The sequence below is a fragment of the Moschus berezovskii genome, chromosome 11, assembly GCF_049115385.1.
Source record: "Moschus berezovskii isolate FMDL1 chromosome 11, NW_MosBer_1.0, whole genome shotgun sequence".
NCBI lineage: Eukaryota > Metazoa > Chordata > Mammalia > Artiodactyla > Moschidae > Moschus > Moschus berezovskii.
Window position 1 is genome coordinate 56,317,978 of NC_142470.1, and position 72,089 is coordinate 56,390,066.

At 40.0% G+C, this 72,089-nt stretch overlaps 1 pseudogene; it reads right to left on the reverse strand.

Annotated features, from left to right (window-relative positions):
- Positions 1 to 11,203: 11,203 nt before the first annotated feature.
- On the reverse strand, positions 11,204 to 34,021 carry LOC129540032 (tRNA (guanine(37)-N(1))-methyltransferase pseudogene; annotated as a pseudogene).
- Positions 34,022 to 72,089: the final 38,068 nt, after the last annotated feature.

The window sequence follows — 72,089 nt, forward strand, 5'->3', positions numbered from 1 at the left end:
TAGTGTTGGAGAAGATTCTTGAGAGTGACTTGGGCAGCAAGGAGATCAAACCAGTCACTCCTAAAGGAAACAAACTCTGAATATTCATTGGCAGGACTGATGCCCAAGTAAAGCTCCAATACTTTAGCTACCTAATATCAGAAAGAGAAGAGGACAATACCACCCTTATTGCAGAAAATGAGGAGGAACTAAAAAGTCTTTTGATGAAAGTGAAAGGACAGTGAAAAAGTTGGCTTAAAACTCAACATTCAGAAAACTAAGATCATGGTATCTTGTCCCACCACTTCACGGCAAATAGATGGGGAAACAATGGAAACAATGACAGACTTCATTTGGTGGAGGAGGGGGGCTTCAAATATCACTGCAGATAGTGACTGCAGCCATGAAATTAAAAGACACTTGCTCCTTGGAAGAAAAGTTATGACCAATCTAGACAGCATATTAAAAAGCAGAGACATTACTTTGCCAACAAAGGTCTGTCTAGTCAAAGCTACTGTGGTTTTTCGAGTAATCATGTACGGATGATGAGATTTGCACAATAAAGAAACTGAGTGCTATAGAATTGATCCTTTTGAACTGTGGTGTTGGAAAAGAGTCTTGAGAGTCCCTTGGACTGCGAGGAGATAAAACCAGTCAATCCTAAAGGAAATCAGTCATGAATATTCATTGGAAGGACTGATGTTGAAGCTGAAACTCCAATACTTTGGCCACTTGATGCAAAGAACTGACTCATCTGAAAAGACCCTGATGCTAGGAAAGATGGAAAGCAGGAGAAGGGGATGACAGAGCATGAGATTGTTGGATGGTGTCACCGACTCAGTGGACACGAGTTTGAGCAAGCTCCAGGAGTTGGTAATGGACAGGGAAGCCTGGCGTGCTGCAGTCCATGGAATCACAAAGAGTGGGACACAACTGAGCAACTAAACTGAACTGAGCTGAACTGATGTCGAGAGCCACCGTTTTGGAAAAGATTCTGATTCTGGGAAAGACTGAAAGCAGGAGGAGAAGGGAATGATGGAGGATGAGATGATTGGATGGCATCACTGACTCAATGGACATGAGTTTGAGCAAACTCCAGGAAACAGTGAAGGACAGGGAAGCCTGCTGTGCTGCAATCTATGGTGTTGAAAAGAGTCAGACTTAGGCAACTTAGACAACTTAGTGACTGAACAACAGTAACTGTGCATATCTCAGGTAGTTATGCAAGTGAAATTACAAAATATATAAAACACTTCATATAATGTTCAACATACAGTAAAACCTTAATTAATATTGATATAAATGTTACTTCATGGAATCAACATTAAAAAGCATAGTTGAAACGTCCTCAGTAGTCAATAAAGTCTGAGAATTACCAATAAATTCATTGTTGCAGGACTTTTCAGAGCACTTAATACATACACATGAATTTTGAATCTCCAAGAGGACATATGCTCTGCAGTGTTGTCCGAAAGTTTTGACTAGAAAATCTAGATATTCAAAGAATAATTTTGTATCCTCTGTAGCATGCTTCAGGAAAATAATGGACTAAATTTTGAGGAAAGATATAAAAGACAAACATATTCTGTAAGGGACAATATATTGAGTTGTTATTTATTATTAATGTTCATATAGGAATATAAAAATTTAATAAATTATTAGCAGTAAAACTATATAAGTAATATTTATAATCTACATTGACAGAAGAGTTTTTCTGGAATTTCCTTTAAAGGACTGATAGTGGTGATTATTAAAACATTAATCATTAAACTAAGTGAAAAAAGTCTGCCTGGCAAGATATCATGAGTCAGGGGAGTCTAGAGATTACTGTGTGTTCAATTCAGAAATGAATATAGAAAGAAGATTTTATCTCCAAGATTATCTAAGACTCAAGGATTCAGACGATAGCCCACTATCCAAAATGTTCTCTCTCAAAGTACATTGATGATATAACGTAGGTTACGCAGGTTTGGAAGAAGCTAAAGAAAAGATTTTGGGTGTTCCATTGGCAAAAGTCTGTATTCTAGATCCACACACTAAACATTCTTTTCAATTTTCAGACTTTTTCTCTTCTTGTTTTTTATGTTTGTTTGTTTCCCAGTAAATACTTTAGATAATGGGCTATTATTAGCTTTGGGGATCATGTCAATGAAGATGGCCAACATTTTAACTAGCACTAAAATTCACAGGGTTCTTGTGATGATTCATTTTATGTGCAAACTTGACTGGGCTACAGGTGTATTCAGACATTTGGTCAAACATTATTCCAGCTGTGTTTTGAGGCGGGGGGCGGGTGTTTCTGAAACACATTAACATTTGAATGAGTAGACTGAGTTAAGCACATTATCCTCCCTAATGTGGGTGGGCCTCATTCAATCAACTGATCTAAAATGTGTATAGAACTATTGTGGATACAAGAACATCTTTTTAATCTTCTATATCTTACATGGGAAAGAATCTGTTGGCAGTGTGGGAGACCTGGGTTCAATCCCTAGGTTGGAAAGATCCCCTGAAGATACAAATACTATAGAACAAATTCTGAATTAAAAGGAATTCCTCCACCTCAATATTTGATCTGGGACATCAGTATTCTGTTGTTCTCAGACTCAAGGTGAAACGAGTTTTCTTGAGTCATAAGCCTGCCAGCCTTCAGATTCAGTTCAGTTCAGTTCAGTCACTCAGTCATGTCCGACTCTTTGTGACCCCATGAATCACAGCACGCCAGGCCTCCCTGTCCATCATCAACTCCCGGAGTTCACTGAAACTCATGTTCATGGAGTCAGTGATGCCATCCAGCCATCTCATTCTCTGTCATCCCCTTCTCCTCCTGCCCCCAACCTTTCCCAGCATCAGAGTCTTTTCCAGTGAGTCAACTCTTCGCATGAGGTGGCCAAAGTATTGGAGTTTCAGCTTTAGCATCAGTCCTTCCAATGAACACCCAGGATTGATCTCCTTTAGAATGGACTGGTTGGATCTCCTTGCAGTCCATGGGACTCTCAAGAGTCTCCTCCAGCACCACAGTTCAAAAGCATCAATTCTTCGGCAATCACCTTTCTTCACAGTCCAATTCTCACATCCATACATGACCACTGGAAAAACCATAGCCTTGACTAGACGGACCTTGGCTGGCATAGTAATGTCTCTGCTTTTCAATATGCTATCTAGGTTGGTCATAACTTTCCTTCCAAGGAGTAAGCGTCTTTTAATTTCATGGCTGCAATCAGAATCCATAGATGTGTATGCTGCTGCTGCTAAATCACTTCAGTCGTGTCCGACTCTGTGCGACCCCACAGACGGCAGCCCAGCTGGCTCCACCGTCCCTGGGATTCTCCAGGCAAGAACACTGGAGTGGGTTGCCATTTCCTTCTCCAATGTGTGAAAGTGAAAAGTGAAAGTGAAGTCGTTCAGTCATGTCTGACTCGTGGCGACCCCATGGACTGCAGGCTACCAGGCTCCTCCGTCCATGGGATTTTCTAGGCAAGAGTACTGGAGTGACTTGCCATTGCCTTCTCCGATAGATGTGTATACATGTATGCTAAGTAGTATCTGACTGTTTGGGACCCCATGGACTGTAGCGCACCAGGCTCCTCTGTCCATTGGATTCTCCAGGCAAGAATACTGTAGTGAGTAACCTTTCCCTTCTCCAGATGATGTTCCAGATCCAGGAATCAATTCCAGGTCTGCTGCAATGCAGGCAGATTCTTTATTGTCTGAGCCACCAGGTGGCGCTAGTAGTAGTGAACCCGCTTGCCAATACAGGAGGCAACAGATGCAGGTTAGAAGCCTCGGTGGGGAAGATCGCCTGGAGAAGGGAATGGCAACACTCTCCAGTATTCTTGCCTGGATAATCCCATTGACAGAGAAGCCTGGTGGGTTTGTAGTCCGTAGAATCGCAGAGAGTTGGACACGATTGAAGCAACTTAGCATAGTTAGATAAATAGACAGACAGATAGATAACTTCTGAAGAGATAATGTCTGTGAACTTTCCAGAATAGATGCATTGGCAGTGGGGATTAAATGAATGAAGTAAAGTTTATGGTGGTCCCTCAGCTGTTAAGTAGCAGTATTCTAAAGAGAATAACAGAAATGCATCAACTATGTAAATGGAATTGCTGAAGATGATTTAGAGATTCAGAGTCTGAGTCATTTGAAAAATGAGGACTGCAATAAATGAAACATTGAAATCAGGAGAGGAAACAGGGTTAAGCTCTGATTGATTTCTTTTTTAATTTTTCAGTGGGATACAAGGAGAGGAGGAGAGGAAAGGACAAACAACTCTTTAAACTTTGTCCTCAGTGAGTCTGAGTTACATCAAGCAGTTAACATTTGTCAATAATAACAGGGAGCTTGAGGAAAAAAAAAAAAAAATTTAGGCAAGGTAAAAAATGTATAAAAGTATTCTTGAGAGGTAATATATGTAATATTTACATATTTCTTTATGAAAGTGGAAGTGTTAGTCGCTCTGACTCTTTATGACCCCATGGACAGCAGCCCACCAGAATCCTCTGTCCATGGAATTCTCCAGGCAAGAATACTGGAGTGGGTTTCCATTCCCTTCTCTAGGGGATCTTCCCAACCCAGGGATCAAACCTGGGTCTCCTGCATTGCAGGCAGATTCTTTAAGGTCTGAGCCACCATGGAGGCCCATGTATTTTTATATGCACACATAAATACAGCCAAGGACAGACATTAGGGGTGATTTGTTGTTATCCTTTGGGTACTCCCACAGCCTGGAACACTGTGGTGGACATAGACTTCTCTCAGTAAGTGATGTTTTACTGATCTAAAATGTGCATGGAACTATTGTGGATACAAGGAGAATACATTCTATACTTGTCTCACATGGTAAAGAATCTGCCTGCAGTGTGGGAGACTGAGTTATACCCTTGGGTTGGGAAGAACCCCTGGAGAAGGGAATGGCAACCCACTCTAGTATCCTTGCCTGGAGAAATCCATGGACAGAGGAGCCTGGCAGGAGCCCTATAGTCCATAGGGTCGCAAAGAGTGGAACACACACAAACATACTTGTCTCAGAATCATTCCACTGAATTATTTTCTCTTTTCTTTTCTCTTATCTCTTTGTCAGACTGTATTTTAAAAAATATTATATTCTCAGATAAAGCCACTATTTAAGACACAAGATCTCATCTCATATTATTACATTAAAGTGCATCTCATAATTAGGTGCTAAGATGTGATTTAGTATCTCCATATGGACTTTTATTAAGAAAATTAAATTTAATGCTTGGACAATATGACTTTTAACTGGATTGAAAATTGGCTGCTAAATTTTCAGCAGAGGAATAAAAACCTGTATAAACGCTGTTACCACAGGTCTACTGGATCTCAGAAAAATGATATGGTACAAGCCACGATTACAGAGGCATCCAAATGCAACAGTTATCCAGAAAGGAAATAGACTATGATTTGGTACAAATTTAGCTGCAATATTAAAACATAGGCAAAAAAGCATTCAAACCAATGAAGATAAAAGTTAGCTAATGTTCAACTTACCCAAATAAGAAAACTATGAGCAAGCCTACAACATTTTAATTGATTCCTACATCCTTTTCGTTTTCCTAATTTTAGGAAAAGCACTTAATTAATCCTGATGCCATGTGATGTTCATTTTTGTGGACACCATTTATTAGGTTGAAGAAATATCTTTCTAGTCCTGGTGTGTTAAGTGTGCTTATCTTGATAATGTTGGATTCTTTTCAATTTTTTTTTTTTTGCTATACTTATTGAAATGATTATGTTTTTTCCTTTATTCTTATAATATATTGTATCACTTCCCTCTTGTTATTATAATAAATATTTACAAACATGGAATTGGCTTTGGAACTGGTTAATGGGAAAAGGCTAAAAGAATTTTGAGAAATATGATAGAAAAAAGCTACACTGACAATAGAAATACGGATGTGAAAGACTCTGCTCATGAGAGCTCAGAAAGAAGTAAAGGGCTCAACAGACATAATGTATATCATCTTATAGCAGGGGTTGCCAATTGGGCTACACAGGAGGAGGGAAATGGTGGGTGAGCGAGCAAAATTTCATCTGTATTTACAGCCACTCCCTATCGCTAACATAACCACCTGAGCTCCACCTCCTATGAGATCAGTGGTTGCATTAGGTTCTCATAGGAGCATGAACCCTACTATGCTTGAATCATCCTGAAACCATTACCCTCTCTGGTCTGAGAAAAAAACTGTCTTCCATGAAACCAGTCTCTTCTGTGAAAAGGTTGGGGACCACTGTCTTAAAGTATATTTAATGTGTCAGTCACTCAGTCATGCTGATTCTTTGTGAGGTCATGGACTGTAGCCCACTAGGCTCCTTTTTCTAGGGAATTATCCAGGCAAGAATCCTGGATCCATTTTCCAGGGGATCTTCCCAACCCAGGGATCAAACCCAGGTCCCCCACATTGCAGGCCGATTCTTTACCGTCTGCACCATCAGGGAATTGCAAGAGTATATTTAAATTATCATAAACTGTTGGTAAAAATATGGACAAGTTGCTGGTAAGGACTCAGAAAGAAATGAGGAACATATTATTGGAAACTAGAGGAAAGAAGATCTTTATTACATAGAGGAAGAAAATGTAGCTGAATTGTGTTGTATAACATAATAAATAAATTTAGATTATAGCTAAGGAAGTTCTCCAGCAAACTGGTGAAGGTGTGGCCTGGTTTCCTCTTGCTGCTGCTAAGTCACTTCAGTCATGTTCGACTCTGTTCGACCCCATAGATGGAAGCCCACCAGGCTCCCCCATCCCTGGGATTCTCCAGGCAAGAACACTGGAGTGGGTTGCCATTTCCTTCTCCAATGTGTGCAAGTGAAGTCGCTCAGTCGTGTCCAACCCTTAGCGACCCCACAGACTACAGCCAACCAGGCTCCTCCATCCATGGGATTTTCTAGGCAATAGTACTGGAGTGGCTTGCCATTGCCTTCTCCGTTCCTCTTGCATCTTAGAGTAAAATGTAACCAGTAAGAGGTAAATTGAGAGAATAACTGTTAAGTAAAAGGAACCAAGACTTTATGAACTGAGAAATTCTCAACCTATCTGGATAGCAAAAGACGCTACAATTAGGATGTGGAAATGTTTATCATCAAGAACACATGTTCTAGAGAAAACAAAGTGCCTGGACAACCTTTTCTTAATTCCTTAGAAGAACCAAAAGTTCAGACTATTCATCTCAACAGAGGCCAAGAATAGAGATAAGATGATTCAGGGGAGATTTGTGAAAGAGGCTTTGTTTTAACTGAGTGAATCCTTGTGGGATGCATGGAAGATCCACAGGTAGAACATTTGAGAATATTCTTCCAGCAGAAATACTGTGAGCTTCGAATAAAAGGGACAGAAGGAGGAAGAAATAAAAGAGGACTGTCAAACACCTCAAATTCTACAAGTATGAAACAGACTGATAAGACTACTCAGGGGCCAGCAGGCACTGTCCTTCCTGATAAAGAAGAATGACTCAGAGTATAGAACTTTGAGTCACAGATTGTTTCCATGCATTATAACCTAATGGAATTTAGTGTGTGTGTGTGTGTGTGTTCAGTTGTGTCCAACTCTTTGTGACCCCATGGACTGTACCCTGCCAGGCTCCTTTGTCCCTGGAATTTTCCAGGCTAGAATGCTAGAGCGGGCTGCTGTTTCCTATTCCAGTGGATCTTCCCTGCCCAGCCACCACATCTCTTCTGTCTTGTGCATTGGCTGCCTGCCTTTTTTTTTTTCCTCTCTCTTTTTACTACTGCACCACCTGGAAATTCAATGGAATTTACCATACTTGATTTCAAAATTGCTTTAGAATCGTTGACAAGTTTCTTACTTCTACTTTTAACCTTGGAATAGAAATGTCATAACTGTTATCCATGACTGTCCTACCGCTATATTCTGGCAGCAGACAACTTCTTTTCTTACTTAACAGGTTCACAGATAGAGATGAATCTTGCCCTGGACTGGATCATATAGAGACTGTAAACATTATCTGACTATTTAGATAGAAAGATTTTGGACTTTGGAGTTCATGATATTTAAATAATAGAATTTTGAACTTTGAGTGAGTGTTGTAATGATTTGAGACCTTTGGGAATGAAGTGAATGCAGCTTCAATATCAAATGTAAATCTTTGACATTCAGCGGGTATACTATAATTAAGAGAATAAGGTCATTAAAATATGTCCAGGGGCTTCCCTAGTAGCCCAGTGATAAAGAATCTGCCTGCCAATGCAGGAGATGTGGGTTATATCCTTGGGTTGGGGAGATCCCCTGGAGAAGTAAATGGCAGCCCACTCCAGTATTCTTGCCTGGGAAATCCCATGGACAGAGGAGCCTGACAGGCTACAGTTCATGGGGTCACAAAGACTCAGGCACAAGTTAGCAACTAAACAACAGCAACAGCAAATATGTACAGACCTGTGAATATGTTATCTTACATGGTAAAAGTAACTTTGCAGATGTGATTAACTTAAAGATATTAAGGTGAGAAAGTTATCCTAGATTTTCTAGGCAAGTCCAATGTAATCACAGGGGTCCTTATGATAAAGAAGCAAGAATATCAAAGACAGCAAGTGATGTGACAATGGACACAACGAAGAAAAGGCAGTGTGATCTGGGTCCATGAGCCAAGTAATGAATACAGCCTCTAGAAACTTGCCTTTTCCAGGAAAGAAAAAAACAAAAAATATTCCCTAGAACCTCCCTAAGGAAACGCCTTGACATTAGCCCCATGTAATACTGATTATGGACTCCTGACCTCCAGAACTACCTCCAGGATCTGTGGTAATTTGTTACAGCAACAATAGGAAACCAGTGTACATGATGTGCTACATTGACAAAACACGGTTCACAGGAGGAGGGAATGGCAAACCACTCCAGTATTCTTGCCACAAGAACCCCAAGAACAGTATGAAAGGGTAGAAGGATATGACACTGGAAGATGAGCCCAACAGGTCAGAAGGTGTCCAATATGCTGCTGGGAAAGAACAGATGGCAATTATTAACAGCTCCAGAAAGAATGAAGCTGCCTGTCCAAAGACGAAATGATACCCAGTTGTGGATATGTCTGGTGGTTAAAGTAAAGTCTGATGCTGTAAAGAACAATATTGCATAGGTACCTGGAATGTAAGGTCCGTGAATAGATTGGATGTTGTCAGGCAGGAGATGGTAAGAGTAAACATTGACATCTTAGGAATCAGTGAGCTAAAATGGACTGGAATGGGTGAATTTAATTCAGATGACCATTATATCTACTACTATGTGTAACAATCGCTTAGAAGAAATGGAGTAGTCCTCATAATCAAGAAAAGAGTCAGAAATGCAGTACTTGGTTACAGTCCAAAAAATGACAGTATGATCTTGGTTTCTTAACAAGCCAAACTATTCAACATCACAGTCATCCGAGTCTATGCCCCAATCACTAATGCTGAAGAAGCTTAAGTTGACCAGTATTATGAAGACCTACAAGATTTACTAGGACTAATACAAAAAAACGATCCTTTTCGTCATAGGAGACTGGAATCAAAAGTAGGAAGTCAAGAGATACATGGAGTAACAGGCAAGTTTGGCCTTGGAGTACAAAATGAAGTAGGGCAAAGGCTAGCAGAGTTTTGTCAAGAGAACATGCTGCTCAGAGCAAAAACCCTTTTCTAGCAACACAAGAGATGACTCTACACATGGACTTCACCAGATGGTCAATACCAAAATCAGATTGATAATATTTGCAGCCAAAGATAAAGATGCTCTCTATAGTCAGCAAAAAGGAGATCTGGAGGTGACTACGACTCAGATCATCAGCTCCTTATTGCGAAATTCCAGCTTAAAGTGAAGAAAGTAGGGAAAACCACTAGACAATTTGGGTATGACCTAAATCAAATCTCTTATGATTACACAGTGGTGGTGATGAACAGATTCAAAGGATTAGATCTGATAGACAGAGTGCCTAAAGAACTGTCAGTGGAGACTCATAAGATCGTATAGGAGGCGGTCACCAAAGCCAAACCAAAGAAAAAGAAATGGAAGAAGCTGAAGTGGTTCTCTGAGGAGGCTTTACAAGTAGAAAGAAAAGAAGGAAAGCAAAATGCAAAGGAGTAAGGGAAAGATATACCTGACTGATTGCAAAGTTCCAGAGAATAACAAGGAGAGATAAGAAAGTCTTAAGTGAACAATGCAAACAAATAGAGGGGAAAATAGGATGGGAAAGACTAGAGGTCTCTTCAAGGAAACTGGAGATACCAAGGGAGTAGTTCATGTAAAGATGGGTACAATAAAGGACAGAAACAGTATGGACCTAACCAAAGCAGAAATATTAAGAATAAGTGTCAAGAATACACAGAAAAAACTGTACAAAAAAGATCTTAATGACCCAGATAAGCACTATGGTGTGATCACCCACCTAAAGCCAGACATTGTGGAGTAAGAAGTTAAGTGGGCCTTAGGAAGCACCACTACAAAGCTACTGGAGATGATGAAATTCCAGCTGAGCTTCTTCAAATCTTAAAAGATGAGACTTTTAAAGTGCTGCACTCAATATGCCAGCAAATTCGGAAAACTCAGCAGGGGCCACAGGACTGGAAAAGGTCAATTTTCACTCCAATCCCAAGGAAAAGCAATGCCAAAGAATGTTCAAACTACTTCACAACTGCACTTATTTCACAAGATAGAAATTAATGCTCAAAATTCTTTAAGCTAGGCTCTAACAGAATGTGAACCAAGAAATCCCAGATGTTCAAGCTGGATTAAGAAAAGGCAGAGGAACAAGAGATCAAATTGCCAACATCCGTTGGATTATTGAAAAAGCAAGAGAGTTCCAGAAAAACATCTTCTTCTGCTCCATTGACTATACTAAAGCCTTTGATGGTGAGTGTGTTAGTCTCTCAATCCTGTCTGACTCTTTGCAACCCTATGGACTATAGCCTGCCAGGCACCTCTGGCCATGGTATTCTCAAGTCAAGAATACTGGAGTGGGTTGCCATTCCCTTCTCCAGGAGATCTTTCCAATGCAGGGATCGAACCTAAGTCTCCCGCATAAAAGGCAGATTCTTTACCATCTGATCACCAGGGAAGCTAGCTAGAGTAAAATAAAAGGGTTCAGTACTAAAGTAACTGAATGTTAAAATATTAGAAATCATACAAATGATAGTTCACTATCACAAAAGTCTAGTGGGGAGATGGAGAAAATATTTCCAATTAAGTGACTGAAGCAATTTGTGTTTTTTCTTCTTAAAAGTCTTTATCTGTCCTCTGGTGTTTAAGAGGTGGATCTTCATGATTGTCTTGATTTACAGTCTGGTTCTTATAAAGTATAGCAGAAGGAATCTTAAAAGTGATGTATAACATTTCCTTGTTAGGGACCACATTTCTTACTAGGTGAACTGAACTACATGTCTGCAAGAAAATGCCTAACACAGTTCGAGCTCATTGCTGAACATCCCTAGCTGGATTAGCACCTTTGGAAAAGCTGTAACAGTGCACAATGGGAAGGAGTTCACTGCCACATGGCTGTCCATCTAAGAGTGTTTTGAAAGAGCTGAGAAACTCAATAGGCTTTGCTGGCAAATTCATCAAATTCATGACAATGTGCACAGAGTATTTTCTTTCTTTTGACAGTGGTCCCAGCTGCTGCATTAACTCTTCTCTGACCAGTCCTTGCAGGAAGTCTTTCCCATCCAAGTTAAAGGCTTTTACCTTTTGGTCCACTTTATTTAATTTAAAATTGTGCAGTAGCCATTTATGAGATTCAGGATTGAGATTATTAGCAAACACAGTGCAGTTTTTCTTTGCTGCTGGAATGGCAAAGGGCCCAAGCAACCCTAGGAAAAACATCAAATAGGACATTCCCCAGATTGCAGAAGTTCTGTGATATGGCTGTGTTCTATGGAGAGATGAGGATTCCAACAGACTTTTGAAAAATCAAATTCATAGGTGTAATTGTTTTCTAAAACCTTGGTCATCATATTCTCCTCTCCAGATAGTACTTCCAATTGGAAATTTTTATAGATATTATCATTATTGATTTGTGAGGATCGAAACAAACTGTGGAAAATTCTTCAAGAGACGGGGATACCAGACCTCCTTACCTACTTCTGAGAAACCTGTATGCAGGTTAAGAAGCAACAGTTAAAAGCAGATGTGGAACAATGGACTGGTTCAAAATTGGGAAAGGAGTACATCAAGACTGTATATTGTCACCCTACTTATTTAACTTACATGCAGAGTACATCATGAGCAATGCCAGGCTGGATAAAGCACAAGCTGGAATCAATCAAGCTGAATGGATAAGAAAGCTTTGGTACATATACACAATGGAGTATTTCTCACCCATCAAAAAGAATGCATTTGAATCAGTTTTAATGAGGTGGATGAAATTGGAGCCAATTATACAGAGTGAAGTAAGCCAGAAAGAAGAACATCAATACCGTATATTAACGCATATATATGGAATTTAGAAAAATAGTAACCTGAACCCTGTATAAGAGACTGCAAAAGAGCCATAGGCATTTAGAACAGTCTTTGGGACTCTGTGGGAGAGGGTGAAGGTGGAATGATTGGGGAGAATGAAATTGTAGCATGTATATTATCATAAGTGACCAGTCCAGGTTCGACGCATAAATTTTCCTCTGTTCAAAAAAAAAAAAAAAAAGATTGCTGGGAGAAATATCAATAACCTCAGATATGCAGATGACACCACCCTTATGGCAGAAAGTGAAGAGGAACTAAAGAGCTTCTAGATCAAAGTGAAAGAGGATAGTGAAAAGGTTAGCTTAAAACTCAACATTCAAAAAACAAAGATCATGGCATTCAGTCACATCACTTCATGGCAAATAGATGGGGAAACAATGGAAACATTGGAAGACTTTATTTTCTTGGACTCCAAAATCACTGCAGATAGTGAATGCAGCCATGAAATTAAAAGACACTTGCTCTTTGGAAGAAAAGCTATGACCAACCTAGACAGCATACTAAAAAGCAGACACTTTATTTTGCCAACAAGCTAAATGGTCTATCTAGTCCAAAAAGCTATGGTTTTTCCAGTAGTCATGTATGGATGTGAGAGCTGGACCATAAAGAAAGCTGAGTGTTAAAGAATTGATGCTTTTGAACTGCAGTGTTGAGGAAGACTCTTGAGAGTCCCTTGGACTGCAAGGAGACCCAACCAGTCCATCCTAAAGGAAATCAACTCTGAATATTCATTGGAAGGATTGATGTTGAAGCTAAAGATACAATACTTTGGCCACCTGATGCAAAGAACTGACTAATTAGAAAAGACCCTGATGCTGGGAAAGATTGACGGCAAGAGAAGGGGACAATAGAGGATAAGATGGTGGGATGGCATCACCAACTCGATCAATAGGAGTCTAAGCAAACTCCAGTAGTTGGTGAAGGACAGAGAAGGCTAGCATGCTGCAATCCATGGGATCACAGAGTCAGACACGTCTGAGTGACTGAGCTGAATTGAATGCAAGGTTTATCCTAGAGAATTTTCCATGTTAGCAGAATGACTATTGAGAAGAATTCATATTCTGATGTTGGAGGGAGTATTCTGTAAATATTTGTCTATAAAGAAGGCTTGGCACTGAAGAATTGATGCCATTGAATTGTGGTGCTGGAGAAGACTCGAGAGTTTCTTGGACTGAAAGATCAAACGAGTCAATCCTAAAGGAAATCAATACTGAATAGAAGGGTCAATGCTAAAGCTTAAGCTCCAATACTTTGGATACCTGATGCAAAGAGTTGACTCATTGTAAAGGACTGTGATGTTTTGAAAGATTAAGGGCATGTGGAGAAGCAGATGATAGGATGGGAGAGTTGGATGGCATCACTGACTCAATGGACATGAATTTGAGCAAACTCCAAGAGATAATGAAGGACAGGAAATTTTGGTATGCTGCAGTCCAAGGAGTCGCAGAGTCAGATACAACTTAGTGACTGAACAATCTGGTTTATAATATTATTCACATATTCTATTTCTCTGTTGAACTGCTGTATTATTGTTTTATCCATTATCAAAAATTAAGTATTGAAGCTTCAGATTTTTATTATTGAATTATCTGTTTCTCCCTTTAACTGTGTCAGCTTTTGCTTCATATGTTTTGGGGCTGTGTTGATAATAAACTGTGGAAAATTCTGAAAGAGATGGGAATACCAGACCACCTGCCTGCCTCTTGAGAAACCTGTATGCAGGTCAGGAAACAAGAGTCAGAACTGTACATGGAACAACAGACTGGTTCCAAATAGGAAAAGGAGTACGTCAAGGTTGTATATTGTCACCTTGCTTATTTAACTTATATGCAGAGTACATCATGAGGAACGCTGGGCTGGAAGAAGCACAAGCTGGAATCAAGATTCCCGGGAGAAATATCAATAACCTCAGATATGCAGATCACACCACCCTTATGGCAGAAAGTGTAGAGGAACTCAAGAGCCTCTTGATGAAAGTGAAAGAGGAGAGTGAAAAGGTTGGCTTGAAGCTCAACATTCAGAAAACAAAGATCATGGCATGTGGTCCCATCACTTCATGGGAAATAGATGGAAAAACAGTGGAGACAGTGTCAGATTTTATTTTTGGGGGTTCCAAAATCACTGCAGATGCTGATTGCAGCCATGAAATTAAAAGACACTTACTCCTTGGAAGGAAAGTTATGACCAACCTTGATAGTATATTAAAAAGCAGAGACATTACTTTGCCAACCAAGGTCCATCTAGTCAAGGCTATGGTTTTTCCCGTGGTCATGTATGGATGTGAGAGTTGGACTGTGAAGAAAGGTGATTGCCGAAGAATTGATGCTTTTGAACTGTGGTGCTGGAGAAGACTCTTGAGAGTCCCTTGTACTGCAAGGAGATCCAACCAGTCCATTCTAAAGGAGATCCATCCTGGGTGTTCATTGGAAGGACTGATGCTAAAGCTGAAACTGCAATACTTTGGTCACCTCATGCGTCGAGTTGACTCACTGGAAAAGACTCTGATGCTAGGAAAGGTTGGGGGCGGGAGGAGAAGGGGACAACAGAGAATGAGATGGCTGGATGGCATCGCCGACTCTGTGGACATGAGTTTGAGTGAACTCCGAGAGTTGGTGATGGACAGGGAGGCCTGGCGTGCTGTGATTCATGGGGTCGCGGAGAGTCGGACACGACTGAGCGACTGAACTGAACTGAACTGAACTGACAGGTGTATATATGCTTATAATTGTCATATTTTTCTAATTATAAATTAACCCTCAATAAGGATAAATGGTTTCTGTGCATGTATGCATGCTCAGTCATGTTCAACTTTTTGTGACCCCATGGACTGTAGCCCGCCAGGTTCCTCTGTCCTTGGAATTTTCCAGGCAAGAATACTTGAATGGGTTGTAATTTCTTACTCTAGTGTTTCTACTTCTCATGTAATTACTTTCTTTTTTTATTTTATTTTTTTGCAGCCCCACGGACTGTAGCCTACAAGGCTCTTCCATCCATGAGATTTTCTGTTTTTTATTTTTATTGGAGGCTAATTATCTTACAATATTATATTGGTTGGTTTTGCCATACATTGACATGAATCCACCCCGGGTGTACATGAGTTCCTCCTCCCAAACCTCCCTCCCACCTCCCTCCTCCTTTCATCTCTGAGTATATTTTGCCTGATTTTAGTACAACTAGTTCATCTCTCTTTGACTATCACTTTCATGTAAATGTTTCCATCGTTTTCTTTTTAATCTATTTATGTCTTTGAATTAAAGTATGCATCCTGTAGCTAGTATATTTGTTCTACCAACATCTGTCTTTTGATTGAGGTGTTTAATCCACTTGGATTTAATATAATTACTGATAAGCCAAGGGTCGGACACGACTGAGCGACTTCACTTTCACTTTTCGCTTTCACACATTGGAGAAGGAAATGGCAACCCACTCCAGTGTTCTTGCCTGGAGAATCCCAGGGATGGGGGAGCCAGGCTACTGTCTGTGGGGTCGCACAGAGTCGGACATGACTAAAGTGACTTAGTAGCAGCAGCAACAGCAGGGTTTATATTTGTCCTTTTGCTATTTGTTTCCTTATGTCTTGTGTTTTTTTCTTTTTCCTTTTTCCTTGATTTCTATCTTTTACTTTTGTTAAATATATATTCTCTTGTTGTTGTATTAGTCACTCAGTTGTGTCTGACTCTTTGCAACCCCATGGACTGTAGCCAACCAACCAACTCTGTCCATGAAATTTTCTAGGCAGAAATACTGGCGTGGGTTGCCATTCCCTTCTCCAGGGGGTTCTTCCCAACTCAGGGATAGAACCTGGATCTGCTGCATTGTAAACAGATTCTTTACCATCTGAGCTATAGGAAAGCCCACATGTTCTCTAGTGTATCTTTTTAATTTTATTGTTGTTTGTTTCACTATATTTATTTCAGTTATTTTTGTAGTTTGCTCTGAAAATTACAATTAGCACCTTAATGTGAAATAATCTAGTTGATTCATGCCAATTTATTTTCAATACTGTGCAAAAACTTCTGTCTAAAATACCCCATTTCCTCTTCCTCCTTTGTAAAAATGTACATCTGTATAAATGATAGGTCCATTAATACAGCTTTATGTTTATTGATATTCAGTTGTCTTTGAAAACAGATTGGAGAGGAAAAGAATTACAAAATAATGCATGTATATTGCCTTTCATAATGGCTACACAGTTATCATTACCAATAGTATTTTCACACTTCCTTTCATTCTTTATACATTATTTCCTGTACTTCTTTGAATTTATTTACAATAGCTTATTTAGAATCTTTTTCTGCTAAGTCCAAAATCTGGTGCCCCTCAGGGCCTTTTTCTATTAGCTGTTTTTCCCCCAATGTATGTGGAGTTACCTTCCTGTTTCTTCTGATGCCTTGTATTTTGTTGCTGTTGTTGTTACAAACAAATAGAACTATTTGTAAAAACTCTGGTATTAGATCCATCCACTTCCCACTTAATGGACTAAGTTCTGAATCATTCAAATAGCCACCTATTTTCCAGGGAGCTGAAAGTTCAGACAAACTATTGACTCTGTACTGGAGATGATGCTTTAACAGAGCTCCACAGGCAAGTTCAGTCTTTTCATTCTCTGCAATGGCTGCTGGCTTTTACCTGCTACACCTCTAAGGTGAGGAGGGAATGGAAGAAAAGATTAGCCCTAAATTGAAATATTACAGATCCCACCGTCTTACCAAAGTTCAGCAGCCTATCTTGTATAGACAATTTTTAGTTCATTCTGTGGCTTTGGCTAATTACAGACTTCTGAAATGATTGGCTTTAGTTGTTTTGCTTATATTTTATTGTTTTAAAAGGAAAGTGAGTTCATCAAAGTCCTCTCCCTGCCAAAGAGGTTGATCCTCCCCAGGTTAACATCTATTTTAAAGCGTATATCTCTAAGTATACCTCAATCATGGTGCAAAGTCTGAACACTAGAAAAAACAGTTAAATGTGATGCTGACATTTTCAGAAAGCCTGTGATCATTCAGAATAAAGAAAATCTGCACAGCTAAGTAATATAGTTAACAAGGAAAAACAAAGACACATGGATAGAATTTCCTCGCTTTTATTGGCATGCAGTTCAAGTCCATAAAAAAAAGAAATGAAAGAGGTCTTAAAAGGGATATTACATACTAATCCCAAGTAAGATTTATCAGACAGGAGAGCCAGCAGCCACTTTGGTATCTTAACTTATTTTTCAATTTTACAATTCATAAAATACTCACCAAGGCATGACACAAGTTTGGAGTTCAAGCATGGTGCATTTTATGTTGCAAGATCCATTAAAAGCAATAATTTGTAAGATCTTCAAGAAGAAAGTGTGCATTTTTTTTCAAAGAGGGAAGCAGGACTCCTTAACCCAATTTTATGTGAAAAGTAATCTCTTTCTCATCTGTGATTGTGGTTGAAGCTGGCGGACTAGGACAATGAATGGCATCTCTTCATGGCAGAAGTTCTTTTCCACAAGTATGAAATGACAATCTGGCTTTCCCTCAGGAGAAAGCAGTAAATCTCAACCTCTGATCAGGAATGACAGGGACTTTGATCATGAACCCATTCTGCTCAGGATTACCTTTCTCTGCCTAGTTTTATCCTTCACTGTCCAAAATCCAGAGTATGAACAGAGCAGTTTGACAAGATTCACTTATTTCGCATCATCAGCCTACTGACCTTCCTTCCTCTATGAAAAGTGGAATTCTAATGTAAAAAGGCAGTGCCAGAAGGACGGAATGGAAATGTCCCAGCTGGTTGCTAACCAGGTCTGTAAACTTCAGTTTCATTCTTCCTAAGCCTTACTCTCCTCATCTATAAACTGTTGTCCCACCTGGTTTTATTAGATTATCAAATGAGATCATGCATACTTAAAACAATATTAAATACAACACTCAATGAGATGTTTTGACTGTTCATAGGATTAACACAATTCTATTGAAAGAATCTTGAAAAAAAATCAATCTCTAATGTTTAATTAACTGCATTGCATTTGTTCCAAATTTACTATAAGTGATGATAAATCTCTACCCTATTTGGCATTTTTAACACTTTTAATTATTGTTTATTTAAGACATTAAAATAAAATTACACTGAAATGATTAACACTGTTTTGTAGGAATTCCAGTATAAGATCACCTATAAGTTTCACAAAATCAGGCTGGCAACATGAGATCTGTGAGAGCAGGACATTTAACTAGATTCCACCTCCCCACAGCTTGTTTTAGGAGAAGAGACCTGTGGGTCATTGATATTTGATGTAAATGGACTTTATTCACAAGTATTTTAGGAAAAAACAGAAAGACCATCTCAGTTTATAAATCAATGATAAGTAAAAAGCTAGTCAAGACTCTGCTCAATATTATGCAACAATATTGCAACCTAAATGGGGGAAATTTTGAAAAAGGATACACATATACTGAATCACTTTGGTGTACACTTGAATCTATCACAACATTGTTAATCAACTATACTCTAATGTAAAATAAAAAGTTTAAAAAAATTGAAATAAAAATGCTCTGCCCTATACATATCACTTTTCTCTGTGACTCACTTCTGTTTGAGAACTTCAGTCATCCTTCTGAGGAAAGATGTGTAAATCATAAGATTCTTATGTCATGGATTTGTTTTTCAATCTTCAAATATATACTGCATGTCTACAAAGGTCCATACAATCCACTCTTCAAGGTTGTGGTGGTAATGCAAGGCAGACCAGATGAAGTCTAGAAGAGTACCAAGGTGGTCAATAAAGGTATGGAGTCTCAGTGCTATGTTTATCTTTCATTTTCGTTCTGTTCTTCCAAATGTAAAACTGCCCATGCTACATTTATCTCTTTCAATACTTAAAAATACTAAGGATATTTGAAATAAATCTGCATAAGTTCACAATATAGTAACAATATCATTCAAATCTCCCTCCTCCACAAAGGGTCCCTGCTTTTCCACTCTATCCACTCCAACCTGCCCTAGATCTCCATGCAGAAATTATGTCTCACTGCCCCGTCTCTTCTTAGTCTTTTTTATTGGATGTCTCTCACAGCCTTTATCCTAGTCCTTTATCTTCTGTTAAAATTTTGTGAGTCTGTTTTATCCTCCGTGGTTTCTTATAATCTCCTGGAAGGCAGAGTCCATATCTGATTCAGTTTATTCAATCCCATGACTTCCAATATATATGTGAGCGATATATATCAGAATAATTCTTCCCATGACACTTGGAACATTGCCTGGAACATAATAGGTGCTCAATAAATATTAAATCCAATGAATGATTGCATGAAGTTGGGCTAAATTGAAGGACAATCCATATATAAATGTAAGATGTAATTTTTAATGCCCTTGGCAATTTTGAAGACTGGAATAATGACTTTTGCCTTTTAAAATATCTATTTTTTCCAGGCAAGAGACAAGAGAGAAATTTGTAAGTCTCCTTTTGGACTCCAGATGCATAGTGAATACAAGAAACCTATAATTAAAATAATAAGAGATTTGAAAAATCAATGCCCTTACCAGAAGTTTAGGTCATTCTGTAAAATTTAAGTCTATGGACAAAACCTGAGCTTCTACAGCTGTTATCTAGGTGTTGGGTCAAGTAAGAAAATTAGAGAGTTAAACAAGAATTGCTTAGACCCCAATGACAGTCCAAAGCACAAGCCAGTTTAATGCAACATTCTTTTTCACAGTTGCATTCAGAGAGAATGAAAGCTTCTCAATTCAGTACACACTGAACACTAGATTTTATCTTCTCAGTGTGGAATGTTTTATAATGACTGTGAAGTTTCATGAAATGAAGATATTATGTTATTGTTTGACTAGTTCGAGCTCCATGAAGCTGGTATGCTAGAAACAAATTACAGTTTTAATGGAGACTTTTCTACTCAAATTTATTTTCTTCTACTTATTAAATTAACAATCATCTGCAATTCTAATGAGTCCTTCACTGCTCACTTCATTGTTGTTACTGTTTTTGAAAAAAAAATTCATTTTAGTTTTCTTCAATAAATAGAAGATGTTGGCTTAGCGTTTGTTTTGATATTATTTTTAAATTTAGGGTTCAGGTTTTTCCCCAGCCTGATTAAGATATTAAAATTGAAAATATTTAATATGTACAATGTGCCATTTTGATATAAGTAAACTTGGTGTGCTGATTATACCACAATCAGGCTAATTAACATAGTTAATTACCTCCCCTCACATAGTTACCATGTGTCTATGTGTACGTGCGTACACACTTAAAATCTACCCTTAGCAAATTTCAAGTATACAATATAGTATTATTAATCATATTTACCATGCTTTACATTAGATTTTTAGAGCTTATTCATCTTATAACTGAACATGTATAACCTTTTACCAACACCTTCCCATCCTTACCATTTTCCAGCTCCTAGCAACCACTGTTCTACTCTGTAGGTTTGACTATTTTAGATTCTTCATGTGAGTGCTATCACGTAATATTTGTCTTTCTGTGTCTGATAGTTTAAAATAATATCTTCTAAGTTCATCCACAATGTGGATGAATAATACTGTCTAAATTTACCCACAAATGGTAAACTTTCCTTTTCTTTTAAGGCCATATTACACTGAGAGGGAAAAAGAGAGAGAGATTTACCTATCTATCCATCCATCAATGTATCACAGTTTCTTTATCCATTCACTCATCAACAGATACCAAGATCATTTCCATATTTCGGTCATGGTGAATACTGCTATAACAAAAATAGCATCATCTATTAATAAGTGTGGAGTTTGTTGTTGTTTTATTTTTGCCTCACAGACATCTTCTTTGTGTCCATCCCGTTAAAGTCAAATGTCTTCTGTGTTTGGTTGCCGAAAGCTAATCACCCACCATCAACTCTGCAGTGAGTCTAATGTCATCCATTTTTCAACCTAAATCTGAATTGGTGGGAAGTGGATTCAATTACACACAAGAAAATATAGAAATTAATTTATATCTCCTATGATTTTGTTTTAGTTTTTCTTGACAGTATCTCATCTTTGTCACCAGGAAATAAAGAATATCTGAAGGAAACAGTAGGCCACAGCAGAGTCTAGTGAGAAGGGTGTCCTTATGTTGGGCTGACCCAGTGTCAGTAACTGAGCCCAAGAAGTTGCTCAGCCTTGTCTAACTCTTTGTGACCCCAAGGGCTGCAGCACACCAAGCTTTCCTGTCCATCACCAACTCCAAGAGCTTGCTCAAACTCATGTCCATCAAGTCAGTGATGCCATCCAACCATCTCACCCTCTGTCGTCCCTTTCTCCTCCTGCCTTCTATCTTCCCTGGCATCAGGGTCTTTTCCAGTGAGTCGGTTCTTTGCATCAGGTGGCCAAAGTATTGGAGCTTCAGCTTCAGCATCAGTCCTTCCAATGAATATTCAGGGTTGATTTCCTTTAGGGTTAGTGCTCAGCCATCTTTATGGTCCAACTCTTACATCCATACTGGAAAAACCATAACTTTCATTATACGAACCTTTGCTGGCAGAGTAATCTCTCTGCTTTTAATATGCTGTCTAGGTTTGCCATAGTTTTTCTTCCAAGGAGCAAGCATCTTCCAAGAAAGCAGGTAAAGTGGTCTGGTATTCCCATCTCTTAATGAATTTTCCACAGTTTGTTGTGATCCACACAGTCAAAGGCTTTAATGTAGTCAGTGAAGCAGAAGTAGATTTTTTTTCTTTTAATTCTCTTGATTTTTCTACGAGGCAATGGAGCCCAAGCAGACTAAGGAGAAAATTCAGGCATGAAAGTGGCCTAATGTTAGTCCTCAAAAACACAGAAAGGGACTTCCAAGTGAGTCTCACATGGGATGTCAGAGTCCAAGCTAGATGAGGAGGGTATATGTGGGGTTGGCCTTGTGTAGGGTTTTCTAACTCAACCAGAATGAGAATACCCATAACAGGGCATGGCTAGGTATGGGAGTTCAGAGCCCCATTGGGAGGAGAATGGTGTCCCACGTGAGAGAGTGAATGGCAACAGCGATTAGAGAGTACATACATATTTGGGGTTGATCAAATCAGCACTTTTTTTTTTGGTGCCCAGCTGTGTGCTTTTTGTGACCCCCATGGACTGTTGCCTGCCAGGCTCCTCTGTCTGTGGAATTTTCCAGGCAAGAACTGGAGCAGGTTGCCATCTCCTACTCCAGGGGATCTTCCTGACCCAGTGCTCAAACCTGCATCTCTTTTCTCCTGTATTGGCAGATGGATTCTTCACCACTAACACCACCTGGGAATTAGTACGTAAACTAAGGAAAACAGAGCCAAGTTTCTCACTGTTGGAGAGAAGAGTCACACATATGGAAAGGGAGAAAATTAGTATGAATCCTGCAATGCTGGGATGAAATTATTCTAAAGAATAGTGACATCTTGATAGCAATGAAAAGATCAAGCACCCAGATTTTGTTTCTGAATGCCAGTCTCCACTTAAAAGGGATCAGGAATCTTTGAAGAAATGGCAGATTGCAAGACTGAAAAGGCAAGTATAAATTAAAATGTTGCACAAATTAAAATGCTGCACTTCCTAGTCAGATGTAATGCAATGTCATATTTGTGATATTTCTGCCAAAGACGTAAAATTGAATCAAATTGTGAGGAAACATCAAATCCAATCTGAGAGGCATTCTACAAATTAATTGGTCCATACTCTTAAAAGTGACAAGATCTTGAAATTCAAGGAAACAGGAGCTTTTCCAGATGAAAAAGAATAAAGAATCATGACAACTAAATACAATATCTGCTTCTGAAATAGATCCTTTTACTAAAAGTTACATTATTGGGATAGTTGTAGAAACTTGATTGAGATTGAAGGAATAGAGAGAAGTAATGGATGGATGTTAACTTCTCTGATTTTTATCACTGCACCATAGCAATGTAGGAAAATATTCATATTTGTAGGAAACACACATACTAACACATTCAGTTCTTTGTATTGTATTGTACTAGTAGCTACTCTGTCAGTGTGGGACTGCTCCAAAACAAAAACAAATTAAATCAAAATCAAACTGAATGCACTTATCCTTTGAGAAATCCTACTTCTAGAAATCTATGGAGATGTTCAGGTAGGAATATCAGGGTATTGGCATAAATATATTCATGCTAACATTGTTTATAATATGGAAAATTTGGAGATAGCCTAATCTTGAACAACAGAAGGAGTGTTAAATTGTGGTCAGGTCATGCCATACAATATCATAGAGCTATCAGGAAAGGGTTGATCTCTACATATATATAGATGGGAAAATTGCTCAGGACATACTGTTGAGTGAAAAAAATGCAAGATGCAAAACAACATATACAATATAATTTAATTTTCATTTAAAAACAACTCCAAAACAACCAAAACTAAATGCAAATTATTTAAAGGTACATGATCAAATTAATTTGCAGTATATATGGTATATATCCACAAACACTTTAGTAATCCCAGATCATTCTTCTGTTTTATTTCACTCCCACTTACTGTATACACAGACTAAAATGGAAATTTACACAGCAAAAATAAGCTCACGTATTGACTGATCTTTTATTCAGCTTTTAAGATCCAAACGCATTTTTGTATCAGCATAAGCAGCAAATTATACTTTGTCTTCAACCCCAAAAGCAAAAGCATTATCCTCTTTTCTATAAGATCAGGGTTTTCTTAGGAGGGAAACATCCACGTTGTTTCAGTCTAATGGTTTCTTAACATTGGAGTGGGAGTGAATTTTCTGACCTACAAGGGTCCATTTTCTTTTTTACCCTTTCTTTTTGTTCATTTTATCTTCATACAACAAATACCTTTTTGTGAGTTGATGCCCAGAAAAAAACTACTGTTGGCATTTCTCTCTCTCTCTTTTTTAACCCAGCATCATAGCTGGGACACAGTCCACTGATCTATTAATTCCACGGCTCAGTACCTTAGCCAAGAATCCATAAGACTTTTACGAGGGCAGAAATGATCCTCTTAGAATTTTATACAGAGATATTTGGTAAGCCTTTTCAAACTCAGGAGATCATCCCCAACTCAACTATTCTGAAGTAAAAGTGGATGTGTTAGTCACTCAATCACGTCCAACTCTTTACAACCCTATGAACTGTAGCTAGCCAGGCTCCTCTGTCCATGGAATTCTCCAGGCAAGAATAATGGAATGGGTTGCCATTCGCTTTTTATTATTATTATTATTTTAATTGGAGGCTAATTACTTTACATTATTGTATTGGTTTTGCCATACATTGACATGAATGTGCCCTGGGTGTACATGCATTCCCCATCTTGAACCCCCCTCCCACCTCCCTCCCTATTTCATCCCTCTGGTTCATCCCAGTATACTAGCTGGGAATCTTCTTGACCCGGGGACTGAACACAGGTCTCCAGCATTGCAGGCAGATTCTTTACCATCTGAGCCTCTAGGGAAGCCCCAATTATTCTTAATTCACTTCTCAAGGCAATTTCAGAAGGAGCATAACATCAGCTACTACTTCCTAGAGGAGAAGCTGAAATACTTCCGAAAACTTCAGTACTTCAAATACTTCAAAATACTTAAAGGTATTCAGCCATTCTATTGGTTTCCACCAGCTTTCCATGTGGTTTTCCTTAGGAAGAGACAGGAAGGTATGATTTAAACCCAGTGATACCCCCAGCATGACAAAGAACCCCTTCCTGGTCAACTTTTTTACTTCTTACGATTTAGAATCACCCTCTTAAGAACTAAATGATTTGAGTATATGATTTTATCACCACAGCACTCCAAAAGGGAAGGTATTATCATTCACCTTTAACTGATGAGTAGACTGTATATAAATTGACAAAAATTTACTTCTAATACCTTCATATTTTTAAAGTTTCTTTTTTCTGTTTATCACTTTGGCTGCATTCATTCGTTCATTCCACAGATATATACTGAATATGTGCATGTTCTAGGCATGAGGATATTTAAGAGGAAAGAGTGTGCTAACATACTGATACATTCTACTTTATTATTTTTTAGCTCTTTCCTAATATTTGAGATGAAATATTTTCAATAAAGCCCATCTCTATACTATTATCAAAAAGATTGTATATTGAATTGTGATTTTTTATTTAAATATCTGTCATCTCCACTGATCAGTTCTAAGCTTCCCTGAGGTCAGGGTTAGCCATTTGTTACTAAACTCTTGGTTTCTGGCTTATTTGTTATGAAGCCCTGAAGCCTGGTATATATTTATTACATTTTGAATGAATGGTTATCAGGTTCATTCCAATAAGGGAGCTTATCATCACAGTTATGTTTTTTCTTTGCCAATCAAAATGTTTGCAGTCTAATCATTTTTGAATTTTACTCAATATGTTTCATTGCCTTCCATATCCAGTCCATGTTAGAAAACAGGGTGTGATGCAGTGCCCAAGGGAAGAAAAAAGCTTAACATTCAAGGTCACCATTTCTGTGATGAATCCAGTTTGACTCTCATGTGAGTCTTGAAAGGTTGCATTTAGGGTATCCTTAGGTTGAGTAGTGTTTCCCTGTAAGAATGAGATGATGACAGATAAAGCAGGGCCTGGAGAGAGAGATGACTTGGTATGAGGGACCACTTGGCAGACACAGACTAGTCCCTAGGAAAAGGGGGGGTTTTCTATGAATATCCAGAAATGATTGAGTGGATTCTTTTACATAAAACACAGAAGAACAACAACCAAAGTAATTATGTTTATTAATATGATTTCACTCATATCCATAAGCTGGAGACACCCCGAAGCATTACAGAAATTAAAGTACTGGGAACCAAGGAGCTATTATGACATCTTCATTTTTACACAAGAGCAACTGCTGCTGCTGCTGCTGCTGCTGCTAAGTCAAGTCAGTAATGTCCGGCTCTGTGCGACCCCATAGACGGCAGCCCACCAGGCTGTTCTGTCCCTGGGATTCTCCAGGCAAGAATACTGGAGTGGGTTGCCATTTCCTTCTCCAATGCATGAAAGTGAAAAGTGAAAAGTAAAAGTGAAGTCATTCAGTCATGTCTGACTCTTCGCGACCACATGGACTGTAACCTACCAGGCCCCTCCGTCCATGGGATTTTCCAGGCAAGAGTACTGCAGTGGATTGCCATGTCCTTCTCCACAAGAGCAGAGCAGGGCTCAAAAATAGGTTTCCACAGTCAACTTCAGCAGCTCTGACCATATTCCAATTCAACTGCTTTATTGAATCACAGTTCCCCTACTGAGAGGACATTTCATTTGTCTTCACTAATGTAAATCCTATCCAGGCTTCAAAATTCTGACAAAGTTCGTCCTCTATCACATTTCATCAGATATTTGTTTGATGAGAGGTATCTGTGGGGCTTCCCTGGTGGCTTCGTGGTAAAGAATCCACCTGCAATGCAGGAGAAGCAGAAGGTGCAGGTTTGATTCCTGGGTTGGGAAGATCCCCTGAAGGAAAAAATGGCAACCTGCTCCAGTGTTCTTGCTGGGAAAATCCCATGGATAGGTGGGCTATAGTCCATGGGGTCGCAAAAAGTCAGACAAAACTAAGCATGCAGCAAGCAAGGTATCTATAGATGCCTTAAATCTGTACACATGTTTTGGTAATGAATTATATCATTTCAATACTTCTAAATAACATAACAAATCAGTGTAATATCAGCCATACAAGCAATATATTAAATAATCATGCACCGATCACCTTGTTTATTCCAGAAACAATTCTAGTACAACATTACCCACATACAGAAGGAAAGGAAAACATTAATTGAGCACCTAGTATATGTCAAATGTCATTCTGCTGCTGCTGCTGCTAAGTCACTTCAGTCGTGTCCGACTCTGTGCGACCCCATGGACGGCAGCCCACTAGGCTCCGCCATCCCTGGGATTCTCCAGGCAAGAACACTGGAGTGGGTTGCCATTTCCTTCTCCAACGTGTGAAAGTGAAAAGTGAAAGTGAAGTTGCTCAGTCTTGTCCGACTAGTAGCGACCCCATGGACTGTAGCCCACCAGGCTCCTCTGTCAATGGGATTTTCTAGGCAAGAGTACTGGAGTGGCTTGCCATTGCCTTCTCCGAAATGTCATTCTAATAAGACATTATTCACAGGTGGAGGATGCAACTAGCAGGAATGAGCACGGATTGAGGCACAATCTTTATTGCATTACTCCTAAAGAAATGAGCATGCATTGACTGCCTGTTGTGCACCAGGTAGTACCCTGGATAACATTATTCATAACATAGGGGAAGGGAGCGTGCCTTGAGCACACACTATATATCATACAGTATTCCTGTTCAACCTTACTCACAGAGGAAAATAAAATAAGCAGTCATTAAGTGCACAATATATCACAGAAGCTATTCTACTACAGACTTGGTCATGCAGAAATGGAAAGAATTTGCACTAAGCACCGAGTATATGCCAGTCATTAGTACATTAAACACACATTAATGGAGGAAAAAAGGCATGCATTGAGTGCCTAGTATATACCCTACAATAGTCTTTCTATAAGTAGCAGGGGTGGGGAAAAAAGTATACACAGTGAATTGACTATAAGGCAGATGTGTGTGTGTGTGTGCTAAGTCACTTCAGTCATGTCTTATTTCTTGCAACCCTATGGACTGTAGCCAGCCAGGCTCCCGTGTCCAAGGGATTCTCCAGGCAAGAATACTGGACTGGGTTGCCCTGCCCTCTGCCAGGGGATTTTTCCAACCCAAGGATCAAACCCATGCCCCATTATGTTTCCTGCATTAGCAGGTGGGTTCTTTACTACTAGCACCACCTGGGAAGCCCCATAAGGCAGGTATTATTCTGAAACTATATTACTTACACATAGCTTAGGGAATGGAGAAGGCAATGGCACCCCAATCCAGTACTCTTGCCTGGAATCCCATGGGTGGAGGAGCCTGGTAGGCTGCAGTCCATGGGGTCACGAAGAGTCGGACACGACTTCACTTTCACTTTCACTTTCCTGCATTGGAGAAGGAAATGGCAACCCACTCCAGTGTTCTTGCTTGGAGAATCCCAGGGATGGGGGAGCCTGGTGGGCTGCCGTCTACGGGGTCTCACAGACTCGGACACGACTGAAGCGATTTAGCAGCAGTAGCAGCAGCAGCAGCCGCAGCAGCTCAGGGAAAAAGAAGGCATTGATCATCTATCATTCAGTTCAGTTCAGTCGCTCAGTTGTGTCCGACTCTCCGCGACCCCGTGAATCACAGCACGCCAGGCCTCCCTGTCCCTCACCAACTCCCGGAGTTCACTCAAACTCATGTCCACAGAGTCGGTGATGCCATCCAGCCATCTCACTCTGTCGTCCCCGTCTCCTCACGCCCCCAAACTTTCCCAGCATCAGAGTCTTTTCCAGTGAGTCAACTCGTCGCATGAGGTGGCCAAAGTATTGCAGTCTCAGCTTTAGCATCAGTCCTTCCAATGAACACCCAGGACTGATCTCCTTTAGAATGGACTGGCTGGATCTCCTTGCAGTCCAAGGGACTCTCAAGAGTCTTCTCCAACACCACAGTTCAAAAGCATCAATTCTTCGGTGATCAGCCTTCTTCACAGTCCAACTCTCACATCCATACATGACCACGGGAAAAACCATTGCCTTGACTAGACGTACCTTTGTTGGCAAAGTAATGTCTCTGCTTTTTAATATACTATCAAGGTTGGTCATAACTTTCCTTCCAAGGAGCAAGCGTCTTTTAATTTCATGGCTGCAATCAGCATCTGCAATGATTTTGGAGCCCCAAAAAATAAAGTCTGACACTGTCTCCACTGTTTTTCCATCTATTTCCCATGAAGTGATGGGACCAGATGCCATGATCTTTGTTTTCTGAATGTTGAGCTTCAAGCCAACCTTTTCACTCTCCTCTTTCACTTTCATAGAGAGGCTTTTGAGTTCCTCTTCACTTTCTGCCATAAGGGTAGTGTCATCTGCATATCTGAGGTTATTGATATTTCTCACGGCAATCTTGATTCCAGCTTGTGCTTATTCCAGCCCAGCGTTCCTCATGATGTACTCTGCATATAAGTTAAATAAGCAAGGTGACAATATACAGCCTTGACGTACTCCTTTTCCTATTTGGAACCAGTCTGTTGTTCCATGTACAGTTATGACTCTTGCTTCCTGACCTGCATACAGGTTTTTCAAGAGGCAGGTCAGGTGGTCCGGGATTCCCATCTCTTTCAGAATTTTCCACAGTTTGCTGTGATCCACACAGTCAAAGGCTTTGGCATAGTCAATGAAGCAGAAATAGATGTTTTTCTGGAACTCTCTCGCTTTCTCCATGATCCAGTGGATGTTGGCAATTTGATCTCTGGTGCCTCTGCCTTTTCTAAAACCTGCTTGAACATCTGGGAGTTCACGGTTCACATATTGCTGAAGCCTGGCTTGGAGAATTTTGAGCATGACCTTACTAGCGTGTGAGATGAGTCCAATTGTGCGGTGGTTTGAGCATTCTTTGGCATTGCCTTTCTTTGGGATTGGAATGAAGACTGATCTTTTCCAGTCCTGTGGCCATTGCTGAGTTCTCCAAATGTGCTGGCATATTGAGTGCAGCACTTTCACAGCATCATCTTTCAAGGTTTGAAATAGCTCAACTGGAATTCCATCACCTCCACTAGCTTTGTTCGTAGTGATGCTTTCTAAGGCCCACTTGACTTCACATTCCAAGATGTCTGGCTCTAAGTCAGTGATCACGTTATCGTGACTATCTTGGTCATGAAGATCTTTTTTGTACAGTTCTTCTGTGTATTCTTGTCACCTCTTCTTAATATCTTCTGCTTCTGTTAGGTCCATACCATTTCTGTCCTTTATCGAGCCCATCTTTGCATGAAATGTTCCCTTGGAATCTCGAATTTTCTTGAAGCGATCTCTTGTTTTTCCTATTCTGTTGTTTTCCTCTATTTCTTTGCATTGATCACTGAGGAAGGCTTTCTTATCTCTCCTTGCTGTTTTTTGGAACTCTGCATTCAGATTTTTATATCTTTCCTTTTCTCCTTTGCTTTTCACTTGTCTTCTTTTCACAGCTATTTGTAAGGCCTCCTCAGACAGCCATTTTGCTTTTTTGCATTTCTTTTCCATGGGGATGGTCTTGGTCCCTGTCTCCTGTACAATGTCACGAACCTCCGTCCAGAGTTCATCAGGCACTCTATCTATCAGATCTAGTCCCTTAAATCTATTTCTCACTTCCACTGTATAATCATAAGGGATTTGATTGAGGTCATATCTGAATGGTCTAGTGGTTTTCCCTACTTTCTTCAATTTCAGTCTGAATTTGGCAATAAGGAGTTCATGATCTGAACCACAGTCAGCTCTTGGTCTTGTTTTTGCTAACTGTACAGAGCTTCTCCATCTTTGGCTGCAAAGAATATAATCAATCTGATTTCAGTGTTGACCATCTGGTGATGTCCATGTGTAGAGTCTTCTCTTCGTAGCAGCAGTAGCAACAGCTCAGGGAACAAGAAGGCATTGATCACCTATCATTTCCAGGCACTATTTTAGAACAACATTATCACACATAGGTGGAAAGAAACAAGTAGAAATTTGTACCATGTATAATCTAAGCAGTATTGTCGCCCCAACATTTGCACACCTAGGAGAGCCAACAATGCATGGAGCATCTACTATGTGTCAAATATTACTCTAATAACACATTACTAAAATGAAAAAAAAGGATTTTTTGGTGTCTTTACTATTGCCCAATTTTCCCATTGCTGCAAAGAAAACAGCATGCATTTCAGCCTTCTCCAATTTGCATAAATATGAGCTGCAGCTACTCCATAAATCGTATCTGAGTGTGAATTATAAGGGCTGAAATGCTTTGACTGCGTTACCACTTTCTTTAGTTCACACATAGCTTACCATTATTAAAGCCCACTTTCAAATGTGCCCTTCTTTGGGGGGAGTCTGTTGATAGGGGCTAGCACTATTCCCAGGTGTGAAATATGTGTCCTTTAAAAATCAAATAACCTGGCTGGGTGCTATGCTTCTTGATTAGTTTCACAGGTAAGCAATTCAAAAAATTGATTTTGAGTTGCTTGGGAAATTTCACAGGTGGCTCCTTCCCTGTTTATTGTGAAAAAATTCACTGTTTGGGGGTACCCTCATATCTTTGCTGAATTTATTAATCAGCCTCCATGAGTCATATATGTCATCATTGTATTTAAATCACTCCTAACTCACTTTTCAGTTTCTAATATTATTATCAAAATATTGTCAATGTAGTGTATTATTACAGTTGGGACCTGCATCAAGTTTCCTCCAATCAAATACTGATAACAGATAAATTCAAATAACCCTGTAATAATACATACAGTAAACGTTCTTATGATCCTTCCTATAGGAAGACAAACTGAGATTGGTAGTGGGAAAAAGCATTGGGAAGACTAACTACTGAGTATCAGTCTCCTTTAGTGTTTCCCCCCCGCCCCACCCCACTGTTCAAACTATCTGAGAGTCTCCTGATGCAATAGGTGGAATTATTTTATTCAATCCTGGACAGACTACTGTTAGTCTCCATAAACCATCTGCCTTTCTCATCATCAAACTGAGCTACTGTGTAGTGAATTTCTTGGTACCAACACTCCAGTTTCTAATGTTACTAATTTAAATGGCAGTTTATTTTTTTCCCACCAGTTATCTTACACTGTTTCAAAATAACACTCTATCACCGTCTGCAGTTCCTGATTTTGGAACCCAAGAAAATAAAGTCTGTCACTGTTAACCTTGTTTCCCCATAAAAATAGAGGTGTGTTAATCTGTTTAATTATGCATATCTGAAACCATGGCTCAGTGGTACAGATGCTGCTGTGACAGTGACATTAGTATGTGTGAGACAGTCAATTCAGTCCTGCCTGGTGTGAGTGGTAGTCTCTTCAGAGAAATGTGTGTTCCTGTGTTTAGTGACATATGTCTGCAATATTGCGTTTGTTGGTGTGACCGCCATGGTGTTTAGGGATATACGTGTGCAAAATATTTAGAGTGCCTGTTTGTGTAATACGTTAGTTAGTGATATATTTGTGAGCTACTGTGTTAATGGCACTTAGTGTCTGTACTAGTGTTTTAATGATACACATGTGAGACCGTGTTTACTGGTGCCTGGTGTGTGAGTTATTAGCTTGGTTATATAGGAGCAAAACACCATGGAAATAGCCTAGTTACTGTGTTGAGAGAACTGTGTGAAGCACTGTGTTTAACAGTGCCTGGATGTTTTCTACTTTGTTTAGTGATATATGTGCCAGACATTCACATTTAGGGATTCCAGGTGTGTTTCCTACTGTGCTTAGTAATATTGTTTGAGATACTGTGTTTAGTGATGCTTCATGCTGTGCCACTTCACACAGTAAATCATGGGCAAAGATTTGAATTCAGAGTTGTGTGTGTGCTATTACATTCAGTGATATATGTGTAAGACACTGTGTTTCATGCTGCTTGTGTATTTGCTACTCTGTTTAGCGTTATATGTGTTAGCGATTACAGTTAGTGGTAGCTAGATGTGGACGGGCTTCCCTAGGGGTTCAGCAGTAAAGAATTTGCCTGCAGTTCAGGAGACTACCTGCAATTCAGGAGACAGGCTTTGATCCCTGGTCAGGCAGATCCCCTGAAAGAGCAAATAGCAACCCACTTCAGTATTCTTGCCTGGGAAATCCCATGGTCAGAGGAACCTGATGGGCTACAGTCCATGGGTTCTCAAGAGTCGGACACGACTTAGAGATTAAACCACCACCAGGGTGTGCATTGCTCTGTTTAGTGATGAATGCTGCTGCTGCTAAGTCACTTCAGTCGTGTCCGACTCTGTGTGACCCCATAGACGGAAGCCCACTAGGCTCCCCCATCCCTGGGATTCTCCAGGCAAGAACACTGGAGTGGGTAGTGATGAATGTGTGAGACGCTATTTCCAGGTGAAAGGTATGTGCATCATTTTGTTTAGTAATATTTGCAGAAGATATTTTTTTGGTGGCGCCTGATGTGTATGCTTATGTGTTTACTGATCTATGAGTGAGATAGTGTCAGCAGTCTGTGGATGTTTTTGTTGTACTTAGAGATATATGTGTGTTACATTGTGTTTAATGTGATGTGTATTAGATTATGTTCAATTATTCCTGTGTGAAATACTTGGTTTGTTTTATATGAGATGTGTGATAATGCATTTAGTGGTGTCTGTAGCAAGAGTTTTTATTAGTAATATGTGGATGTGAAACATAGAGCCTAAAGTTATGTGGTATATGAGACAGTGTAAATCTGTTTGTAATACAGGAAACCCAGGTTCAATCCCTTGGGTAGGAAGTTCCCCTGGAGAAGAGTATGTAAACCTACTCCAGTATTCTTGCCTGGAGAATCCCATGGACAGAGGAGCCTGGCAGGTTAAAGTCCGTGCAGTTGCAGAGTCGGACACAACTGAGTGAATAATACTTTTCTTCTTCTACTTAGTGGTATGTATTTGAAGGAAAAATTTTTATACTGTATGACTTATATTTAAAGCTTTGTGGTATTTTTGGAACTCTTTGCATTAATATGAGTGTAAGACACATACCTGTGACACTGGGCCCAGTGCTGAGTGTGTGCTGCTATGCTTGCTGACATGTGTGAAGCACAGTGTTTAGCGTTGCCTATTGTGAGTGATACTTTGTTGATGACACACTTGTGAGACATCGTGCTTACTGAAGTCTCGTACTCTGGTGATATATGTTTGAGGCACTACGTTTAGTTGTGCTTGGTGTGTGTGCTACTGTATTTTGAGTTACATATCAGGAGCTTATGTTTGTTTAGTGACATAAAGTTTGTTTAGTGGTGCACAAGGTGTGCATGGTACAGTATTTAATGACATGTGACACTGTGTTCAGTTGCATGTGGCACTGTGTTTTGTGATATACGTGAAAAACACTGGGCTCAGCAGTGCATGGTATGTGTACTAATCATTTAGTCTTATATTTTGACATATTGTGTTACTAGGGCTAGGTCACCATGTACAGTGATACTTGAGGGAAGCATGGTGTTTAGTGGCCTGTGTGATGTACTTTGTCAGTGATGTATGTTGAAACTCAGGTTAACAGTGTTAGTGTATGAGTTATTGGTGGGCTTCCCTGGTAGCTTAGCTGGTTAAAGAATCTGCCTGCAATACAGGAGACCCGGGTTTGATTCCTGGGTCAGGAAAAGCCCCTGGAGAAGGGTTAGACTACCACTCCAGTATTCTTGGGCTTCCCTGGTGGCTCAGCTAAAGAATCTGCCTACAATGCAGAAGATCTGGGTTCGATCCATGGGTTGGGAAGATCCTCTGGAGGAGGCATGGGAACTTACTCCAGTATTCTTGCCTGGAGAATCCCACGGACAGAGGAGCCTGGTGGACTACAGTCCATGGGGTTGCAAAGAGTTGGACATGACTGAGCAACTAAGCATAGTACAGCATGTGAGTTACTGGTAGAGAGAGGCATGTGTGTACCATTCAATTTAGCAGTGCATGGTACTTACACCTCCTTTGCTGCTGCTAAGTCGCTTCAGTCGTGTCCGACTCTGTGGGACCCCATAGAGGGCAGCCCACCAGGCTCCCCCATCCCTGGGATTCTCCAGGCAAGAACAATGGAGTGGGCTGCCATTTCCTTCTCCAATGCATGAAAGTGAAAAGTGAAAGTGAAGTCGCTCAGTCGTGTCCGACTCTTAGCGACCCCATGGACTACACCTCCTTTAGTGATGCATAATAGTTCATGTGTGTGTTACTACACAAGGTGATACGTGTATGAGTATGTATCTACTTAGCAGAAATGCTATATTTACTTCTTTAGTGAAGTGTGTTTGGCAGTACGTTACACTGTAGTATTTTGGTTGGTGATATATGTGAATTATGTTGAAAACCTGTGCTTCACAGTGGCTTGTGTGTGTTTGTTACTATACATAATGATATATGTATGAACCAGGATGTTTGACAATACTTGGTACACATACCACCTCATTTTGTAATTGTAGACAAGTTCGTGTGCCTGACACACAGTGAGGCCAAACAATACCGAAACATTGGAATTTGGAGCAGAGAAAGATTTATTGCAGGGCCATGCAAGGAGATCTCTTGGCTGATACCCTCCTAAAACCCCAAACTCCCCAAAGGGATTCAGCAAAGCGTTTTAATTTTTTTATTTTTTGTTTTTGAATTATTTAACATATCTTTTTTTTCCTTTTTTAAAATATAAATTTATTTTAATTGGAGGCTAATTACTTTTTTAAAAGTGAGGTGATGAGAACTCTAACTCAGTGTAAAGCCCCAAAGATCTGTTACTTATTTTTATTTTGTATTGTACTATATTTTATTTATAGTGTTGTGTTTGTTTCAGGTGTATAGCAAAGTGATACAGTCATATATATATACATATATGAATTAACAAAAGCAGTTCCCGTCTTTTGATGGGGAGCTCGTGGTTTATAATATAAATGGCATTATTTTGAGAGAGGGATAACTTAGGTATGGCATTGGGTTTTTTTTCTTTTTGCAGCTTGAGGCAGTTGTAAAATAACTTAATGTAGCTTTTTGCAACTGTGTATTCTATAGTATTTTTTTCATTTGGTGAAATTTTAACTGTTAATGTTTATGGCAGTGTGCTTTGTACCATTTATTCAATAAAAATTTTTTAAAAATTAAAAAATAAAAGTGAGGTGATGGAGGGGCACAATTTGGTTGAGACAAATTTCTCGGTGACAGAATCCATCATTCTTACAACTGTCCAGGTGGGTCAGGTTAGACTGTTCCTGTAAATCTCCAGCAAGACAAATGTTATTCTCTGTTCTACAACTTTATTTTTTCTCTCTATGAATGGAAAAGCATTATACCCTTACAGTTCAGAGCCTTGAGAATGCACTATTCATATGTTTCAAGCTAAAGGCAACACTCTTAACTCAAAGCAAAAGCAATACAATACAAAGTTTAAAGTAAAAGAAATAGATCTAATATGGAGTCAGATTTGCTCTTCCCTATTAGGGCTTCGTTATATACGTGACACATTGTATTTGTTAGTGCTAGTACATGTGTTACCACATATTGTCATACACGTGTGAAATACTGTGTTTAGCACTGAATGGTACATGTTTAAATTTGTTTAGTAACATATGTTGATATCCTGAGTTTAATAGTGTTAAGTGCATGTTTTTAACACATCTAAACAAATACTGTGCCTCTCACACATATCATTAAATACATTATCACCACCAAAAACTGCCACTAGCACTGTGCCTCAGACATACACACAAGCAGGCACAATGTCTCACACTTGTTTCACTAAAATCGTTAAGACACATATACAACATACCACTAACCCAGTGTCTAACACTGAGCCTTACACAAGCATCACTGAACACCTAATCACAAACAACACACCCTGAGCATGGTGTCTCACACAAATTATTAAATATATACCACACACACACACATATCAAACTACAAGCAGTGTGACACACATACATGATTAAGCAAAGTGTCTCACACAAACCCTAATAAACACAATATCTCAAACACACATCACTAGAAACAGTACCACTAACACAGCACAACACTAAACCCAGTGTCTGTACACAGGGTCTTCACAGAATCTACACACATCACGCATCACTAAACTCAGAGATTCACACACACACATATCACTTAAAAATTACAAATTAAAATATTTTAAATGCCTTACACATTGTATGTGATCACACCAATACCATATAGTCTAATAATTACTCATAATAGTATCACTCCAGCCACATATCAATAAAAATATATCTCACACACATTTGATAACACATTTCTTCACACATATATCACTAAACCCAGTGTCACACACACACTGCAGAAAAGTAAATGCAGTGTCTGTTACATACTTCACTAAACACAGCGACTCAAACTTATCACTAAACATTATCATACAAACCAAATACCATTAACTACACACACACATTACCAAAATACTTTACATGCATCACTAAATACAACATCACACATCACTGTCATTAACATAACTCACGACTACTTTAAAAATAATGACCCAAACTTATCATGAAACACACTCCCATACATCACACACCACTGCACACAGTGTCTCATACACACATTATTAACACAGTGTGCTACATACACAATATCACACAATATAAACTAGATTCAATATCTCATACACATCACTAAACCACCTTTGCATATACCACACACCACTAACACAGATTTCACATACATCACTAATCATAGTATGACACACAATCCGTACCACCAAACACGGGGCCTCACATACCCATCACTAACTACATATCACATATACCAAACGAAATGTTTTGACATAAACCAGGAAACACAGTATCACCCCTTCTTGTTAACACAATGAAAGAAGCGCTCATGCTTGAATATCTGGTATATGCCAGGTACTCTTCCAATATAACATTATTCTCTCAAGGGAAAGGAAGTTTCAGTACATGCCAGGATAATTTCTAGTATAATAACTGTTCACACGTGCATGGAAATGAGTGAGCATGAATTAAATGCCTAATAAACTCCAGGTGCTCTTCTAGTACAAAATTCCCTACAGTAGAGTAGAGCAGCGAATACCTGCCTGGCATTATTCTAGTATAAAATCACTGACACATGGAATGGAGGAGCCAGGCAGGCACTGGTTTTCTGGTATATGCCAGGCACAATTTCTCTTTCAACATTACTCACCCATGGGGGAAACAAACATGCATACATTAAATCTTATATGCTCCAAATATTCTTCTATTACTACAGTACCCACATAGAGTGGGAGGAAGCAAGATCCAACAGCTATGATACACAGGGCTCAGTTCTAATACACAGTTACTCACTCACAGAGAGAAAATGACAGTGAATGTGGCACCTAGTTTGTGCCAGGACCTGTTCTAGTATATATTTACTAGCACACAGGGTAAGGAAAAGAGCATGAGTTTTACACACAGCAAACACCAATCTAGTGAAAATCACATACATGCAAGGAAAAGGCGGGCAGGAGAATAAGACTCTGTGTCAAGCATCTAGTACATTCTAGGCATCATTATAGTATAACATTATTCACACAAGGGAAGAAAGATTGAAGTCACGTTAATTGCCTCTTATATGTCAGGTGCATGGATGCATGCTAAGTCTCTTCAGTCATGTCCAACTCTTTGCGACCCTATGGACTATACCCGTCCAGTCTTCTCTGTCCATGGGATTCTCCAGGCAAGAATACTGGATGGGTCGCCATGCCTTCTTCCAGGGGATCTTCCCAACCCAGGGATTGAACCCAAGCCTCTTAAATCGCCTGCATTGGTAGGCAGGTTCTTTACTGCTAGCACCGCCTGGGAAGCCCAATGTTTTAGGTACTATTCTATTACACACTTACACATAAGGAGTGGAGTGGAGAAGGAAACAGCAACCCACTCCAGTATTCTTGCCTGGAAAATTCCATGGACTTCGGAGCCTGGTAGGCTATAGCCCATGGGGTCGCAAAGAGTCGGACATGACTGAGTGACTTCACGTTCACTTTCATACATAGGGAGAGGCTTCCCTGGTGGCTCAGAGGGTAAAGTGTCTGCCTGCAATGCAGCAGAAGGGATTCGATCCCTGAGTCAAGAAGATCCCCTGGAAAAGGAAATGGCAATCCACACCAGTATTCTTGCCTGGAAAATCCCATGGATGGAGGAGCCTGGTAGGCTACAGTCCACAGGGTCACAGAGCCAGACACGACTGAGCAACTTCACTTTCACTTTTCATATGTAGGGAGGAAAAGAAATGTGCAATCACAGTCCGGGGCATGCCCCTGCACTATTTTATAACGTTGCTCACACATAAGGGAAGGGAATGAGCTTGCATTCAGAGCTTAGTTGAGTAAGACACTACTCTAGTTTAATGTTACTCTTAATTAAGAGGAAGGAAGGAAGATTACATTGAGTACCACACATACTACACTACAATGCTACTCACACATAGAGGAAAGGAAACAAGCATGAATTAATCATCCAATATATGGCAAGCACTTTTCAGTATAATCTTATTACCATATAGGGGAAGAAAACATGCATGCCTGAATGACCTTGTATAACAGGCACTATTCTATCTAGTATGCCATTACTCATACACAGAGAAAGGAAATGGACACACGAAGAGCCCACAGTATATAACCTGGCACTATCTTAGCATAAGTCATATATTGTAGAAAGGGTCAACTAGGTATTAATGCCAAATATATGACAGGCACTCTTCCAAGAAATATTATCCTCACATAAAGGAAAGAAAGGAGAATACATTTAGTAACTTGTTAATGCCAGGCATTATGATTACCCACCATTACTCATGTAAAGGGGGCAAGGAAAAACAATGCATTAAGCACTGAGTGTTTACAAGATCCTCTTCTACTATGAATTTAATAAGAAGGGGAGAAAATAAAGATGCAGGAAGCATCTAATATATACCAGGCAGTGTTTCAGTAAAACAAAACTTGAGTAGAAGAGACTCGCATGCATTAAATGCCTGTGTATGCCAAGAACTATTCTAGCAAGCACCGATCACTTATAAACGAATTGAGGAACCACTGAAAAAATAGGCAGATTGCATGAGTGGTTTTAGAATTTAAAAACATCATCTTGTACAATAGGGAGACCACCGTTAATAATACCATATTATATACTTGAAAATGGTAACTATGTGTGCTAGTGGATGTTAACCAGACTTACTGTGGTCATATAGCAGGATATACAAATACTGGATCAGTATGTTGTACACCTGAGCTAATAGAGTGTTATATGTAAATTATACCTTAATAAAAAATTTTGAATGCTGAAGAAAAAAAAAAAAGAATGAAACAAAGATTGCTAAACATCTACTATGTCACAGGACCCTGGAGAAGGGAATGGCAACCCACTCCAGTATTCTTGCCTGGGGAATCCCATGGATGGAGCCTGGCAAGCTACACAGAACATGGGGTCACAAAGAGTCAGACACGACTGAGTGACTAACACTTTCACTTTCAGTATGCGACAGGCACTAACTAATCTAACACAGTATTACACATAGGTGGAAGATACACTTTGATCACCTAGTAAATGTAAGGAACACATGTTCAAGCACACCATTACTCACAAATAGGGGAGAAACAAGACATTGATTTAAGCAAGACGTATTCTCACACAATCTTAATAAAAGGAGAAAGATGAGCATTCCTGGCACTTCTAGTACTATCTCTAGACTATTAAAATAACAATCAGCTATTAGAAGAAAAGTAGTAAACATGCTCTATGTGCCCCATTTCTGCCAGTCAGTACTCTAATACAGTATTACTTTTATATAAGACAAAGATCACAAACATGTATTGAGTGCAAAAAATAAACCAGGCATTGTTCTAGTACATTATTTACATACACAAAGAAGGAAACAGTATTTCATAGGATGCCTCAAATATGCAAAGTTCAACATGACTAAAATACAGTGAAAGAAGTAATGATCAATGCAAAGAAATAGAGGAAAACAATAGAATGGGAAGTCTAGAGATCTCTTCAAGGAAATTATAGATACCAAGGGAACATTTCATGCAAAGATGGATACAATAAAGGACAGAAATGGACCTAACAGAAGCAGAAAATATTAAGAAGAGGTGGCAAAAAATGCACAGAAAAACTATACAAAAAAGATCTTCATGACCTAGATAACCATGATGGTGTGATCACTCACCTAGAGCCAGATATCCAGGAACACAAAGTCAAGTGGGCCTTAGGAAGCATCACTATGAACAAAACTAGTGGAGGTGATGGAAACTGAGTTATTTCAAATCCTAAAAGATGATGCTGTGAAAGTGTTGTACTCCATATGCCAGAAAATTTGGAAAATTCAGCAATGGTCACAGGACAGGAAAAGGTCAGTTTTCATCCCAATCCAAAAGAAAGGCAATGCCAAAGAATGTTCAAACTAGCACACAATCTCACACATTAGCAAAGTAATGCTCAAAATCCTCCAAGCCAGGCTTCAAGAGTACGTGAACTGTGAATTTCCAGATGTTCAAGCTGGATTTAGAAAATGCAGAGGAACCAGAGATCAAAGTGCCATCATCCTTTGGACATCAAAAAAGCAAAAGAGTTCCAGAAAAACATTTACTTCTGTTTTATTGACTACACTAAAGTCTTTGATTGACTGTGTGGATAACAACAAACTGTGGAAAATTCTTAAAGATAAGGGAACACCAGACCACCTTATCTGCCTCCTGAGAAATGCGTACTCAGATCAAGAAGCAACAGCTAGAACTGGACTTGGAACAACAGATTGGTTCCAAATCGGGAAAGGAGTACATCAAGACTGTATATTGTCACTCTGTTTATTTAACTTATATGCAGAGTACATCATGTGAAATGCTGGACTGGATGAAGCACAACCTGGAAGCAAGATTGCCGGGAGAAGTATCAATAACCTCAGATATGCAGATGACACCACCCTTATGGCAGAAAGAAGAATTAAAGAGCCTCTTGATACAAGTGAAAGAGTGAAAAATTTGGCTTAAAACTTAACATTCAGAAAACTAAGAACATGGCATCTGGTCCCATCACTTCATGGCAAATAGATGTGGAAACAATGGAAACAGTGACAGACTTTATTTGGGGGGACTCCAAAATCACTGCAGATGGTGACTGCAGCCATGAAACTAAGAGACACTTGCTCCTTGGAAGAAAAACTATGACAAACCTAGACAGCATATTAAAAAAAAGACACACTATTTTTCCAACAAAGGTCCGTCTAGTCAAAGCTGTATTTTTTCCAGTAGTCATGTATGGATGTGAGAGTTAGACTATAAAGAAAGCTAAGCACCAAAGAACTGATGATTTTGAACTGTGGTGTTGGAGAAGACTCTTGAGAGTCCCTCGGACTGCAAGGAGTCCCAACCAGTCCATCCTAAAGGAAATCAGTCCTGAAAATTCATTGGAAGGACTGATGCTGAAGCTGAAGCTCGAATACTTTGGCCACTTGTTGGGAAGAACTGACTCATTTGAAAAGACCCTGATGCTGGGAAAGATTGAAGGCAGGAGGAGAAGGGGATGACAGAGGATGAGATGATTGGATGGGATCACCAACTCGATGGACATGAGTTTGAGTAAACTCTAGGAGTTGGGGATGGACAGAGAAGCCAGGTGTGCTGCAGTCCATGAGGTCACAAAGAGTCACACACAACTGAGGGACTGAACTGAACTTTTTATAGGGCTGGTAATATTTTGGTACAAATTTGGTAGAAATTATGGAGAAGGAAACAGTCATGAATGGAGAATGTTATATATGCCTGACACTAGTATGGTGCAATACAACTCACACATTGATATAACAAAGTAAATATCCATTGATTTCCTAATAGGTGACAAATGCTAATCTAGTATTGAGTATTATTTGAATACTAACATAGAAGAAAAAGGAAACCCTAGCATACATGGAGCATCCAGTATAAACCAGGCAATATTTTAGTAAAGATTTATTCACCCATAGAAAAAGTCAGCATGCATCTATTGGGTGCCTAGAGTATGGCTGGTTCTATACTAGCATTATGTCCTCAAGATATGAAATAGGCATACATTATGGGACAAATGTATGCCAGAAAATATCAATATATTTTTAATTTGAGAATAATTGCTCCACAATATTGTGTTGATCTCTGTCATACATCAACAAGAATCAGCCACAAGTATACACTCGCGCCCCGCCTCCCCCCCATTGTCTGCTGAACCTCCCTCCCACCTCCCAACCCAGCCCACCCCTCTTGGTTGTCACAGAGCATCAGGTTTGAGCTCCCTGCATCATACAGCAAATTCCCATTGCCTATGTACTTTACACATGGTAATGTATGTGTTGGAGAAGGAAATGGCAATCCACTCCAGTGTTCTTGCCTGGAGAATCCCAGGGACGGTGGAGCCTGGTGGGCTGCCATCTATGGGGTCGCACAGAGTCGGACACGACTGAAGCGACTTAGCAGTAGCAATGTATGTGTTGGGCTTCCCTGGTAGCTCAGCTGTAAAGAATCCACTTGAAATTCAGGAGACCCCAGTTCAATTCCCGGGTTGGGAAGATCCCCTGGAAAAGGGATAGGATACCTACTCCAATATTCTTGGGCTTCTCTGGTGTCTCAAATGGTAAAGAATCCTCCTTCAATGAGAGAGTCCTGGGTTAGATCCCTGGGTTGGGAAGATCCCTGGAGAAGGGCAAGGCAGCCCACTCCAGTATTCTTGCCTGAAGAATCCCCATGGACAGAGAAACTTAAAAGGCTACAATCCAAGGGGTCACAAAGAGTTGGACATCACTGAGCAACTAAGCACAGCACAGCACAATGTATATGTTTCCATGATATTCTCCAATTCCTCCCACCCTCTCTTTCCCCCACTGTGTCCACAAGTCTGGTCTCTGTGTCTGGATCTCCAGTGCTGCCCTACAAATACATTCACAGTACCATCCTTCTAGATTCCATATATATGTGTTAGTATACAATATTTGCTTTTCTCTTGCTGACTATTTCACTATGTACAATAGGCTCTAGATTCACCCACTTCATTAGAACGGACTCAAATGCATTCCTTTTTATTGCTGAGTAATATTCTATTGTATATATTAATACAGCATCACTCACAAATAAATGGAAGAATACAACTGGATAGTGAATGCCTAATATTTGTCAGATCCTATCCTAGTACAATCTTCCTCACATACAGAAAAAAGAAACAAGCACTTAGTATTGGCAGGCACTATTCTAGTACAATATCACTCAAACATAGGAGAGAAAACAGGATGTACTGAGCTATAGTATTATATGCATGCATGCTAAGTCGCTTCAGTCATGTCCGACTTTTTCTGACCCTATAGACTATAGGCCTCCAGGCTTCTCTGTCCATGGGATTTTCCAGGCAAGAATACTGGAGTGGGTTGTTATTTTCTCCCCCAGGGGCTCTCCCAACCCAGGGATGAAACCTGAGTTTCTTACTCTTCCTGCGTTAGCAGGTGGGTCCTTTACTACTAGCGCCATCTGGGAAGCCCCATAGTTGTATAAAACTATTCTATTACAGTTTTATCCACACACTGATGGGGAATGAATGCAGTGGGCATCTAGTTTATGTCAAGCACTTACCAAATTCAAACATAGGGAACAGGAAGAAAAATGTATTGAGTGCCTACTGTATGCCAGGTCCTGTTCTAGCACAACCTTACTCACACTTAGTGAAAGGAAACAAGATCATGGTTGGTATTGAATATATTCCAGACACTATTCTGGTATGTTACTCACACACAGGCTTATTTTCTTTCTCAATTTGACAGTAAGATTGTACCAGAATAGTACCTGAGAATATCCTAGTACCATATTACTCACATACAGTAGTAGCAAAGCAATTGCACATTGAAACACTTGCATAAGATAGGTATTATTCTAATACAGCATAAATCACATCTAGGGAGAAATAAAAGTGCATTCAGTGTCTCCTAATATATGCCAAGTTCTATTCTATTAGACCATTATTCACATATGAGTAAAAAAAAACAGAAATATGAATTGATCACATAAAATCATCCAGGAAACATTCTAGGACATTATTACTTATCGACAAGAAAAGAAAATGAGCTTGTATAGTTTAGTAAGTACAGGCCAGCAATTATTCAAGAATAGCACTGCTCACACATAGTGGAATTAAGCAAGCATGCATTGAGTCCTAGTATATGTAAGGTGCTATTAATTACAAACTTACTCACTCATTGAAGAATGAAATGAGGATATAATAGGCATCTAGAAAGTGCCAGACCCTATTATATGCAACATTACACACATAACCAAAGAAAACAAGGATGTATGGAGAAAATAGTGTTACATGAAAGCACAATTCTAGCTCAACATTATTCTTATAGAGGCTGCAGAGAACAAGTGTAAGTGAACAACTTGTTCATGCCAGGCACAATTCTAATACTACATTCCCCATATAAACAGAGAAACAAATAAACAGATATTGAGGACCTAGAATATGGCAAGCATGATTACAATAAGTTATTATTCACATATCATGTGAAAGAAAAAAAAAAAAAGCATGCATTGAACCCCCAGCCTAGGCAAAATACTTTCGTATTACCACATCACTCATATATATGGGCAAACATTCATGCACTTAGTGACTATTATATGCTAGACAGCATGCAAACACATCATTACACTCATTGGGAAATACTATGAGCATTCATTAAGTGCAAATTATATTCCAGGATTACTTCTGCACAACATTACACGCACCTTGAATAAATGGAAAGACATATACATCAATTGACTATCATATGCTAGGAATTATTCTAGTCAAATGTTATTCTAGCATAAATGGAATGAAATAAGCCCACATTAGATACCTTGTATATACCAGACAAGTGCATGCAAGCTCAGTCTCTCAGCCATGTCTAACTCTGCAACGTCATGGACTGTGGTCCACCAGGCTCCTTTGTCCATGAGATTTCCCAGGCAAGAATACTGGAGCAGGTTTCCATTTCCTTCTCCAGGGTATCTTCCCAACCCAGAGATCAAATATGTGTCTCCTGTATTGACAGATGGATTCTTTACCACTGAGCCACCGGGGAAGCCCCATGTAACAGGCAATCTTCCAGTAAAAAACATTTCTCACGTGAGTAGACATCAGGTATTCATTAAAGAAATGGCAACCCACACCAGTACTGTTTTAAACAGAGGAGCCAGGCAGACTACAGTCCATGGGATTGCAAAGAGTCAGACATGACTCAGTGACTAACTTTCACTTTCACTTTTTACATCCATTAAGTATGTGGCACATACCATACACTACTCTAATATGACACTATTCACACCTAGGATACAAAATAAATCATGCATGACATTGCTAGTAGTTTCAAGTACTGTTTAAGTGCAACATTCCTCACACATGAGGAAAGGAAATTAGCATGGACTGAGCCCTTAGGATATGTCCTAGTCTGCATGCCTGTGTGCTAAGTCGTTTCACTCGTTGTCCAACTCTTTGTGACCCCATGGACAGTAACCAGTCAGCTCCTTCGCCCATGGGATTCTCCAGGCAAGAATACAAGCAAGGGCTGCCATTTCCTTCTCCAGGTGATCTTCCTGACCCAGGGATTAAACCTGCATCTCATATCGCCTGCATTGGCAGATGGGTTCTTTACCATGAGTGCCATCTGGGAAGCTCAAGCAAATAAAGAGAAAACTTAGTGTATAAATGGTACAATTCTAGCACAATTTTGTATATGACTCAACGACAGAAAAACAACAACAAATAGGAAGAAAATGAATGTCCAGGTCTACGCCAGGCAATCATATTCAAGTGCATCATTACTCCCAGGATATGGAAGGAAGGTAGCACATAGCAGTCAGTGCATTCCATATATTCAAATAATCATGTATCTATACATAGATGCATATCATATGTGCATATAAGGTACATATGTATATGCATGTCTGTATGTACTGGTTCTCTTTCTATGGAAAACCCTGACTGATACAAGTGCCTATTATATACCTGTTATTATTTGGTACAATGTGCTCACTCTTAGGGGAAGAAAACAAGCCTGCCTGGAGTAACTAGCCTATGCCAAAATTTAAGCTATAATAAACACCATTATTCCCACAATGAGAGCTTAGTAAGCATGCACTGAGCACCTAGTATATGCCAAGCAGAATTCTGCACAATGTTACTCATGTATCAGTGAAGGACATAAAGATCTTTTTCTTTAGTGCCCGGTACACAACAGGTATTGTTGTAGTACAAGCTTGCTCTCACGTAAGCAAAAGGAAACATGCATGCAGTTACTCTCTTATATATGCCTGGGGCTATTCTAACTCAAGATTACTCACATAAATGGAGAGGAATGAGCAGAGTATTTAACTGAGGTGGTTAGATAGCATCACTGACTCAATGGACATGAACTTGAGCTAACTTTGGGAGATAGTGGAGGGCAGTGAAGATAGTAGGAGATAGTGAGGAACAGGGAAGCCTGGCATGCTGTAGTCCATGGGGTCTCAAAGAGTTGGATATGAGTTAGCCACTGAGCAATAACAACAGGAAGAGTACTTAGTACATCCCAAGCACTTGTTGTTCAGTCGCTAAGTCATGTCTGACTCTTTGCAATCCCATATACTGCAGCACACCAGGCTTCCCTGTCCTTCATTATCTCTTGGAGTTTGTTTAAACTCATGCCCATTGAGTCAGTGATGCCATCCAACCATCTCCTCCTCTGTCGTCCCCTTCTCCTCTTTCCCTCAACCTTTCCCAACATCAGGGCTTTTACTAATGAATTGACTCTCTGCATCTGGTAACCCAAGTATTGGAGATTCAGCTTCAGCATCAGTCCTTGCAATGAATACTCAGGGTTGATCCCAAGCACTATTCCTGGACAATCATATTCAAAGAGACAAGATACAAGCTTGCATTGAGTGTCTAGTGTATGTAGGGTTCTGATCTAGAAAACATTACTCACTCATAGGAAAAGAAAATAAGACTGAATTGAAGACTGAGTATATGCCAAGAACAATTCTTAGGGGAAAAGGAGCCATCGTCACTAAGCATCTATATCAGCTGCCTTTCCGGTACCAGTGTGCCCACAGGTAGGAGAAGGAAACATAAATGCCCACCTGGGGAATGTCATGTACTCTTCTGGTACAATGACACACACACATATAGGCAAAAGGAATAAGTGTGGATTGAACTCTTGCTCTATGGCATATTCTGGTCTCTCACAGCTTTACTCACACAGAGTGAGCAGAAAACAAACATGCTTTGAGCACTTAGCACATGACAGGCAAACCTACTCACACATATGAGAAGGAAATGAGCATGATGCAGCCAGGTATTCTTCTAGTACACGTCTCACGTAAAGGGGAAAACAAGCAAGCGTGCATCCAATGCTTATGCCAAGTATTATTCTTTCAGTGTTACCCCCACAAGTGGGAAGGAAGCAGTCATGCATTGAACCATCAGGATGTCCAGTGGTTTATTCTAGCATAACTTTATTCACAAACAGGAAGAAGAAACACGCCTGCAATGAATACCTGATATATTGCAAGTACTATTCTAGTTAAATGTTTACTTTCTCACCAGGAAAGGAAATGAATATATCTTAAGTGCCAAGTACATGCCATGTATTTTTCTAGTGCAACATCACTTACAAATCAATGCAATAATACAGGTGTTATTAAGTACCTAATATTTGTCAGGCACTATTCTGGTACAATTTACTCACTCATAGGGGAAGAAAACAGGCATGCAAGGAGCAGCTGGTATAGTCAATCATTATTTTAATACAATATAACCCAAAATTAAAAGAAAGGGAGCATGCATGTGTTAACTTCTTGTGTGTGTCAGTTTCCCATTCAACCTTTCTGTTATATAGAATAACTAATTTTTTTCAAACATTTTACACACAGGTTAAGCCAAGCCAAGCACTGGACTCCGGATACATGCCAGACACTAATCTAACATTACTTACTCTTAGGGAAGAGAATGCATGCATGTATTAGCACCTAATATATAACTGACACTGCTCAAATACAACACACCCACACATAGGGAAAGAAAAGAAGCCTGCATGAAGCACCTAGTATAGGCCAAACTATATGCCAGAATAATTTTACTCACACATTGGAGAATTAAGTAAGCATGTATGAAGCACCTAATAAATGTCTGTCACAATTCTAATATAGCCTTACTCAACACATCAGTGAAAGATACAATTTTTTGAGTACTTATATTGACTTGCAATTTCAGGAGATTCCTGGGTGATATTTGACCCTGGCCCCATATAGGGAAGGAAAGGAGAGAGCAGACTAAAGAAGAGAGCAGACCACTCCAGAATGGCAGGTGGTGCTTTCATAAGTGAGTGAACTTACACAAGAAACTTGCCTTGGATATTGTTGTTGTTCAATTGCTAAGTCGTGTCAGACTCTTTGCAACCCCATGGACTACAGCACACCAGGCTTCCCTGTCCTCCACTGTCTCCTAAAATTTGCTAAAATTCATGTCCATTGAATCGGTGATATCATCCTCTGCTGTCCCCTTCTCCTGTTGCCTTCAATCTTTCCCAGCATCAAGGTCTCTTCTAAGTAGTCAGCTGCTTGCATCAGGTGGCCAAAGTGTTGGAGCTTCAGCATCAGTCCCACCCATGAGAATCTTAAAAGTCTGTATAGAAGTCTTAATGGGGTTCAGTCACCTATACCATCCAGATCTTGTCAAGCACACCTTACTCTCCCAAGGTTGTATCCTTGAAGTGGATCTCATGATAGAAATCATGGATGAAATGTGCATTCCAATGAGAGGGGAAGGGATAAGGAGTCTCCCATTCCCCAGGTCTAGCTTGCATGTCACTAGGCAGTCACCTCCTCTTGACCTCATCTAACACCTGACACCTTGTGAGCAGCTCATAGAATTTTACATGCTTCCCCCACCTCTTACCACAATGTGGTATGAGAGGTTAGCAAGGGGTTTCATTAGCATGGAGGTGGCTCCTTGGGCGGCTCTCTGGTTACACAGGAGACAGATGCTACAGCAACAATATAGATAGGCACATGTAAGAGAAAACACAGACTAGAATAATGATTCTCAAAATAAATAATAATCTTTTCATTAAGAGACACATTATCTGAATCACTGATTTTTTTAAATCCCCTAGGTTGAGGGTCAGGTCACTCAGGACATAAACTTGTGTTGTCATGCAACTTCATAAAAATGACTTGTTACCAGACTCATCAGATATTGGTACAACATTCTGCTTAGATAAGAGCACAGGTGCCTCCTTGCAAGGCTGTAATAATCTCCAAGACCATCCTGTTCTGAAAGACAGCTCTCCTCATTAGAGACATCTCAGTGTTCAGTAAAGACTGTTCGGTAAAGGCTACCATTTAAGGCTTGTTGGGTGAATTCAATAAGGACTCCTGTGTGCTATATCATCTTCCAGGCCAATGGAGGGAACAAAGCAGCAACCAAAGGATTAGACCCAAATTACACATCTCACCTTGAGGAGAGAGAGGTTGGCAGCTTTACAAACTTGACCTGATTGTGCTCACCATACATGTTTAGCTGACAGGGCATGGGATATGCCAAACCAGGATTCCCACCTTCCCCTCTCCTTCAGGGATGTGTATATCAGTCCATGGATAGCATTTCAGTAGGTTCAGCTCAAAGCAGGACAGCAGGATCCTGTGAAGACTAAAACCAAATTCTATCTGCCTGTAATTCTTCTGAAAAACAGTGAGAAACACTGATTTGCACAGATAAAATGTACTTTTCTCTAAGTTTTATTTCATATTCTATAATTGCATGCAATCCTTTATGTCTGAAAACCCTGTAGGCTACATAAGTAGCCTATGATTTTCAAAGTAACTTGTGTTATAAATCCTGATATCCAGTTATGATTTAACCATGTTTCTAAATTAATTTAGATCCTGGGTATTTGTGATGAATTCCCTCTCTCAGCTTCTCTTTTCTTCTGCTTCCCTTGCTTTGGTTTTTAGATACACTGACAGTATTTCTGTGTCTTGTAAGTAGTCTCCAGACACTTTTAATATAATATGACGGTCATGTTTTTATTGACTTCCTCTAGAGTCAGACATCTTGGAATGTGAAGTCAAGTGGGCCTTAGAAAGCATCACTACGAACAAAGCTAGTGGAGGTGATGGAATTCCAGTTGAGCTATTTCAAATCTTGAAGATGATGCTGTGAAAGTGCTACACTCATTATGCCAGCACATTTGGAAAACTCAGCAGTGGCCACAGGACTGGAAAAGGTCAGTCTTCATTCCAATCCCAAAGAAAGGCAATGCTAAAGAATGCTCAAACTACCGCACAATTGCACTCATCTCACACGCTAGTAAAGTCATGCTCAAAATTCTCCAAGCCAGGCTTCAGCAATATGTGAACCATGAACTCCCAGATGTTCAAGCAGGTTTTAGAAAAGGCAGAGGCACCAGAGATCAAATTGCCAACATCTGCTGGATCATGGAGAAAGCGAGAGAGTTCCAGAAAAACATCTATTTCTGCTTCATTGACTATGCCAAAGCCTTTGACTGTGTCGATCACAATAAACTGTGGAACATTCTGAAAGAGATGGGCATACCAGACCACCTGACCTGCCTCTTGAGAAACCTGTATGCAGGTCAGGAAGCAACAGTCAGAACTGTACATGGAACAACAGACTGGTTCCAAATAGGAAAAGGAGTACGTCAAGGCTGTAATTGTCACCCTGTTTATTTAACTTCTATGCAGAGTACATCATGAGGAACGCTGGGCTGGAAGAAGCACAAGCTGGAATCAAGATTGCTGGGAGAAATATCAATAACCTCAGATATGCAGATGACACCACCCTTATGGCAGAAAGTGAAGAGGAACTCAAAAGCCTCTTGATGAAAGTGAAAGAGGAGAGTGAAAAGGTTGGCTTGAAGCTCAACATTCAGAAAACAAAGATCATGGCATCTGGTCCCATCACTTCATGGGAAATAGATGGAAAAACAGTGGAGACAGTGTCAGATTTTATTTTTTTGGGCTCCAAAATCACTGCAGATGCTGATTGCAGCCAGGAAATTAAAGACGTTTACTCCTTGGAAAGAAAATTATGACCAACCTGGATAGTATATTGAAAAGCAGAGACATTACTTTGCCAACCAAGGTCCATCTAGTCAAGGCTATGGTTTTTCCCGTGGTCATATATGGATGTGAGAGTTGGACTATGAAGAAGGTTGATCGCCGAAGAATTGATGCTTTTGAACTGTGGTGCTGGAGAAGACTCTTGAGAGTCTAGAGGAGATCAATCCTGGGTGTTCATTGGAAGGACTGATGCTAAAGCTGAAACTGCAATACTTTGGCCACCTCATGCGACGAGTTGATTCACTGGAAAAGACTCATGATGGGAAAGGTTGGGGGCAGGAGGAGAAGGGGACGACAGAGAATGAGATGGCTGGATGGCATCACTGACTCGATGGACATGAGTTTGAGTGAACTCCGGGAGTTGGTGATGGACAGGGAGGCCTGGCTTGCTGTGATTCATGGGGTCGCGAAGAGTCGGACACGACTGAGCGACTGAACTGAACTGAACTGATAGTCTTCATCAACTTCCCTGGTAGCTCAGCTGGTAAAGAACCCGCCTGCAATGCAGGAGATCCCGGTTCAATTCCTGGGTCAGGAAGATCCACTGGAGAAGGGATAGGCTACCCACTCCAGTATTCTTGGGCATCCCTGGCGGCTCAGCTGGTCAAGAAGCCACCTGTAATGTGGGAGTTCAATCTCTGGGTTGGGATGATCCCCTAGAGAAGGGAAAGGCTACCTCCTCCAGTGAATTGCATGGACTGTATAGTCCATGGGGTTGAAAAGAGCCAGACACGACTGAGTGACCTTCACTTTCATACCCTTCATCTATGTTACTGATGTCTTTTCTTTGCCTTATTTCCTTGTTTCTTCTCCAACACATTTGTTTCCTATGTAGCATGCCTGTTTACTTAGCAGAAGCTAGATTCTCTCAACTATTTTTGTTTGGACCATTTGCCTCTGTTTTATTTTCTGTTCATTCTTATTGCTCCTTGAATCCATCTTCTTTATCTTCCCCATCTATTTCTGAAAGCCCAGTTGGTTATATTCTCACTTTTTTTTTATTTTATTGTACCTGAGAATCTAATTACAGCACTTATTTCAACAGATCATTAGGCTGTCTTCACCCTTTAATTCTGACATAAAACAGGCAGATTCCTTTAAATCAATTTCATCCAGTTTCAGCAGGATAAGACCTAGCTATCACTGGTTTTACCCAGTCAGAAACAGTTTGATCTAAAAAGAAATTATCACTAATCAAAAAGTTCTAAGTTTATCCTACCATTTCAGAAATATTTGAACTGAAGAAAACTTTATATTGCTTACTTGTTTCAAGTAATTTTGACAAATTTAAATAGCCATGGATAAGCCTGAATTAAACTAATGAGAACAAATGTGGGAAAGCCAGAACTGGTTTAATTCGCTCAGAGCCTATATAAACCAATATCAAGCCATTTTTATAAAGCTCATGGGCATTTATGCAAGTTTCCCCCAGCTGTGACCAACTCAAATGATTGGAGCTGATTTAAACTCCTCAGAAAAGCTTAATTTTACATTACAACCATTATTAACTGAATGTATAAGTTATTTGAGTTCACTTTGCTTCTGATAATTAACCAAAATATTTAAGCCTGGAAGGATAGGTCTTGACTTATTTAGCAAATCACCACAAAGTTTTCCTCTTAAATTTCTCCTTAAAATTGGCTTCTTTGTGCCTGATGTGTATCTCCCAAATAAATCCAATTTCTGGATTGATCATGAGGTCTTGATCTCAGAAATATGACTTACAGCAAACATTTCTTGGTTTCATCCCAAATGAATTCATTTGTCCTGAACTCAACGTTGCAATTTCTAAAGTTGCTCTCATTTCCTTCAAAGTGAATCTCCCTGCCCTTTAAGGGGAAGATGCTGAGGCAGGCAGTTGATGATTACTGAAGAACTGCTGAGAAGAAAATGCCAGAATAATCACTTTACATACATTATCTCATTCCATCCCCTCAAGAGCTCTATGAAGTGTCGGCAACACTGCCTCGGTTTCCAAGAAAATAATCACTCCTAAAAGATACAGGATGGAATTATTTTAGTTTCTTTGGAAGCCTCTTTACTCAGATATATATCCCCAAAAGGGACTTCTGTCATCACACCATTCTAGGAATGCAGTTCTGTAGACCTGTAGCCACAGAAATCACTTTGTAATGAATGATTCTTCACATTGTCTAAGACTCCATGCAACCCTGGTTCTCTCCTTCAAGTTCATCTTCACATCAGGGATACTCTATTCATATAATTGTACTAACCAGGACATGTGACAAAGGAAAATGCCTAATCTGCACTTTTTTTAATAGCTCAATTTGAGTTCCAAAGTATTGCTATTCTTGCTGATGATCTCTCAGGCTATGTTTCCCCACCTCTGTCAGGATGCATGAGCTTTCTTTCCCTAGAGGAGCCTAGTGTGACCATGGGGTCACAGTGTTAGGCATGACTTAGCGACTAAACAACACCATTAGAAGTACTGCAATGAAAGTGTTGGCTCACTCTCCATGGTCTCTGGATATTACAAACATTCTTATCTGATTAGATCTTACTTCTCTGTGTTTTTACATGTCTGGATTCCTTTGTTGTTAACTTAACCTTATAGACCCTTAAGGAGTAAGCAGTGCTATATGAAAAAATGAAAGGGTTAGTCACTCAGTCTTGTCCGACTCTTTGCAACCTCATGGACTGTAGCCTGCCAGGCTCCTCTGTCCATGGAGTTCTCCAGACAAGAATACTAGAGTGGGTAGCCATTCCATTCTCCAGGGAATCTTCCCAACCCAGAGATAGAACCTGGGTCCCTTGCATTGCAGTCAGAATTTTTACTATATAATATGGTCTAATGGTTAAGTATATGTGCTTTGGAGTCAGGCTGCCTGTATTTAAGTTTCAGATGTATTACTTAACACCTTTGTGATCTGAGTAGCTTATTTAACTTCCCCAAGCTTTACTTTACTTATTCATCTGTTAATGAGGATAACTACAGGGATTTTTCCTTACCTCCTTAGAGTAGCTGCAAGGATTAAATGAAAGTGTCTGTGTTTTAAAGTGCTTGGTCTCGCACAGAATAAGTACCCAATAAATATTAGCTAATACTACAACTATACAGACAAGGACTCAAAAGACTTTAGCTATTACTATTACTATGTTATGGACAATTATTCCTCAAATTCCAACAGTAAGTGTTGTTATCCTCTTTTGTTGATAAGGAAGCAGATTCAGACAAGTCTAGCAAGTTACCAAAGGTTACACAACACCAGCATCAGTTCCTGCCTCTGAGTAGTCAAAAACTGATGCTCTTTCCCCATTTTTAATACTATATTCTCCCTCCTTGGTTTTTCTTAGGTCCTTTCATCTGTTTTTGTTTTCTTTTTCCTTTTTCACTTTTTAGAGAAGAGAACGTAAAGAACGGTCAGCTTGCTTTCACTTTCCCCCTCTGAGTTTTTCCTAATTCCTCACTGTCTCCCTGCCTCTCTTCCTCATTTTTCCCCCTAAGGCCTTCCTCTCAGGTATAACTGATGGTGATGACTCTCCCTAGCCAAGCTAGGAAAGAGGAAAGTTCATTTCAGAGTTGGGATTCCAGACGGGTCTGCTCTTCCATCCATGGAATTTCACTGTAATGCTTTCTTTCATTTCTCTAGGCTATACCAGATGCTCATCAGCTTTTGCATTTACAGGGCTACCCTGAAATGTCACTGGAAATCCCTTTTCCTTTCCTTCATTTGAGGTGATCAGCTCTCTATATTCAGCATCTGCTGTAAGCCACTGCCCTCTCACCTCATGCAGAAGGGGATGTGGTATTTGTCTGATGAAAACAAGAGAAAGGGAAATAAGAGATGTTGCACAGACAAGCAAGGGTTCTAAAATTTGGGACCATGTGTGTTTCAGCTGGGTACAGCAATCATCTATTCATTCAGTCAATTATCACATGTTGACCATGGACTAGACGTCAGGCACACTGCCTGGAATGGAAGTCTGAAAAGGCCAAGTCAACAATATGAATTCCAATTCACTATCCTGGAATATGGGAGCACACGTCATAGCGACTCTTATTAAGTAAGATAGAAGGAAAATTCATTCAGTCAATTTTCACATCGTGGCCACTGCTAGCTGTCAGAAGAAAAATTGATGAAATAAGAGATATAGTTGGAGAGGCAGCAGAAATAATGTCAGTAACGAGAAAGGACAGAGTGGTAAGTTAAGACACTGTCCAAAACACAGAGGAATTAGCTAGCTGCGGGTAACTTTGCTACTCTAAAATATCACTTGTTGGAGAAGGGCAGTGATACACCTCTTAAAATCAACAGTTTGGCAAAATAATTGCCTACAATGAATAACAGTAAATGCAACTGGTGTTAGGAGGTGCCAAGATAAAAGTCGTGGTTGAAAGACAAATGAATGTCTGCAATGGATTTGTTCAGAGTTATGAAATGAAACAATGAACAACTACTGAAATTGTCCTGCTGACATGTAATATCATAGAGATATAGCTCAAGGGCTTGCTTCGTACTTTTGATATGATAAGAGATGAGAGTTTTAATTTTCAGGATATGCTTTCAGTTGCCAGGTTGAAAGTATTTCCCAAACTCAGAAGATGAACAAGTGTCTTGTACCAGATATAAAAAGAAAAGTAGCTGAAATAATACTCTGAAAGGAAAAATGCCTTCTCCCTTCAAAGGAAACCTTGGAGCAGAAGAACAGTTAGAAACAGAAAATATGAAGTCCTAATAAACCAAAATCATTGAATTATGCCCTGTATCGTGCATATAGCAGGTGATGGCAGGAAGAATTTCAGGGAACTAATAATGGGAAGTCATAGAGAGGAAAGGAACCCATGGAAGGTTAACCAAGAGTTGTCCCTTAGAGGTAGCTATTCTTTGATGACATAGGACCAAGTCAGCATTTTCCTAACTAGTACCCTAAGGAACAATATTTCATAGGATTCAATGTAAGAGTTGAAACTTTATAAATGTTCTAAATTCAAATAAATCTGAGAGTTATGAGTTAAACAAAATGAAACAGGTGTTATTTTTCCGCTAAAAAAGAAATCTGAGATCTTTTAATCTAATAATACATAATATGTTTCTCCAAGAGGGAGAAAAAATATTTTCCAAGCATAACAATAAAAGGGTAAATTTTAGCATCTTTCTGAACTTGTATTTTGTGGACTAATGTTTAGGAGATGTTGATTTGGATGACTGTTGTTATTTGATTTATGAAATTGGCAACTACAGAAGGGCAAGAGCAAAACCTTCTGGCCCACAGGAATTCATACAGATAGGTAGAGAAGAGTGTGACCTTGTGGAATGGTCTATTCACAGTATGGTCTCAGGACATGGAGAAAAAACAAGCTAGGGAGAGACAAAGCCCCTGGAAGCAGTGCTCAGGTTCCAGCCATTTTTCTATTAAAATGGAACTTTGGGTAGAATTCCTAATCTCTTGAGCAAACCATGAGCTACACAAATAATCCAACAAAAAGGACAAGAAGCATGCAATGCAACATCATATTAGAATTGCATCATATCAGATGCGATTCCCAGTCTTTAATGCCCAGCCCAGCCTACATCTCTGGCCCTCCAAATAGCAGACCTATAATTAGAAGACTAATTGATTACATTTTTTCCATGAAAGGCTAGAAGACAAGTAAATAGCATATATCCTGTCCTACTTTTAATTCAGAAAATGGAGGAAATCTTTCTATACATGTTATATGCATCAGTGAATGAAGTATGCATAGTTAGACAAGAATATCCAAGGAGAAATTAGGAAAGAGCTAACAAGTAAAGTGCCTGGTATGGCCTGGGTGGATGAGGTTTCACAAGTTTTAAATGCCTACATGATGAACTAGAAAGCTGCAGTTCTCTCTGTTTGATCACATATTTGTTCAAAAGCCATTTGAAGTCATCATGATACTCACAGTGCTGCATCCAGCACTTTAAAACTTAAAAGGAATAATTAATATGCTTCTAATTCCAAGCTGATAAATCCTGTCATCTGGAAATGATAATCTCTAAAAAGTACAGTGAGAAGCCAAAAGGGAGCGCTGTCTAGGATTCTGATGACCAACAAACTGATGACAGATACAACCTGCAGGTTCATCCCAGTGTTAGTGCCAACTATCTCCAAATAGTAAATTTAATTTATGAGATGCTTTCTTAAAGTAAATGTCTTCACTTTTACAGACAGATATATATATATACACACACACACACACATATATATATATATATGCTACTGCTAAGTCGCTTCAGTCATGTCTGACTCTGTGCGACCCCATAGATGGCAGCCCACCAGGCTTCCCCGTCCCTGGGATTCTCCAGGCAAGAACACTGGAGTGGGTTGCCATTTCCTTCTCCAATGCATGCAAGTGAAAAGTGAATGTGAAGTCGCCCAGTCATGTCTGACTCTTCGTGACCCCATAGACTGCAGCCTTCCAGGCTCCTCCGCCCATGGGATCTTCCATGCAAGAGTACTGGAGTGGGTTGCCATTGCCTTCCCCAAAATATATATATATACCCTACTAATTTTTTTTTCTTTTTTTTTTTTCTTTTTTTTTGAATAGAGTCCTTGAGAAACGGCACACAAAAGAAGAGAATAACATATTGGATCCCTTAAAGTTGAATGTCCCCTGACACTTCCCAACACCATATCTGGCTCCCCAAGGCCCCAAAGACTATCCACCACATCCCCTCTTCACAGAAGCTCCATGTGGTACAGATGCCCCTACTGTCATGGTTACCTGTCTCTTTCCACCGCTGACTGTCAGCCCTGGGGAAGCAACAGCCCCTGAAGGGGCAACAGAGCCCTTCCTGAAGAGTCAGGTTGACTTCACAACTGTAGGCCTTCAACTAGTCTGTTATTTTCCTCCTCTCCCCGCACCCCACACTATATGACAGCAGAGGATTATCAATGTCTAGGTCAACAGTCAGCATCACACCTGCTAGTTTGGAAATGGATAGTGGAATCACAATGATCATGCACCCTGCTGCTGCTGCTGCTGCTAAGTCACTTCAGTCATGTCTGACTCTGTGTGACCCCATAGACGGAAGCCCACCAGGCTCCCCCTTCCCTGGGATTCTCCAGGCAAGAACACTGGAGTGGGTTGCCATTTCCTTCTCCAATGTGTGAAAGTGGAAAGTGAAAATTGAAAGTGAAGTCGCTCAGTCGTGTCCGACCCTTAGCGACCCCACGGACTGCAGCCTACCAGGCTCCACCATCCATGGGATTTTCTAGGCAAGAGTACTGGAGTGGCTTGCCATTGCCTTCTCCATATATACCCTACTAATTTTAAAGCATTGCTCATGCAATCATTGACTAGGTATAATGACCAAGTGTGTTAGTCACTTGGTTGTGTCCAACTCTTTGCAATCCCATGGAACCTGCCAATCTCCTCTGTCCATGGAACTCTCCAGGCAAGAAGATTGGAGCGGGTTACCATTCCCTTCTCCAGGGGATCTTCCTGACCCAGGAATTGAAAACCGGTCTACCACATTGCATGCAGATTCTTTACCATTTGAGCCACCAGAGAATAATGACCAAAGCCTGTAATATAAAATCATGTCAGTGCTTTCCAAGCATTTTTTAAACATGCAATGAACTCTGAGCATTGGAGCTGTAAGATGGTAACCTTGTCTTCAAGGTATTTACAGTTAGCAAATGAAAAAGAGCATTGTTTTGCAAAAAGAGTTATGCAAGTAGAAACAAGAACTAACAATCTTGTTTGTTTAGATTTAGACAGTTCTGAAGCAATTCACAGCTGCCTAGACTGTGCTGTAACAAACAACTTTGGCAATATCCTGCTAGTAAATGCTACTAAATTTCCAATCTAGTATCTATGTAAATAGCATGCTTTCTAAAGTTCTCCTTTAACTGACTGGTAAATAACATGTGCCTAACATTAGTTAATAATTAATATTAATAATCTAATAACATTTATAAATTATTTACTCTGCATCTGTGTTAGTCTGTGTTAAGATACTGTGTTAAATGCTTTACTTACCTTATATAATTTGACTTTTAAAAACAACATTATAACTTAAATTGTGGCAGAAAGTGAAGAGGAACTCAAAAGCCTCTTGATGAAAGTGAAAGAGGAGAGTGAAAAGGTTGGCTTGAAGCTCAACATTCAGAAAACAAAGATCATGGCATCTGGTCCCATCCCTTCATGGGAAATAGATGGGGAAACAGTGGAAGCAGTGTCAGACTTTATTTTTTTGGTCTCCAAAATCACCGCAGATGCTGATTGCAGCCAGGAAATTAAAAGACGCTTACTCCTTGGAAGGAAAGTTATGACCAACCTAGGTAGCATACTAAAAAGCAGAGACATTACTTTGCCAAACAAGGTCCGTCTAGTCAAGGCTATGGTTTTTCCCGTGGTCATATATGGATGTGAGAGTTGGACTGTGAAGAAAGCTGATCGCCGAAGAATTGATGCTTTAGAATTGTGGTGCTGGAGAAAACTCTTGAGAGTCCCTTGGACTGCAAGGAAATCCAACCAGTCCATTCTAGAGGAGATCAATCCTGGGTGTTCATTGGAAGGACTGATGCTAAAGCTGAAACTCCAATACTTTGGCCACCTCATGCGACAAGCTGACTCACTGCAAAAGACTCTGATGCTGGGAGGGATAGGGGGTAGGAGGAGACGGGGACGACAGAGAATGAGATGGCTGGATGGTATCACCAGCTCGATGGACATAAGTTTGGGTGAACTCCGGGAATTGGTGATGGACAGGGAGGCCTGGCATGCTGTGATTCATGGGGTCACAAAGAATCAGACACGACTGAGCAACTGAACTGAACTGAAGTGAATTTAAATTGTATTATTACTTTCAGATTATACATGGGGGAATACAACAGAGGTTAACTAATTTGCCCAGAGTCACACAGTTGGGAAGTAAAAATGCCAGGGTCTGAACCCAGGTATTCTGAATCTAAACTCCAAATGAAAAAAAAAAAACTCCAAATGATGAAGCACTTAAGAGAATTATTGGTGTGCAACAATGAACCTCAATTATCCAGCCAGTAACTTCATAGTGACTTAATTTCAGTTGATAGCACTGCTATTCAACAGAATAAAACGTAATTCCCTTTTCTTACCAAAACCTCCAATATTTCAATGTTTAAAGGAAATGCTGGGCTTCATTCCCAGGTAGGCAAAGACTACATTAATTACACTTATCAGTAGGCTGGAGATGGCGCTAATTAACAAATGTCCTAATGACAGTGATTATACACAATCTCGGTTAGCCAAAATCTTACAAAATCACCAAAGGAAGAAGCTTGTAACTTTGCCAAAAGTTTAGTTTTTTGTGCTGTTCTCCTCCTCCTATTTCAGCCCCTTGATCCTGTGAATCATCCTAAAGCTTGAACGAGTCCAGCACTGAAGCTGTCCCCACCCTCACGTCTACTCCCTCTCTTTTGACAGGGCTTTCATTCACAGCCTTAGAGAGTCTTAGCTGTTCCTGAGCAAAGCCACCCGCAGAGGAATAGCTTTTCAACCAAACATGCTTAAAAATTAAAACAATGCCCTTTGGCATGACTCCACTCCTTCCCCCATAGTTCTGTGAAGCCTTCAGGCTTTGAGACTTCAGATGGGACAGAATCTGCATCGTGAGCTGAATGTACCAATGATCTATTTCCTATGATGTTTCAAAAATCAATTTGGTTCTGAGCCTCCTCCTTCAGTGGATACTGCCTCGTGGTAGATGAGGGTGGTGGCATTTACTGCTTCATAAGATCATAATGAGGATACATATCAAACCTGGTTGTCTCAAAGCGAGGAATTATCACGGAAATAAAATGGTCTCAGTTGAAGCATTGGGGGAGTACTGGGGGCTTGCTTAGGGTCCCCATGAGCAGAGGCACTGTATGACTCTCGCAGAATAATAAATAAGGTTTGCCCTTGTTCAGTTGGGTGAGCTACTGAAGCTTCCAAACACACTGTCCAGGAATATGGTCATTATTAACACTCTACCTTCTCATATTAACAACTCATGTGTGCACTGAGTTTCAGAGTAACAGGATTCCATACAGCAAAACACTGCTGCAGATCTTTCATAGTCAGTTTTTGGCATTTTGTGTGAAATCAGTGCTTCCATCTTAGTATAGCCTGGAGGTAAAAGAAATGAAGGATACTCAGAATGATCAAGTGAAACCCATGGGACCCTCATGAGAATGTTGTTTGCTTGTGCCTCTGAAAGAAGGTAAGCATCACAGGTTGAGAAATACCTTTTTCAGAAGATTAAGTAAAGATGTATAAGGGGGCTATTTTGACAGATACAACAAGAAATCACATATTTGAAAACCTCTACCACTTTGGTATTTCGTCTATTTACCAGCAGAATCTCCATCTGGCCCTCAAAACTCAATGTCCTATCTGCGCCTCTAGAAAGGGAGCTGTGAAGGAGGAAAAGTTTCCATACACTCGGAAACCCCCCGACAAGAGGGGACAGGGGGAACTTCAGAGGGGAGCACATCAACAGATACGTGGAAGGCAAAGTGGAAAGAATTCAGCACAGCGATCAGTGCCAGCCAGCACTTCCCAGCCTGAGACACTTGTCTGCACGCCTGCTGTGGCAAGTGGAGGCTGGATGTTGAAGCTCAGGCTTCGGAAGTCACATCCCACAGAAGGGCCTGGGGTTGACTGCTGTGAAGATACTCTTGAGAGGGCTAGTGTAACACAGCTGAGGGATTCCAGGGAAAAGTCTGGGACAGCCAGAGAGGCAAGAGATCACTGCTATGGAGGCCCTCTAATACTGCACATTCACAGATGCCAGGATGCCACCTTTGTGCGAGCCATAGGAGAGATGAGCTGCAGGTACACTCTGTGACCCCAGAGTTGGGCACATTGAGTGGCTGCTGCGAAAGTCTGTGTGAGCACCAGAGGCTGGGGGGTTGCTGGCTGTGGCTGAGGTCTCTGACACCAGGGGCAGGCACACAGGCCACTGCCAAAACCTGTGTGAGTGCTAGAGACAGCGGGCAAGACAAGGCTTCAGTCTCTGACCCCAGAAGTGAGTATGACAGTCACTGCAGCAGCCACCAACTTCTGAGCAGGGATAGGTTACTGCCCACACCCATGACTCAAGGCCAATTCCCTGGGAGAGTGCACAGGCTGACTCAGGCTGTAGCAACTTCCCTCAGCTTCTGCCACTGCAGGCACTCTCTGCACATCCCAGTGGTGTCTGTCATATCCCATCGTCTCCCTGGCCTGAGCTAGCTAGTGAATCCTAACTGGTCGCTGCTTTGGCCCTCTCCTGTCTGGGCAGGGAATAAATGCTGGAGAATGGACTACAAGCAAAGATAGGGCAAAAACAAAAGCTGAACATCAGGGGCAGAGTGACCAAATAGGAAGGGAATTCACTTGTGCAGTCACAAGAGCAGTGTATTAAATCCCTGCAATTGCCATGAGGCTGTGTACTTCAGGGTAAGCTGTGGACTTCAGAAGCAAGTACAGGCTGGAGTAAGGCCAGATCTGAGTCTGAGCTGACACCACAGAGCCCACAGCAGGTAGAGAGACTTTCCTATAAATATTGGAGGACTTCTTGTCTAAGCAGACTGGCTGAAGCTCACTGTGTGGCAAGGACAGGGACAACTGAGATCACAGGAAAATATTCTTCTAACAGCTAATCTCTTTCTCTCTATATATATATAGATAGATAGATAGTCTTTTTCTTTTTAGTTTTGTTTTATTGTTCTTTTCTTTTTACTATTCCTTTAAATTTTTACGGTTTTCTTTTTTTTTTAATTTATTTATTTTTTATTGGAGGCAAATTATTTTACAATATTATATTGGTTGCTTTTGCCATATATTGACATGAATTCGCCCTGGGTGTACATGAGTTCTCCCTATCAGTGCCATTATTTTTAATTAAATTTATTTTATTTTTCCTATTTATGCAGTATTTTTTGTTATATTTAATTCTCCCTCATGCTTTTGGTATTGTATTTTTGCTAGTTTAGCCTTTAGTGTGTAATTTCATTTATGGGTTTATTTATCGGATTGATTGCTCTCTCTCTCTTTTTTTTTTTTTTTTTTGGTTCATCTCTTTCCATTATTTTTGCACATATATACAATGGACTATCGTTCAACCATAAAAAAGAATGAAATAATGCCATTTTTAGCCACATGGGTGGATCTAGAGATTATTGCACCAAGTGATGTAAGTCGGACAAAGACAGATATCGTATGATATCATTCATACGTGGAGTATAATTTTTTGAAATGATACAGGTATATTATTTATGAAACAGAAGTGGACTTACAGATATCTAAAACAAATTGATGGTGACCAAAGGAGAAACATGGTGTGTGTGAGGGGAAGGCAGTGGGGGGCGGGGGCAATAAATCAGGAGCTTGGGAAGAACATACACACACTACTATGTTTAAGATAGATAGCCAACAAGGACCTACTGTATAGCACAGCGAACTCTACCTAACACATTGTGATAATCTGTATGAGAAAAGAATCTAAAAAAGAATGAAAACTGTGAATGTATAACTGAATCACTTTGCTGTATACCTGAAACTAATACAACATTGTAAACCAATTATATTCCAATAAAATTAAAATTTAAAAATTTAAAAAAAGAAAGAAAATTCAACATCCCAAGATCAGACTGTGTCCTACCTTGTAGATGTCTTATTATTGTTCTTACTCTTGCTTCTCTTTGTTCAGCTTTTAGACTCCATCAGGTCTATAGGATCTATGAGCTATGCCTTGATAGCAGTGAGTAAGTTGTTCAGTCATGTCTCTTTGCGAAGTAGGTACTCACTAATTATTTGTTTAAAAGTAGTTGAATCTTTACCACCTTCCTCAGTTTATCTCTTGGCATCTACTTGCCCACTCTTGCTTCCAAATTGGTTACTTCACTCCCTGAGATTTGCTCTATCTCTTAAATTTCCATTCTGTTTATCTACTCCCAGTGCTGAGCCATAGAATGAGGGTGTTGAACACTTCGACACAACAAAACAACAGCAGGCCTGGTGGATCACAAGTTAAGCCTTAGCAGACTCAACATGACCCAGCACCAGCCCCTGGGCATGGCCCATAGCAAGGGTGGATGTAGAGGCCTGTGAACAGGCCTGGACTTGACCCATGAATTTTGGGGTCCACTGTCCCTGCCCAGCTGATGCATCAAGATCTTCAGGGAGCCTCTGACTCTCTGTTGTGTCCTCCTCACAACTATAATCATGTATTCTGCATCTTGAGAATTCCCGATGTGTTATATAAATAAGTTACAATAGTGCCAAGAAGACTTAGCAAATTTCCAGGTAGGTAAGAATGTAGATGGAAGAAAATATTCTTTCCTTGATGTAAACAGCAACTGTTCTTAAATTATCTTAACAACTCTTGTTTTCCCAAGACAGAGGCTGTACAAATGAAGTAAATAGACAAGGAGAAGACTGGGAGAAAACATTTTGATCATCAAGGTGAATTAGATCAGGACAGTATACTTTGAAGAAACAAAGCCAAAATAAAACAACAAAAACAGCAGTGATTATTCTAATGAGACTCTGGCATTATGCATTTTCCCAAAGCCTGATAGAGTAAATATTTTCTGTACAAAAAAAGTCACCTTTTTTTTTTTTTAAACTCTGTAGAACCTAAGCTGCCTTAAGCTGATAAACCTGTCAACGATCATTTGATTTTCTTTCTTCTCATTAAGGTCTGGATATATGTATAGAGGGGGCTTCCCTGGTGGCTCAGTGGTACAGAACCTATCTGCCAATGCAGGAGACATGGGTTGGATCTCTGGGTGGGCAAGATCCCCTGGAGGAGGAAATGGCAAACCATTTCAGTATTCTTACCTGAGAAATCCCATGGACAGAGGAGCCTGGCAGGCTACAATCCATGGGGTCACAAAGAGTCAGACAGGACTTGGTGACTAAACAGCAACAAGTATGTGTAAGAGATTCAGAGTGGAGGAGGAAGAATAAGAGATAAGTGTATTTTTTCTTCAATGGAATAAGTGAACCAGTGAGCTGTCTAACTTTTTTGAAAATGTCCTTAAATGCAATGTAAGCAAATCTGCCTTCTCCCCATATTCTTAAAAGTCTGTATTCTCTCCTGGGTTATTGCAATCCTTTATTATTTAATTAATTTATTTATTTTAATTGAAGAATAATTACTTTATGATATCAGTTCAGTGCAGTCGCTCAGTCGTGTCTGACTCTCTGAAACCCCATGAATCACAGCACGCCTGGCCTCCCTGTCCATCACCAACTCCCAGAGTTTACCCAAACTCATGTCCATAGAGTCGCTGATGCCATCCAGCCATCTCATTCTCTGTCGTCCCCTTCTCCTCCTGCCCCCAACCTTTCCCAGCATCAGAGTCTTTTCCAGTGAATCAACTCGTTGCATGAGGTGACCAAAGAATTGGAGTTTCAGCTTTAGCATCAGTCCTTCCAATGAACACCCAGGACTGATCTCCTTTAGAATGGACTGGCTGGATCTCCTTGCAGTCCAAGGGACTCTCAAGAGTCTTCTCCAACACCACAGTTCAAAAGCATCAATTCTTCGGCGATCAGCCTTCTTCATAGTCCAACTCTCACGTCGATACATGACTACGGGAAAAACAATAGCCTTGAGTAGACGGACTTTGGTTGGCAAAGTAATGTCTCTGCTTTTTAATATACTATCTAGGTTGGTCATAACTTTCCTTCCAAGGAGTAAGTGTCTTTTAATTTCCTGGCTGCAATCAGCATCTGCAGTGATTTTGGAGCCCAAAAAAATAAAATCTGACACTGTCTCCACTGTTTTTCCATCTATTTCCAATGAAGGGATGGGACCAGATGCCATGATCTTTGTTTTCTGAATGTTGAGCTTCAAGCCAACCTTTTCACTCTTCTCTTTCACTTTCATCAAGAGGCTTTTGAGTTCCTCTTCACTTTCTGCCATAAGGGTGGTGTCATCTGCATATCTGAGGTTCTTGATATTTCTCCCGGCAATCTTGATTCCAGCTTGTGCTTCTTCCAGCCCAGTGTTCCTCATGATGTACTCTGCATAGAAGTTAAATAAGCAGGGTGACAATATACAGCCTTGACATACTTCTTTTCCTATATGGAACCAGTCTGTTGTTCCATGTACAGTTATGACTCTTGCTTCCTGACCTGCATACAGGTTTCTCAAGAGGCAGGTCAGGTGGTCTGGTATGCCCATCTCTTTCAGAATTTTCCACAGCTTATAGTGATCCACACAGTCAAAGGCTTTGGCATAGTCAATGAAGCAGAAATAGATGGTTTTCTGGAACTCTCTAGCTTTTTCCATGATCCAGTGGATGTTGGCAATTTGATCTCTGGTGCCTCTGCCTTTTCTAAAACCTGCTTGAACATCTGGGAGTTCACGGTTCACATATTGCTGAAGCCTGGCTTGGAGAATTTTGAGCATGACTTTACTAGCGTGTGAGATGAGTGCAATTGTGCGGTAGTTTGAGCATTTTTTGGCATTCCCTTTCTTTGGGATTGGAATGAAGACTGACCTTTTCCAGTCCTGTGGCCACTGCTGAGTTTTCCAAATTTGCTGGCATATTGAGTGTAGCACTTTCACAGCATCATCTTCAAGATTTGAAATAGCTCAACTGGAATTCCATCACCTCCACTAGCTTTGTTTGTAGTGATGCTTTCTAAGGCCCACTTGACTTCCCATTCCAAGACGTCTGGTTCTAGGTCAGTGATCACGTTATCGTGACTATCTTGGTCGTGAAGATCTTTTTTGTACAGTTCTTCTGTGTATTCTTGCCACCTCTTCTTAACATCTTCTGCTTCTGTTAGGTCCATCCCATTTCTGTTCTTTATTGAGCCTATCTTTGCATGAAATGTTCCCTTGGAATCTCGAATTTTCTTGAAGAGATCTCTTGTTTTTCCTATTTTGTTGTTTTCCTCTATTTCTTTGCATTGACCACTGAGGAAGGCTTTCTTTATCTCTCCTTGCTATTCTTTGGAACTCTGAATTCAGATGCTTATATCTTTCCTTTTCTCCTTTGCTTTTCACTTCTCTTCTTTTCACAGCTATTTGATATAGTGGTTGTTTTTGCCATACAATCATATTAATCGACCATAGTTGTACATGTGTCCCTTGAATCCTGAACCTCCCCCCACCCTCCCTCCCCCATCCCCCCATGTTATCACAGAGCACTGGCTTTGTGTGCCCTGCATCATGGAAACATACATATTACTATATGTAAAATGGATAATCAGTGCAAGTTTGAAGTATGATGCAATCCTCTTATCCAATATCAGTATGTGGTGTAGTTACCTTAGTGGATAATCACATAACAAGCAAGGAAATGATTCTCCTATAAATGATGACAATGGTAAGATGAGAAAAAGCAGTCAGTCTTGTTTACCTTAGATCCCAATGTTGGCAAATCCTCAAAAATAATACTATCTCAATAAGAACTGGTCTCATATCAGAGGACTGATAAAAACACTGGAGCTGAGATTAAGAACATATTCAGGGCTTCTCTGATGGCTCAGTTGTGGAGAGTCCACTTGCCAACGATGGGGCTATGGGTTTGGTCCTGATTGGGGAGGATCCCACATACTGTGGAGCAGCTGAGCCCATGTGCCACAACCATTGAGCCTGTACTCTGAGCCTGGGAGTCGCAGCTACTGAGCCAACATGCCGTAGAGCCCATGCTCTGCAAGAAGACAAACCACCACAATGAGAAGCCTGTACACCGGAACTAGAGAGTAGCCCCATGCACAACAAGGAAGACCCGGCACAGCCAAAAATAATTAAGTAAACAAACTGTTAAAAAAGAATGCATTCAACATTTAGCAGCTGTTCTGTGCTGTGCTTAGTTGCTCAGTTATATTCAACTCTTTGTTACCCCGTGAACTGTAGCCTACCAGGCTCCTCTGTCCATGCAGATTCTCCAGGCAAGAATACTGGAGTGGGTTTCCATGCCTCCTCCACAGGATCTTCAAAACCCAGGGATCGAATCCAGGTCTCCTGCATTGCAGGTGGATTCTTTACCAGCTGAGCCACCAGGGAAGCCCAAGAATACTGGAGTGGGTAGCCTATCCCTTCTCCAGGGTAACTTCCCAACCAGGAATCAAACTGGGATCTCCTTCATTGCAGGAGGATTCTTCACCAGCTGAGCTCAGGGTTTCCCCCTAAATCCCCTAAACCTTCACTTATTCTCACTGTCTCCCACATCACTAAATTTCATAGTAAACAGTTTGAAGCACTAGTTATTCTGGTTGTACTCTATTGCAAGGATTGTATGTGTGTGCATGATCAATGTCCCCAAAAGAATTTTGATCACTTTGAGAGAAGGAGTTATATTTTGTACTAAAATCATTTTTTGGAAATGGTGTTCTGAAACTCATATTCTGGTCGATTATTAAATTATTCTCCCCTTGTCCCATTTCTGCACCTCAAACCTCCATTCTGCTTACATTTGTGTGTTAATGGGGGAGGGCAGGACCTGCAACTTGACTAATCTGGCTTCAGTGGAAGCAGACATTCTTTTATTTGTGCTCTCTTGGAGAAAAGCTGTTTAAGATGGAGTGTTGATAGTCTACATGGATTCTCTAGCTGTAAAACTCGTTACTGTTACATTTTTTTCTGTTCCCTTTTTTAACACTCTTCTGAGCATCCTGCAGTCACCCAATAAACACCTGTTTATGTGAGCTTTCACTGCGATGATGAATCAACATATAGGAGGACAAATAGCTCTTAGTACCTGTAGAAATGTTCTATCATTTTTCAAGATTCAGAATTATGCCAGGGGACACAGGTTTGCAGGCTCGAGTGGTGTTTTTGAACACTTGTGTCTTTTGGCTCAGTGGTAAACAATCTGCCTGCAATGCAGGAGATGCAGATTCAATCCCTGGGTTGGGAAGATCCCCTGGAAGAATAAATGGCAAGCCACTCCAGTACTCTTGCCTGGAAAATTCCATGGACAGAGGAGCCTGGTGGGCTACAGTCCATGGAGTCACAGAGCTGGACATTGCTGAGTGATTAAGCACACAGGCAAGCATGTCTTGAAACGTAGACTTAAAGAGACTTGTCTTTTTTTTTCCCTCACTCCCACCTCCTGCTCAGACTATGCATAAGGACTTCCAGGCAGCTGAGGAATGGCCTGGTGCTTACCTTCTTGCTTTCAAAGAGTGTGTTCTTGACCAGAAGCTGTTTCCAAAGGCAGCTTGATGGGCTGGCCCTGGCTCGTTGTTCGGAGAGACAGCTCCCTCTGAGCAGTGCAGGAAGGGTGCAAGTGGAGAGAAGTTCCTTTGGAAGGTGGTCCCTAGCACAGTTACTTCCTTGCTTCAACAGAGATCAGTTCTACAATACCCAACCTGACTGGTGTCTCTGATACAAGAGGAACACAAGGACTAAAATGGAGACCAAAATTTTTAAATGTAAAATATTTAAAGTTTTCACTTTCTTTTTTTTCATGTATTGTTTATGTGACCTTAGCAAGTTTTGGGGGCTTCCCTGGTGGCTCAGCAGTAAAGGATCAGTCTGCATTGCAGGAGCTACAGGAGATGCAGGTTCAATCCTTGGGTTGGGATGATGCCCTGGTGGAGGTCATGGCAACCCACTCCAGTATTCTTGCCTGGAGAATCCCATGGACTGCGGAGCCTGGTGAGCTACAGTCCACAGGGTCACAAAGCAGCGTACATAACTGAAGTGACTTAGCATGGACAGCCACAAAAAGCCTTTTTTAATGTCTCTATAACATCCATTTTTTTCTGATTTGTTAAAAAGGAATAAATAATGCATGCTTTGCCTGCGGTTGGTATTACATTAAATGATACATTTTCAAAGTGTGAGTGTCCTACACAACCAAAGGGTATTCTGGTAATGTACTGGGAATAAGAAAGAAAATATTGAAGAGTGGACATCTTTTAGGTTCATTTGACAGAGTACTTGTGATATAATTACTCTATTAGGGTAATTATAAAAATTAAATATTTCCAAAAAACTCTAAGTAATATTACACATGACCATCATACTATAATTATGCAGCAGAGATTTAACCATGTTTTTAGTTCACATAATATTTAATTAGAATTTTATGTTTTTTCTATAGACGAATGTTTGAACAAGTGTGGCAGTGTTATAAAAGAAGATCATAGACTTAAAGCACATAGTACATAATTATTCAAAATAATTTAAGCAATAAAATGTTCACCTAATACGCCATTAAGCTGCTAGTAAATGTTATTCTGTTTTAATAGCACTTAATACCAATTAAAAGCAAAATGTATTTTTAGTATTTTTGCCTTGAAGGGTCTCAGGGTGGAAAGTCTAGTATATTTAGTCTTGACAATGTTACTTATATAAGAAATAGGATAGGAAGGAAGATCCGGAGACCCTTTGGACCCCAACTATCAATACCATGTCCAAGGACAGTCATTCACAATGTGATCCACTGGAATCCCAGGATTGCCACTGGAGGCAGTAAAGAGAAAAGGGAGAAATGAACCAGATAAGATAACAATCCCTTCCCCAATTTGGCTTCATCTAAAGCAGCTCTTCTATTTTATGTCTCACATATAGGGCCTCTCTGTAAAAGTACATTAGAAAGAAGAACTTGTCAACTTCTAAAGATCATCTTAGATCATCTTCTTAACAAGAATAAAGCAACTTCAAATCCTGCCTTAACTTAAAGTGAAGATTTTTACAAATGTCTTCCCAAAGGACCAATTTTGAATTCTGTGATTATTGAAGTAAAAATGAGGTAGCCAATATGAAAAGGTAAAATAGTCATTGCAATATGTGGTAATAAGTTAAATGAATTGGTTATGCTGTGAAGGAAAGAATCTTGGATAAGAAATTAGAGAAACTCACCTCTATTTTTGTGATCCTGGGCAAGTCATTTCTCCTCCTTGGAGCATAGTTTTTATACCTATAAAAACAGAAAGATTGAATTAATATGTTTAATTGTAAACTACTTTAAATTTTTTTGAAATATGGGTTCTTAGGTTAATTCTAGAATGGAATATCAGGAAATTAACATTTCATTTTTTATTCCAACAGTAGCTGGTCATTCTATGGAGCATGAAGAAATCTTTACCTGGTCAAGAGAAGTTAGGCAACTCATATCTTTAACTGGTGATGACAGTACTCATTGTACACCTAATGTGTACACAGATAAATTGTACACATTTATCTTTTTTGGAGTTGATG